Source organism: Perognathus longimembris, chromosome 9 (genome assembly GCF_023159225.1).
Source record: "Perognathus longimembris pacificus isolate PPM17 chromosome 9, ASM2315922v1, whole genome shotgun sequence".
Taxonomy (NCBI): Eukaryota; Metazoa; Chordata; class Mammalia; order Rodentia; family Heteromyidae; genus Perognathus; species Perognathus longimembris.
In genome coordinates this window covers 3861766-3933854 of record NC_063169.1, presented here as the reverse complement: position 1 = coordinate 3933854, position 72089 = coordinate 3861766, and the positions used below count along the sequence as shown (strand labels likewise).

General features: G+C 44.4%; 1 protein-coding gene across 2 annotated transcripts; it reads right to left on the bottom strand.

Moving 5' to 3' along the window:
• Positions 1-13145: 13145 nt before the first annotated feature.
• Ibtk (inhibitor of Bruton tyrosine kinase) lies at positions 13146-64316 on the bottom strand. Of its 2 annotated transcripts, none has more exons than XM_048353639.1 (29): positions 64151-64316; positions 60782-61417; positions 58010-58106; positions 56482-56606; positions 55955-56065; positions 54245-54415; positions 52413-52530; positions 52145-52325; positions 49624-49747; positions 47929-48106; positions 45228-45402; positions 43715-44317; positions 42543-42629; positions 41723-41805; positions 41606-41643; positions 41096-41192; positions 40287-40388; positions 37652-37769; positions 34809-34869; positions 33902-34023; positions 32422-32534; positions 28926-29074; positions 27461-27627; positions 25359-25451; positions 24639-24776; positions 22239-22388; positions 15932-16003; positions 15145-15274; positions 13146-14539 (listed from the first exon to the last, which is right to left on the bottom strand). In XM_048353639.1, exons 2-29 carry the CDS (start codon positions 61103-61105, stop codon positions 14408-14410), a joined length of 4059 nt encoding a protein of 1352 aa, XP_048209596.1. In that variant the 5' UTR covers positions 61106-61417; positions 64151-64316; the 3' UTR covers positions 13146-14407. The 2 variants fall into 2 exon arrangements, with proteins under 2 accessions (XP_048209596.1, XP_048209598.1); XM_048353641.1 differs by having other exon boundaries at positions 25359-25442.
• Positions 64317-72089: the final 7773 nt, after the last annotated feature.

Here is a 72089-nt window from a genome sequence, read left to right as displayed (position 1 = left end):
AAAAAAATAATAAACAGCCCTTTCTAGCATAGGAAGGACAAGAAATTCACTACACACACACGTACATATTTTAAACGTGTTCTGCTTATAAGAGAATACATGGCCTCTTTTTTCTTTTCTCAACCTAGCTTATCTCATGTAACCTGATGATAGCCAGTTCCATTCACTTTCCTACCAACCACGTGGCTTTCATTCTCTTTATGACTGCGTAGTGCTCCACCGTCTGCACCAGCCTGATCTCCTCGGTGTGCTTGGTAGCCGCAGGGTGTCGAGGCTAAGCGTGGAGAGGTAGGAGCAGGCGTGGAAGGAAGGCCACTGTGGACGTGCTAGGCCAGCCCAGGAGTCTGGGAACAAGTGACGACAATGCCCTGCCGGAGAAACTGAGTCACAGAGGCCAGTGACTGCTGCCTGGCTGGCCAGAGTGAGAGCACTTGCATTGGGCCATCCGCCTTCACTCTGGAAGACGCTCCCGTGTACTGTGCAGCCTGGTCTCTGGCGTTAGATGGAGACATCGCACTGTTTAACACATTTCCTAAGCCTATGTCCAGCTCCACGAGGCTGATTGGAACCGCACAGCTCCGGGGCTCGGGCGGCCTGGTTGCTGGAGGAGCCCACGCCGCTCCAGGCTCCAGGCTCCCGGGCTGCTGGAGGAGCTGACGTCGCTCCAGGCTCCAGGATCCCGGGCTGCTGGAGGAGCCGACGCCGCTCCAGGCTCCAGGGCTGCTGGAGGAGCTGACACCGCTCCAGGCTCCAGGCTCCCGGCACCGGGGCTGCTGGAGGAGCCGACGCCGCTCCAGGCTCCCGGCACCAGGGCTGCTGGAGGAGCCGACGCTGCTCCAGGCTCCAGGCTCCAGGCTCCCGGCACCGGGGCTGCTGGAGGAGCCGACGCTGCTCCAGGCTCCAGGCTCCAGGCTCCCGGCACCGGGGCTGCTGGAGGAGCCGACTCTGCTCCAGGCTCCAGGCTCCCGGCACCGGAGCAGCCGACGCCAGGGCACGGCTGAGCTCGCACCTCGTGCTCCTTAGCCGCTGTCTGTCCGGAGCACGCCGCTGCTTCCTGACACGTCCTCTTTGGATGAAACCGACATTTTTGAGGCATTCGGGCCTTGAGCAGGAGCCTGAGCGCAGCGTGGGACGCGGCTGTTTATTCTTAAATCCTGACCTAGCAAAATAGTTGCCAACCTAGTTCCCAAGCTGGGAAAAGCTGAGTCTTAGGCTTTGAAAAAAAAAAAACTCAAATTTGATTAAACAAAACAATTGGAAAAATATTTCCTTTGTTCGGCTGAGAAAATCCCAGCCCTGTGTGAAGACCGCAGGAAGCCAGCCCTGGGGAGTCACCAGCTCGCCGCCACCAAGGCCAGATGTCCCCGCGTGTCTCCCGCCCTGCCCTGGGCACAAGTGGGTGACTATCCTCGTCATTCCTGACAGGGATGCCAAGAGGTCCTCGAACGTCCCGACAAGATGGACTTCATTAATTGTAGGCATATTGGACACGTGTGTGTGCACATATGTGTGCGTGTGTCCATAAGCACCAACACGGGGCCTTGAACCCAGGTCCTGGGTGCTGTCCCTGAGCTTCTTTGTGCTTGAGGCTGGCGCTCTGCCCCTCGAGCCCCAGCTCCACTTCCAGCTTTTGCAGTGTTTGCTTCACTGGAGGCAGGAGTCTCCCCGCCTTCCCTGCCCCGGGCGGCCTCAGGATGCCAGCCTCCCCTCTGAGCCTCCCGTGGAGCTAGCGCGACAGGCAGGGGACACCCAGGCCTGGCTAGACATTATTTCACTACTTTAACAATGCTTCTTGTGCAAAACCTATTTTGTTGGAAATGAGAAAGGGCCTGAGAAATATCCTTTTTCCCCTCCAAGGTAGAGAAGAAGTGAACAGAGCTGGGGAGGGGCCCGCGGGCGGGAGGAAGCGGGACAGTGACTCATCCCGTTCACGCTGAGCCCTTCTGTGAGCGGACCATGGCTGTCATGCTGCCTTCGATACACACACGTCTCTTGATAAACGCACAGGGAACAGGATGAAGTCACAGCGGTCATCACCAGAGAGCAATATGCAAACGTGGCTTCACACAAGGCCCTTAGGATCCTGGGGACTTCCATCCACACAAAAGCAATCACTTCGTCGTCTTCTTCTTCCTCCTCTTCCCGCCTCGTCCTCCTCCTTCTTTGCTGATGGGAGGACTTGAGTGAAGGAGCTGAGTTGTTCAGGTCAGGGCACATAAGTGCGTGTGTCCATAAGCACCCATACTGGGCCTTGAACTCAGGTCCTGGGTGCTGCCCCTGAGCCTCTTTGTGCGTGAGGCTGGCACGCGATCGCTGGAGCCGCAGCTCCACTTTCAACGTTTTGGTAGTTGGTTTGAGAGTAGAGTCTCACAAACGTTGCTGCCGGGGCTGGATTTGAACCACCGGCCGCAGTCTCTGGTGAACTGAGCGCGTGGTACTCAGTACCTACTGAGTGCAATGTTGGGGGGCTGTGACACTTCACAAAGACGGAAGGGCGCTCGCTAGGAAGGAGCCGCCGGACCGACACTGGGCAGGGAGATTCTCCTGAGGCGAGTGTCACAGGGCGCGGGACACTCGGTGCTCCACTGTGTCCCTAAGTGGCTGGGGTTCCCAGGGAAACCTGCTCCCCAGGGGCGGGGGGGGCGGTGCCGGGGTGCGCAGGGCCGCCAGGGCAGGGTGCTGGTAGGGGGTGGGGTGGGGGGGCTGTGTGTCCTCAGCTTGCCGTCGGGGAGGACAGGTGCACAGGCCGCTCCCCGGGGGAGGACACCGGCATCCCATCGAGCACTGGGGATCACTGACGCCAGCCCTCCCTGCCATGGCGGCCGCTCAGATGCTCAGGGAAGCGGCTTTGCCCGGGGGCCCTGCCTGGACACAGCGTGTGATCTCCTACGAGAGGGAACGGAATTTGAAGCAGGAAAATCACACACACACACACGCACACACACACATACACACGCGCGCACACACGCTTAGTAGGAATGCAGCTGAGCGCTGACACCCTCAGGGAAATCCCACAGGGACTGGTTCCCTCCGTCCTCTGGGCGACCAGGATCAGAAAAAGTGACATTCTAAACATCCCCACAGATTCACAGCTTCAGCCGATCCAAAGGAAGCCAGGACTGTCCTGCCCTTCCCACCGGTGTAAGAAGGTTGACTCGCCCATCATCACTAAGAAACAAAGGCAGGCGCTGGGGGCTCGCACCCGCCATCCCAGCCAGTCAGGAGGCTGAGATCTGAGGATCGCAGTTCAAAGCCAGCCAGGCAGGAAAGTCCATCAAACTTTTATCTCCAGTGAACCACCAGAAAACCAGAAGTGGAGCTGTGGTTCAAAATGGTGGAGCGCTGTCCTTCAGCAGAAAAGCTCAGGGACAATGCTCAGGCTCTGAGTTCATGTCCCAGGACCAACAAAACACACACACACACACACACACACACACACACACACACACACACACACGCATTCCAACATCCAATGAGAAAAGAGTAGAGTCTCATTGTGTCCATACTATTCCATGCTTGAATATTAATGGAAGCCCTAAAACTCCCTAATAGGCCATGATGCAATTTAAAAGCAAAACCACCGTCATGACCCTGCCGTCCTTAGGACAACTGGACCCTGTAAAAGTATGCAGACATATAAAAGCCGGGTTTAAGCAAAGGACAGAAGGCTTCCGCTTAAAGTCCAAACATTAAAGTCTTTGCAGCTGGCAACCGAGAGAGGCGTTCACAAGGATTATAATTCACAGTTGCAAAAACACCCCATCTTTAACTTTCCCACATGGTTTGGTTTTTGCCGATGACAATGCTGCACTCGCCATCCTTCTTCACGCCTGGAGTTAGTTAGCCAAGGAATTGGCTGCTATTTTGAGGATACCAGGAACTGTGCCCATAGTTCTGCCCAACTCGCAATAGCACCCATAAATATGCACATATGCGAGAAGCAGCTAGCAAGCTGTTTCCAGTCTGTCACCTTCTCCAGCTCCACAGGTGGCTGGGGAGGGGGCTCAGAGCCTGGTCCCAGAGGACAGCACACAGCAGACACCAGTCATCGCCCAGCCCTTGCCAAGGGAGCTTTGGGAAGAACTGAGAAGTCTTCGGCTGTGCCGAATAACTTTGCGGGCTATCCCGTCAAATCTGAACTCAAGGCCCTGGGCTGGCTAAGCTGGCACTGTACTACTTGAGCCAGACATCCTGCGCTGTGTTTTGCTGGTTATTTTCTGATACATCTGCTCCCAGCCTCTCAAGCATCTAGAATGTCAGGCTGAGAGAGAGCCACAGGTCCCCAAGCACAAAGAAGTTTCGTTGTAATATGCACATATATGCATATAAGGTTCCCTGATCACATTCACCCCCATGACTTCGTCTTAGCTTCCTTTATTCCATACCATCAAGGGAAGACCCAGAAATAAAGCTGTGAGCATCTGATTGTGGCATAGGAATAGGAGCATATATGTTTATATACATATGTATGTGTGTGTGTGTGTATATATATGATTCAGCATGTACCGGATGTCTTCATCTAAAGCCTGCATGTTTGCAACAACTAGTGGAAAACGTGGGGAAACCCTCGACAATATAAGCATAGACATTTTCAGAATACGACTTCAACAGACAGGAAATAAGTGTAAGAATTGACAAACAGAATTGTATCCAATGAAAAACCTTCTACGCATCAAAGGAAGCGATTGCCAGAACGGAAACAACCACAGAACATCTGTACACGTACTTCAGAATATATCCAGAAGATACAAAGAACTCAAAAGCTTAATCACCCAAAGAACAAATAATCCAATTAACAAATGAGCCCATTGGTTTTTATCAGCAGAATGTCCTGTTAGCACAATAATAATACCGTGAACTTCAATATGCGAAGCAGAGGCCCTCTTGCACATTGGCATACAAGAAAGAACAAGAACCTAAGGTCCAGTGCCGGTGACTCACACCTATAATCCTGGCTACCCAGGAGGCTGAGGTCTCCGGACTGTGACTTGAAGCCAGCTTGAGCAGAAAAGTCAGGGAGACTCTGATCTCCAATAAACTGCCAAAAAGCCAGGAGAGGCGCCATGGCTCAAGTAGTAGAGTGCCAGCCTTGAGTGGAAAAAGCTACAAAACAGTGCCAAGGCCTTGAGTTCAAGCCCCAGTACTGGCATCCAAGACATACAACAAAAACCTTGCTGCTGGAGCTTAGATGGCGGATTCCTACCTGGACATCCATTCATTCACAAGCTCTTCTTTCTTCTCAAAAGGACACAGCAAGGACAGGGACCGTGACCCACAGTCCCCTGACGACACAGAACGGCTTCACTCACCCTAGGGGGCTTCATTCCAGCTAAGTATAATCGTGTACTTCTTAGTAAATAGGTATTTTAGTTCTATAAAAAGAACTCAAGTCCATTATGGTCATTTCTTAATTGGGAACATGTGCAGGAGATGTAAAAGAAAAGAGGTGCGATGTGGGATTCCTGGGGGGAAAGAACGGGCTTCTCTGCGTGCCTGGACTCTTGCCGGATTTCCCTTGCCTCCCTCGCTGTCCTCTGTAGCTCCGGCTTCCCCAGTTCGAGATCTTTCGAGCACCCGTGGGTTGTTTTCTGCCTGGAAAGCTGCAGGATTTGGTAAGAAAGCCCCACTGCCAAGCAGGCTGCGGCGGGCCCGCCCCGCCCCGCTGCACGCGAGTTCCTCCCCGAGTCTGCCTGGCCCGGGCCGCTCGGCCGGGTCCTGGCTGTGCTCCGGTCTTCAGGCCTGGGGCTGAGACGCACCTGTTCCTATCCTGCCCGGTGGCCGCTCGGCCGGGTAAGCCAGGAAGGAAGGGCCCCGGTGGAGACCCTGCTGAATGCCGCAGACCCGGCTCCCGCCTCCCGCGTTCTCCACAGAACCCACGCGTGTCCTGTGGGATCGTGACTCCGCCCCTGGTGCTGCCCTCCAGGAGCCTCGGCGTCGCGGGCCGTGGGTTACCACCCATTCTCTCCTGGCAAAGCCCTGGCCTTTTCAAGTCACTGTAGGTTCACAGAGAGACGCTCATGTGGCGGAGCCTCCTGTAGCCTTCTGCCAGCGGCTTCAGATGGCAAGAACAAAATATAGGCGAAGCACGATGCCCCCAAATATCCCAACGATTCAGTGGGAGTAATACAATATCAAAACTGGGATGTCATCAGTGCATTAACTTGACTGTACTGTTCACTGTGTTTATGGTGGGCCTGTAGCCACCTGAGTGTATATGGAGACAACTACAAAGTTCTATCCCATGTATACTTCCACAGAACACACACCACAGACGCAGGGCTATTTTTCCATCTTGCTGACATCTCTGAGTTCCCTGGCCTTGTTCTCTGCAAACCACGAGTGCCCTCTCCCTCACTCTACTCATTTCAAGAACATTGTATTTAGGTAATACAGCATGGAGTCTTTCTATAGCGACTGTCTCCCACTGAGCACAATCCTCGAGGTCTGCTTGGGGTGCTGCCATATACCAATACTGTAGTTTACTCACTATTGTGTGACTGTGTCTGTTTATTTGAGTATAGGAATGGAAATTATACAGGTTTTCAAATAAAGAGCAGAGACAGAGAACTATCCAAAATGTAAGACAATTACTTAGGATAAAAGAGACTTGCTTAGCTGCCAATGTTTTCTCATTATACTTAAAGCTACTTTAATATTCACATAAAGATTTTGTGTGAGCATACTTTTTCCCCTCTAGGTTAAACTTCTAAAAGCTTGGTAAACGCAGGCTCAGTTTGGTAAGAAACTACCATTTCACATTTCCACCAGCAAAGAGAAGACTCAGTTTCTCTCTGCGTGAGCTGGTTCATCTTGTCAATGGTTGAATTACAAAACGCACAGGGGCCGGGCGCCCATAATGCTAGCTACTCAGGAGGCTGAGATCTGAGGGTCATGGTTTGAGGCCAGCCCAGGCAGGGAAGTGGGAGACTCGAATCTCCAATGAACCAGCAAAAAGCCGGGAGCGGAGCTGTGACCCAAGTAATAGAGTAAGGAAAAAAGCTCAGGGACAATGCGCAGTCCCTGGGTTCAAGCCTCAAAACCATCGTGTGTGTGTGTGTGTGTGTGTGTGTGTGTGTGTGTGTGTGAGTGTGGGGGGGGGCAGGCATTAGAGAGCAGTGAATCACTCCACACCCCTGGGTGTATCTGGGGACAATGTCCAGAGGCAAGGAGAGCCTGAGGCATGGGTGGCCCTCAGGCCCCAATGGGGGGGCGGGGGGATTCAAGCTTTCCATTGGCTGTTGGCTCGGCACTGCGGGTGGCCAGGCTGTGGGAGGCAGCGTGGGGTCTGAGGTGTGATTCCGGGGCACCAGATGCCGCCGGGGCCCCTCTCTTCCCATGCCCTCTGCCCGCACCCTCTGCCACGCCATGGCCCCTGACCCGGGCCCAGAGGCTGCGGCTCGTCCAGGCGCTCCGGCCCCTCTGTCAGCGGGAGCTGAAGCGGCGTCCCATCCTGACAAGACACCAGCAGAGGGGCTGGGAACGTGGCCTAGCGGTAGAGAGCTCGCCTCGTATACATGGAGCCCTGGGTTCGATTCCCCAGCACCACATATACAGAAAACGGCCAGAAGCGGCGCTGTGGCTCAAGTGGCGGAGTGCTAGCCTTGAGCGGGAGGAAGCCAGGGACAGTGCTCAGGCCCTGAGTTCAAGGCCCAGGACTGGCAAAAAAAAAACAAGACACGAGCAGGGCGGCGAGGAAAGCACCCCACGAGCCGGTGCGTGGGGCTTGCGCTGGACACGTTCAGCAGACGTGGGGCGCCCCTCACTCAGGGCCTCGACGCCGGCAGCCGTGGGCTCTGCCTCGTTTCTTTCTTTTAATTTTTGGACAGGGCCTTGCATCTTCCCTTGAGTTTTAAAAGCCATCTCAGCGGCAGCCCGTAGCTTTTCTTTCTTTTTAGCACGTCTTCCGTAGCACGTTTTCAAATCTGCTTTTTAAAAACACATTGTGCACAATGCTTCTGATGGCCTGGCTCAGTGTTCACGAGAGAAACGAAGGTGGTGTACCGGTCTGGGCTTGAGTCTACACGAAAGACCCGGGAGGGCACCCAGCAGAAGAGGACGGGGGATTTGTGAAACGCGAAGAGGAGTCTTCATCTTTTTATACTATTCCATTTTTGAACTACAGTAATGCATTAACTTTAAAAGGAGAGCGTGGGTTTTGGAGGCAGATCAGAGTCTTAAGCATGCTTATTAACATAATTCGTTTTTGGACCTCAGAAAAGTTCATTTTGTCATCTATAAAATTAAGTGTGAAAAATAGCTATCCGGCTCAACAATATCTCTCTGAAAATTAAATGAAGGAGCATGTGCAAAAGTACTCAATTTAATAGTGACTTAGGAGCCAAGGCAAAATGTATAGCTTCGTATAAGATATATTCTTAATTTTTCTACTATCATACAGCTGTCTTTGGTGACCTATTGCTCAGCTTTTCCAGGCTTTTCTGCTGAAGAATTACATTTGCTACATTTGTAGTCTGTATATCATCACTTAATTCTGCTTTGATGTGCATTTTTTACTCAACTTGAAGCCATAAAGTGACTAATTCTAGAGTTTTTCTAAATCAAATGTCCGTCTCATGCAGAATCATCTCCCAGAGAATTCCATTCCCGAGACAGTGCCCAAACAAAAGCTGTCCTTGGGTGAATTCATCAATTACACTTCTAAGAACAAAGCACGCAACAAGTCTCGAGTCGCACAGTAGGGACTCCGAGGAGCCTCGTAAAGGAAGTCTGGGTTCAGCAGCATTAACCAGATTCATTTACCCACAGTTTTGGAAGTCCCTCAGCCCTCCTGCCCGGCCTGCGTCCTCTCTTCAGGGAGCCCTGAGCGGAGCTCGTGGTGCCGGGTTGAGAACTCTGCCGTCGGTGTGAACTGTCCGCTCCGGGCATGGGTGGGACGAGGGAGAGTGTCCAAGGCCTGGCGCGGGGCTTTAAACGCGTCACTCGTGAAGGTCCGGACGCCCAGGCAAACTAGCGAAGGTGCACGTGTGGAGAGATGGAAAGCTTGCAGAACAGCCTTCCCTTAAATCCCAGTCACGGCCTTCATGCTCGCAGCGCTGAGCTCGCGACATGGCTCTCAGAGCACCGCACACTGTACTCTTTTCTGCCTATTTTCTGCACTATTTCTAGTATTTTCTGTGCTGTTTTACTACCTGCAACTCCAGCTCCCTGATTTCAGGGGCACAGGCAACCTGCTTCCGGCCCGTGAATCCTACAGCCATCCAAACAAACACTCCATGAGTGTGGTGACTGTCACTGAAGAACACGTGTCTAACATGCAAGCAACCTATAGGCTTTTCTCCTGCAAGTTCTCCACTCCTCATATGAGGCAAGATTTCACAGTAGCAACATCAGAGTAATGAGAAAACCTTAGCTGGTCACTGCAGCTATTAATAGAAGGGAAAGGAAAATTCTCCTTTTCATTCCAGCTTACTGGTATTTCCATTTCCTGGAGGTGGAAATAAAGGAGTATTACAGGTTTAGAACCAGAATGTTTTTCTATTGATAAGTGCAATTAATAACTTGTTCTAGAGATGTGCTTAAACTCCTGAAAGACTTCAGTGGCATTCGAACCAAGCAGCATGTGAAAGACACAATAGCTATAAATTCACCTTCTCTAAAATTTTAATAAATTCCTATTTGAGCTAATAATGAAGGCAACACTTGTGTGTTTTACTAGAACCACCTGCAATAATGACCTATGGATACATTACAAGGTTTTGACTAAGGCATTGAACAGTGCCAGGTATATGTTGCTATGACTTGAAAGATGCTCTAATTTCCTAACTACCCTTTTATGTTTGGTTCAAACTTAACTCACCATGCCTTTTTCTTCTACAGCAGGAAATCAGTTCCTCCCCACCCCCCGCCCGCTTTCTATTCATTCAAAATTTTTTTTTTGACTATCACACTTGATTCCGCAAGTTCTTCCTGGTATCCTACTGTTCTTAGCTTATAGACCCATGTAAGGACATGAACGGTGGATTAGCTGAAGCTTTCTCCTGTTCCTTAAAAGCTTGTCTAGTGAGTTTACCTTTCTTTTCTTCGCAGTATGTTGGTACTGGTGATTGAACTCACGTAGCTTTTCACTCATGGCTGGGTACTCTACCATTTGAGCCCCAGCTCCACTCCTGGCTCTCAGCTGGTTTGCTGGAAAAGGATCTCAGCCTTCCCTGCATAGACTGGCTTTGAGCCTCTTCCATGCTCAGATCTCAGCCTTAGCTAGGACTTCTGCTATCTTCAAATAGAAATCCTACTCCATTCCAAACTATGTCTCTGAAACCTCTACCACGCTGCTTCTTTTAAATTCATCACCTTCAAGTCTTTCATCATTGCAAAGTACAAATGAAGGCAGTGGCATTTCCTTAACATTTTTTCAGCCTTTTCATAAAAGGTGTTATGAATATTTGCTATCTATTTTTAAAGGAGCATATTTATCAAATTTTATCACCCAGTCATTCCAAATACTCTAAAGCATTTTGAAAAACATCTGCATCATAAACTCTTATCCAGAACAATTTTTAAAAATGTATCCAGTTCCTTATTTTCTGTGCAAAGGAAACTCAAAGAAAATCGTAACTGGCATGGGACCTAACACACACACATGTACACACACGAGCACACACATGCATATACATGCAGTCAGTGTATAAGATGGGCAGACTATAAAAACAAAGGACCTGATTACTGATGCTCTTACACATATAGAGGTGAATTTGGCCCTACAATTTCTCCCCTGCCTTTAGTCTGAGCCATTTGATTTTTATTGTTTGAATGTAATTCATTGATAACTAAGATTTACAAAACTTAAAGGTGCTCAAGGGAATCTCAAGTTCTTTTAAGAATTACTAGGTATTTGAGACTTAAAAACAAAAGTGAGCAATTTACAAATATCCTTTCATTTTCAGTTAATGAAAATCTCCCCCACTGGTATAAACCACATCTGAGGCTTTAAATTTGTTTTGCTCATGTCTTCCCCTCTATCCCAGATCCCAACCCAACGCCCACAATGGTGGTGACCCCATCGTCCCCCCTTTCAGTGCGTCTGGCCTACCTGGGGGCTCGTGAACACACTGCCTGGGGGCTCGTGAACACACTGCTTGGGGGCTCATGAGCACTACCCAGGGGCTTGTGAACACACTATCTCGTTGCTCGTGAAAACACTCCCTGGTGGCTCATGAACACACTACCTCGCTCGTGAACACACTGCCTGGGGGCTCGTGAACACACTGCCTGGGGGCTCATGAACACACTGCCTGGGGGCTCGTGAACACACTGCCCGGGGGTTCGTGAACACACTGCCCGGGGGCTCGTGAATACACTGCCTGGGGGCTCGTGAACACACTGCCCGGGGGCTCGTGAACACACTGCCCGGGGGCTCGTGAATACACTGCCTGGGGGCTCGTGAACACACTGCCCGGGGGCTCGTGAACACACTGCTTGGGGGCTCGTGAGCACTACCCAGGGGCTTGTGAACACACTATCTCGTTGCTCGTGAAAACACTCCCTGGTGGCTCATGAACACACTACCTCGCTCGTGAACACACTGCCCGGGGGCTCATGAACACACTGCCTGGGGGCTCGTGAACACACTACCTGGGGGCTCATGAACACACTCTACCTGGGGGCTCGTGAACACACTGCCCGGGGGGCTCGTGAACACACTCCCCGGCTGCGCCCTGAGCTTCTGAGGCTGAATTCCTGGGAGCTGGGAACGCACTTCCCACACGGTCCCAGGGAGGCGGGTGCTGCTTGCCTGGGGACTACAAAGCTTGGGACCCACAGGGCATGACTCTCCCCAACCTCCTCCATTTACAGTAAAATAACGAGGCCTTCTTTCCTTTCCCTGTGCCCTCTTCCTGCCCTTCTGCCATGTTGCCTCCAGTGTCTCTGCTGGCTTGCTGAGCTCTTGGCTCCTCCGTCTAAAACCATGACCCCAGCGCTCCACCCGGCTCTCATCTCATCATTCTTGGGCAGATTTATTTCAATCTCTTCTACAAGTCAGGTTCTTGAAGCCTTTTCATCGAGTCCAGGCTGGCCTCGAACTTTTGATCCTTCTGCTTCCCCTCCCAAGGACACAATCATGCCCAGCAAAGCCACCCTGGAACCAGTGAACAGTCCCAGCAGAAAACAAGTGGGATTCTTGAGTCCGTGTAAATGATAACCGTTGCTGCTGTTGTTTGTCTAACAGTCTACATCCAGTGTGGCCTGGAACAGAGGGTGCAGTGAGCTGGCGAGGTAGAACCAGAGGGGAATCTGCCACTCCTTCAGAGGGGTGGCGAGAGCAGGGGACAGTCCCAGGAGCTGGGGAGGGTCCCGAGGGGCTGTGACCACCCTCCGCTGAGTCAGCGCAGCGCGATGGGTGTGGGGAGCAGGAACTAAGGGACACCCGTCTACTGCTAAAGCTCCAGAGGAGCTACGACAACCAGATCCCGGAGGGAAAGGAGTAGCCTGGAAGTCTGAGATGCGCTGTGCCTGTGCACCTTCACCCCACCCCACCCAAGGACCCAAGGGTGGGGATTCCCGACTTGAGTGTTAGAACTGCTTAGCTCGATCTTAAAGACCCCTCCATCCACAGACGGTTTAAGTCAGCTTCTTCCACACTTCCTTCCGTTCTGCTTGTGCTTCTTTTGCAGGTCAAGGGATTCGAGATGAGGACTACTACTGCGAGGAAGAAGTCCCTTTGCTTTCCGGGGCTCTGCTGGTGGCGTATCAGTTGGCGTCTTCGTGGCTCATGTCTGAAGCGGTAAAGCTTACAGCTGGGTTGACCGCTCATTTCCTGCTCAGGCCATTACTTTTCTCCAGATCAACTTCTAGATAACAGCCCTCGATATCAAACAGACTACAAAGGGCAACTGCCCTGGCCGTGGTTTGTAAAAGACCAAAGCCTCACAGACATGCTCAGCCCTCCTCCCGCCCCCCCGCCCCCAGGGCACGGCTGGGAACCGCCCCTAGCGGCATCCTGAGCTTCTCAGGATCTTCTCAGATGCGGCGCCCCAAACCCAGTCACAGCACCACAGTACCAAGAGGAAAAGTCTGTTTCTCAAACCTGATACTTGGAAAACTCACCTGCATGCTGGCTATTAAACACAGTGTATCAGGAGGCGTTATTAGCAGCACAGTGCAAGACAGCAAACACACATCTGTACGAAGTGGATCCAGATTTTTCTTTATTGCACGTTTGCTTACATGCCTGCTGAAATGTGGAGCTTGTCTCAGGCACTGTTCTGCAGGCTGAACCTCAGCGGTGAACGGCACCCCCCGCGCCCCCAAACCCATGTTCTGGAAGTACAGCATCCTCCCCACTTTTTCTGCGTACTGGAGGACAGGTTTTAACATTCATTTTTTAAATCTTTAAATAATCAGGAACAAACCAAACAGCAGACGGTAAACAAAACCATGTCTATATATAATAAGCCTTCTGATTATACAGTATTATAAAGATAGCTGTAAAATCAATCTTCTTTCTAACGATTCGAATCTTCCCTGTACCACTAAAGATTTGGTTTAGAACATTTTAACACTCGGACAAATTGATTCTTTCACGATTAGGCTTTCATAATGTCCTCCCTCCCGACCCAAGGAAGCAATCTACAAGGACTCCAAATTTTAAAAGCAATTGTTATCTTTGATAAAACTGTCTAAAATCAAGACTTCTTATTTTCTTTCTACTGTAATTGATCACCTACTGAAACACAGACAATGTCTTGCCCAAACTGAAATATGGCACTTAAGCAAGGTGAGCTTTCAACAGGACTAAGACTGAAACAGCCTGACTGAAAAAAAAGCAGCGAGCACGGACACGGCTAGCACGGCCAACTCCGGCCATTCCGGGTCAGAGGTCAGGACTGACGCTTCTACTCTAGGCTCGTCGATGTCACATTGAAAACGCAGAGTGACGTATGTGTGGCTAAAGCTCCTAAATTATTTAGCTCAAATAACAGTTATTTTTAACGTCTCATTCTTCAATCTTACACTTCACTCATCTTTCCCTTTTGAAGATTTATTCAGAGGAAACAAACCTATATAATTCTAACCTAGTTTTTCTTTAACACTTTTCACATAAGTTACTAAAATCACAATTCTGATAAATTTATTTTTAGTCATCCAAAACAAACAAACAAAAACCTACAGTAAAGAGCTCGGAGCCGTTCTCATCCTGCCGTTCCGTGTGCACCGGAAGAACTCTTGCTGCTGCGGCCGGACAGCCAGCACCCCGTGGGAGACGCGCCTCCAGTCCGCAGGGAGCTGGCATCCGTGCTCATTCCGCGTGGGAGACGCGCCTCCAGTCCGCAGGGAGCCCGCATCCGCGCTTGTCCCGCGTGGGAGACGGTCTCCAACCCGCAGGGAGCTCGCATCCATGCTCATTCCGCGTGGGAGACGCGCCTCCAGGTCTCCAGTCCGCAGGGAGCTAGCATCCGCGCTTGTGCCACGTGGGCACTGCCAGGGGCCCCTGCGGCGTCCTCTCCACAACCACAAACTCCTCAGGGTTGCCAGAGGCCTCATAGAAGACCATTAGTTCCTGTATGGCGCGCTCTTCAACCTGAGGAGGGGGAGAAAGAAGACGAGCTTCAGCGGGGACCGAGCAGCGGGGCGGAGGGAGCGGGGACGGAGCAGGGTGTCTTGGCTCTGGAGTGTCTCTGGATAGAGCGCAGCAGAACTGCATCCCGCGCCTGAGCCGGCAGAATCAGCATGGGATGTCAGCGGAGGGAGGGCAGCGCCCCCCCAGCCCCGCCTGGGCTCCGTCCACGCTGCACGGGTGCTGCACGGGTGCTCACGGTGGCCACGCGCAGCTCTCGAGCATCTCAGCTGCGGCCGTGGACACTGACCATTCCCCTAACTCGTCAACGTTGACCCGAGTGGGTACATTAAAGAAAGACTTCTTCCTCATACGGAAATAAAGCACTGGGGACTGCCAAGTTCTCCATTCACACCCAACAGTAGCACTGTGCAAAGCCTTAGAGAGCCAAAATGAAGACGTCATCACCGTGGATCAGTGCTAAGCTCATCGTCTACACACTGTCCGCCTAGTCTTACACAGCATTTCAAATGTACCTGTCAGAGCAAACGGCAATTTCTTAAGAGCCAGGAGCGCGCAGCAGCGCGGCTCTCCCGTGGGTCCAGCACGGCAGGTGCGTCGCCCCTTACCTGGATCAGAGCCAAGGGCCTCTCTCGGCTTCTGATAAGGGCGGCCTCCTGCTGCAGCTCCTCCTCCACGATCGACGCAAACGTGACCGGGGCGACCGCGCAAGGCGGGCTCAGCGCGCACAGCCAGGGACTGCAAGGACAAGCACAGCTCACTCGCTCTCCTCACTGCCTTGGGCGTGTTGCTGTTTCTAAGGCTGGAACTCGGGGCCCTGGCTCTCCGCTCAAGGCTGGCCCTCTACCACCCCGAGCCCACAGCTCCACTGCTGCTTCTCGGGCGGTTAACTGGAGGGAAGAGCCTCGTGGACGCTCCTGCCCGGGCTGGCTTTCCATCGCGAACCCCCGGGCTCCACCTCCTGACGAGGCAGGATGACAGCACGCCGGAGCCCCAGTGTCCGGCGTGGCCCCTCACTTCCGCAATGTAACGTCCCCCCAGAAAACCCTTCAGCAATGCTGCTCTGACCCGGGACAAGTGAGGGCTGGAAGAGCAGTGAGACAAGGAGAAGCACAGGTGGTGGAGGACCAGAGACCTGGAGGCCCGGGACACCCAGGGACAGAATGACAGGGGGAAAGAGAAGGGGAACATTGCTTTCTGCACATCAGCCTTACAAAGAACGTTTCAGAAAATAACCAAGTGTGATGGAGCAGAAGTACTGCCACTTGGAATAAAAGTATAAAACGAAGTGCATTCGAATAATACATTCTACTTAAATCATAGTATTTCTGATCCTCAATATCCTCTCAACTGGTATTGAGCTTTAGAGGCACAATGCTATTAAACGAATCTTACTTGGGACTTTCTAGAAGTGGTATATCTGAAACATGGCTGCCTTCTGGTTCTGGAGCAACATGAGTAGAATTTCTGCAAAAAACAAACAAATCTGAAGATTAAAGCTTCTAGTACTATTACTACTACTAGGCATTAATAGCTTTAGGGGAGGAAATGTAATGTGTGCATTCAGGCCTATCTTTAGTACAAGTAAATAAAATAATCTGTAGCTATTTATAAAAAAATAGTCTCTTTTTTCTACTATTCAAAACTGCATTTAATATGTAATCAAATACATATCAGTAAGTGCAGGAAACTTTTAAAAGAATGTTTGACATGAATATTTCATGAATACATAGAAACCCAACACTTACTAGTCAAATTTTGTAGGTGACTAACATAGTTTGATAAGCTAGAGTTCAGATGTAGCAGGAATTCAAAATAGGATCTGTTAAAGTTCTTAAGCTAGATGAGGAAAAAAACATAAAATGTCATCTAACCAAGTTGTATTGCTATTAAAAACATCAAAACATCTGTCATTTGAGAGGGTCTCAGGAAGAAGGAAGAACTGGAAAGGCAATAATAAAGGTATACATAATGAGGGGGACAGGAAGATCTATAATAAACGGAAAACATGTTTTTTTTCTTTTTCAAAAAGGAACTATAATTATTTGGACAAAGCACAAAAATTTAGAGCTACAGATTTTCTAGGTTAATCAAATACTCTCAACAACGAGGAAACTGAATTCTGGATGAGCAGAATAAACGAACAAGACTTAAAATAATTGACTTTCTAATTTATTTATGAATATTTACTGGGCATGTGTCAGTACTGTGGTAGATGATAAAAAAAAAAATCAAGCTAACTAAAACTCAATTCCCACCCTTCAAAAAACTCAGATAGGAAAGATTTTAAATAGTCTGTACTTAAGCAACAATAAAAAACAACATGAGGATACTTATGCAAAAAGCGCCAGGGGTCACAAGAGAAACCAGAGAGACAGGTAAGAGGCCTGGGAGCCAGGGGACGACCCAGAGGGCGGACAGGCACTGACGTGGAATTCCCGTTATACACACACGGGGAACAGCCAAAGATGGTGACAGCACACACAAAGGCAGGCTGCTTTCAATTCGAAAAAGGAGAGCAAGGAAGAGATTTAAAACTGAAATAAAGACAAACAATAAGAGCCAGACTATAAAACCAGCTGAAAACAAATGTCTGAGCTTGATATAGAAACAAACAAGCCTAATGAGAGCTTAAGTACATCCATGTACATTATCTCTTTCTATCCTTATGATATTCTGTGAAGAAAACATGCTATTTTCATTATTCAAATTAGGAAACTAAGGTTAAAAGACTAATATAAATGTGCCTGACTCACAAATTGGGTTAATAAGAGGCAGAGAGAGATAATTCAAATTCAGCTGTTTCACTCAGAGTAGAGAATGTTTTCTATAATGACACAGATGCCTGATTTCTACTATTACAAATATGATCTGCATTCTCTCAACCTGGAATGTTGTTATACTTCAAATGTCTTCTTGTTAAAAATAGGAACAAGGGCTGGGGATATGGCCTAGTGGCAAGAGTGCTTGCCTAGTATACATGAGGCCCTGGGTTCAATTCCCCAGCACCACATATACAGAAAATGGCCAGAAGGGGCGCTGTGGCTCAAGTGGCAGAGTGCTAGCCTTGAGCAGAAAGAAGCCAGGGACAGTGCTCAGGCCCTGAGTCCAAGCCCCAGGACTGGTCAAAAACAAATAGGAACAAGAGTTAAAATGAAAATAGAAGCCTAGTGGCCAGTGGTTCACGCTGTGATCTTTGCTATTCAGGAGGCTGAAATCTGAGAATCAAAGTTCAAAGCCAGTCTGGGCAGACAAAACAGAATCTTTATCTCCAATTAACCAGCAAAAATTTAAAAACAAATTGGGAGTCGAGGAGTGGCTCAAGTGGTAGAACACCAGCCTTGAGAAAAAAAATGAAAGTGCAGGGCCAGGGGTTCAAGTCTCAGTAAGGGGGAAAAAGTACTTGAAACAAAGCCAACTAACCAACAGACACGGATCTTCTCAACCTGTGTGCGTGTGCGTGTGCGTGTGCGTGTGCGTGCTGAGCTTGAACCTGGGGCCCTGCCCTTCCTTGGCCTTTCCCCTCAGAGCGTGGCGCTGTCACTTGAGTGGCGCTGTCTCCCGTGTCTCCTCGCACTGGTGATCTTTGAGGAGCGCCTCACTGTCTGGGCTTCGGTTTTTCTGCTGTGCTTGCTGGGTTGCTGGGCGTGCCTGTCCCAGGCCACCGTGTCCAGCTGCTGGAGGAGACGTAGTCTCCACTAGGATGCCCAGGCTGGCCTTCAACCAGAATCCCCAACCAACTCATCTCCACCTCCCAAGGAGCCCCCGTTGCCAGCCTGCCCTCCCATTTCTGGCTGTGAACCCCTTCTTTCCCTGCTTCAGGACTTGCTCGCCAGTACAGAGTGGATTCACTGTCTCGTTATGGCTCACGCATGGCCTTGTGGCCTTTTCCACACTGTTACACACTGCCGCAACCTTTAACTGACATATGTGCGCAACTGATTTACCAAATAATTTCAAATCCAGTACAGGCTGGGCTTGTGTATTATACTTTCATACATACCCAACAGAGGCGAGTAAATTGTTCTGCCATTGGGTATACTCAATTACTTTGTCTGCAATGTTTTACACTTCCTGTGCTATAAAAACTAGCTCCTAATTTATACTTTCTATGATGAAATAAAAACTGACATGCAGGCTGGTTTTCCTTTTTTTGTGACTGGCAATAACAAACACAGCTAAAACAAGGAGGGGTAACAATGTTCAACAAGAAATGCACTCATTACCTTACTCATACTTATGTAACTGTAGCCTCCCTTACAATAAAATACAACTAAAAAAAGAAAGCCCAAATCAAAGTTTAGCGACATAAAACACCAGGAAGTGAGTAGACAAGAGGGCAGGGTGGGGCGAGGGGAGGGGGCAGGCAAACAAGCAAACAAAGAGGAGAAGACAAGTAAAATGAAGACATGAATCCAGCACAAATCCTACAAAATCATCAAGAGTGAGAGAAAGGACGGTACAAGAGGATATCGAAACTGATCATGATATATATAGCATTCATAAAATGCTTGTTAAGTGGCAATTCCTTACTTAAAGATTCCTTACTTAAAGATAATAAATTTTAGTACAAAAACAGACATTGCTATTAAAAACAGTAACTCCCCTAGGCCCGAGCTATTGACACATGATCCAGACTCCTTCAATTCAACCTTCTAAGCATTGCGCCAGCAGTTTCCACAATTGAAACTACTGATGTTGTAGCACACTCTAGTGATCAGGCACAAAACCACAGAGCCTTCATAGTGTGCTTCATAACAGCAACAAATCCAAGGAAAAATTTAGTAATTAAGAAATTGATGGGGGGCTGGGGATATAGCCTAGTGGCAAGAGTGCCTGCCTCGGATACATGAGGCCCTAGGTTCGATTCCCCAGCACCACATATACAGAAAACGGCCAGAAGCGGCGCTGTGGCTCAAGTGGCAGAGTGCTAGCCTTGAGCGGGAAGAAGCCAGGGACAGTGCTCAGGCCCTGAGTCCAAGGCCCAGGACTGGCCAAAAAAAAAAAAAGAAAAAAGAAATTGATATTAACTTCATATTTAAAACAAAAAATTTCAAAAAGTAAACTTAATTTTAGAGTTTCGGATTTATAAACTGAGGCAAGCAATCTCACTACATTAGAGACAAATGTTACTTGAAACTAGGCTACAGTTTTCATGCATTTATTCATTTGGTCCTTTACCAAATGTTCACCGAATGCCCATTCCCTGCTAGGGACCATGCCAAGCACTTGTGATAGACATTTTCCTTGCTCTCAGGGAATATGTGGTTAAGTGCCAGAGATGAGAATATTGGCAATGGGCAAATATTAAACCATAAAACATAGCCAGGCACCAGTGGCTCCAGCCTGTGATCTGAGCTGCTCCACACACAGAGATCTGCGGATCACAGCTGGAAGCCAGCCCCTGCACCCAAATTCAGGAGACTTTTTAGCTCCAATAAACTAGCAAAAACAAATCCAACTGGAGTGAGCTCAAGTGGTAGAAAATCATCCATAAGTGAAAAAGCCAATCAAGTGCACAAGATCCTGAGTTTAAGCTCCAGAATGCCTGGCACAGACATAAAAGCTGTAGGAGGAACGGTGGTTTTCTGAGCCACTTCTCTAAAACATGACTGAAGATGAAAGAGTCTGAGTTAATTAGTCAAAGGGCAAGAGAAAGGAATAGAGTCTATAGGGAACAATGAGGCCAGCAGACTAGAATAGAAAGATCTTATTACAGGATAAAGCTTAGTGGGCGGCAGGATTCCTGGAGTTCTCAAGGACTGAACTTACAATCCTATGACGGCTTCTCAAGAACTAGAAACAATTACCACATGACGCTGGCAGGTATCTCAAGAAATTGAAGACAGCACCACAATAGAGAGACTGGCAATCCTATGTGAACAGCAGCTCACAATCCACAATGAAACTACGGAATCGGTCTAGATGCCCATCCACTGATGGGGAAGTTAAGCGTGCTATACACGCACATGGATTACTTGCTTCTATTAAGAAGAATTCAGGGTCAGGAGTGTGGCCTACTGGTAGAGCGCTCGCCTCGCACGCATGAAGCCCTGGGTTCGATTGCTCGGTACCCCATACACAGAAAAAGCTGGAAGTGGCGCTGTGGCTCAAGTGGTAGAGTGCTAGCCTTGACCAAAAGGCAGCCAGGGACAGTGCCCAGGCCCTGAATTCAAGGCCCAGGACTGGCAACAAACAAATAAATAAACAAAAACAAAAAACAGAAGTAGAGCTGTAGCTCAAAGTGGTAGAGTGCTAGCCTTGAGGGAAAGAGAAAAGAAGAAGAAGACTTCAATTTAAGCTCAGAGCTGTGTCAGGGCAGGCAGGGTTCAGCTAAACTGTGTGAGTCTGAACTCTCCTTTCTTGCTTTAATCTGAGTTTGTCTGGAGGGGGAATTAGATAAAACAAAACATTATTCTGGTCATAATTGTCATTGTTAGTTGCATTTGTTGTCTAAAACAATATTTTGGGAAGCTATTATATTAGAAGAAATAATAAATCTTGACTTAGCCAACCAGTTTGAAGAAGTTTCTTTTTATCCCAATATTAGCATTCAAAACAACATGTTCGATTTTGAATTATGTTTACAATAGGGAAGCTATTCTTTTTCATAATGCTTTTAAACTATTACACTTAATGCTTATAAAATACTTTTTCATGATTCCTGTAGGCATTTAAAATATCAAATATCTTAAAATATATATTGGACTTTTAAAACCGTACCAAAAATAGCTGGAGTTAAAAACTGAAAACACTCAAAAGTTTCAGATTTATGACTATATATATTAGGGCATATCCACATAAATACAGCAAAAAAAGTTGAGTCAACTACTGGAGTACTACTCATGGATGACTCTCAAAATAACTATAGTGAAGAGCGCCAGGTCCACCCCAGGGCCTGTCTACAGTCTCCACCCAGCACCCGTGTTACCTAGGTAACTGGCATACCTAGAGGCAGGCCCGCCCCGCCCTGCCCTAGGTAAGGCACAGGCTGCCCCATAGTCCCTTCTCTCAGGCCTTGCAGTTACCCAGTAACACAGGTGCTGGTGGAGACTTTAGACAGGCCCTCAGGGGTGGACCTTACAAACGGAAGACAGTTTTTAATGAGAGGTACATACAGTAGGGTTCCACTGATATAAAAGCCTAAAATATCAGTCATGCACTGACAAAAGCAAATTGGTGACGTAAGCTGGGACATGGAGTGGGGCGCTGGTGGTGCACACCTGTAATTCTAGCTACTCAGGAGGCTGAGACCTTAGAATCAAGGTTCAAAGCCAGCGTGGGCAGAAAGTCCTGAGACTCCTATCTCCAGTTAACCACCAGACACCCAGAAGTGGCGCTGTGGCTCAAGTGGCAGAGTGCTAGCCTTGAGCAAAAAGAGCCCAGGGACAGTGCTCAGGCCCAGAGTTCAAACCCAGGACTGGCCAAAAAAAAAAAGTGGGGGGACATGGAAAATGATGATTATACTATCTTGAATATTATCAAGATTTTGAGGTTATAGACAGCATGACAAAACTTGGAATTAGATTTCAAATGCATGCAAAGTGCTCAGTAAACTGGTATTTTTTCAAAACAGGGAGGAAAGATGCGAATTCCAATTCTGAACATATAAGAATGCATACTCTGCTTCATAAAAATTTTAAATGATTTCAGAGAAGACTATAAGTTAGAAAATATTTAAGTTTTAGGTTTGCTTTTTTACCTTATAACTTTTGAAGATGGAGAATTTTCAATTCCTTTAAAACAAACTTTTTTGACATGGTCTCCTGAACTATGGCCAGTGGCAGACTTTTTTTCTTCTAGCAAGAAATCCCGGAATGACTTGGATGAAACTGAATGCACAGAGGATGTCCTGTAGAACAGAGGAACGATCATGTTTAGAAATCCATTTTGCAGATCGGAGGCGCGGCTCAGTCAGTAGAGTGCTCGCCAATGAGTGAAAAGGGCAGACCCACAGAGTTTGAGTCCTGGTCCCAAACACCACAGAACAGACCCAAAGTTTTCAAACATACTATGACGTTGTTTTCAATGTGAGTCTGAGTCCTGCTGTCATAAGGAAAAGAACAATGGGTGGGTGCAGGAGGCTCATGCAGGTAATTTTAGCTGTTCAGGAGACTGAAATCCAGAGAGACTCCATCTCCAAAATAGCAGAAAGCCAAGCAGAAGACCACCAGCAAGGCAAGTAAGTCCAGGGAGCACAGAAACATGATACCCTATGTTCAAACTCCAGTACTAGAAAAATGAAAGAAGGAAGAAAGGAAGGAAGGAACAAAGGAAGGCAGAGAGGGAGGAAAAATAAAAAGGAAATATGAATACCAACATTGGATTATAAACCCATATGTCAAAATTAGCAATATTAAAGTGGCTATTGTAATTATGCCTCAAATAACAATACAAAGAATGATTTAAGGAACAAGCAAACTTGGCAAAAGGAACTAAAAACACCCAAAATGTTATTTCAAGACTTGTAGCAACATTTAAAGTGCAATTTACTTGCAAAAACTTAGCAGACTCAACAGCCCATTAGTAAAGCAACAGAAGTCTTTGAATCTTTTTTTTTTTCCTGCCAGTCCTGGGGCTTGAACTCAGGGCCTGAGCACTGTCCCTGAGCTTCCTTTTGCTTAAGGCTAGCACTCTACTATTGAGCTACAGCGCCACTTTCGGCTTTTTCTGTGTAGGTGGTGCTGAGGAATCGAACCCAGGGCTTCACGCATGCTAGGCGAGCACTCTACCACTAAGCCACATTCCCAGCCCTTTTTGGATCTTAGAAGAAATGAGCACGGAAAACTTGGGTCAGCCTGGTGAGTTGTTGTGTGACTGGAAACATAGAAGGGGAGGGGTGGCCGTAGACAATAGCCAAAAACTTCCCACATTTGGTGTGAGATAGAAAAATCCTGGGAGGATGGGAGCTTTTAGCTCGTATCACTTAAGAAAACGTAAAAGTCTTCTCTTTAGAAAGCTCGGTGTCCACTGGAAACCCGGCAGACAACCACCAGGCCCCAAAGGACGGAGGAGGCCTAGGCACCTCCGGTGGCCATGGGACGGGGCCTTCCAACACAAGAGACCAGGACAGACAGAGACAACGGAGACACAGCAGGGCCGATCAGTGGACACCTCAAACTCTCCACTTGGGGAACGGTATAGCAGGATTTCTATTTTGGGGGTTGGCTTCTTTTCTCAATATTATATTGCTGAGATTTAAACACATTGCTTCATTTAGTCATAATGTATTCTTTTTCATCATTGTAGAATGCTCTAGTATTTGAGAAAACAGTTGTACTCATTGACTGCCGATAGACAACTAGGTTGTTCCTAGTGTCAGCTACTACACATGATAAGGACGTTCTTGCACATGTCGCCGACACACGCGTACATGTCTATTTTTCCATTGGGGAGTGGCACCAGGGCCTCAAGTACGGTGCCCCGGCTCATGCTCGTGCCTATTATCTCAGCAGCTCAGGAGGTTGAGATCTGAGAATCCTGGTTTGAAATAGCCTGGGCAGAAAAGTCTGTGAGGCTCTTATCAATAAACTGAAGAAAAAAAAAATGGCAGAAGTGGAGCTGTGGCTCAAGTAGTAGAGCGCTAGCTCTGAGCAAAGAAGAAAAGAAGTCATGTGCCGCCCACCCCCACGGCCCAGAATAAAAAAAGAACAAAAACATTTCCGTGGATATAAACTCTCCAAAAATGTATTATCAGAAAAGCACTGGAGTCAGAGTACTTGGAAACAAGGAACAATCCAGATGGAAGGCAGAACCCAGGAAACAAGACGGGGTGCTAGAGAAAAGCAAGGCAAGTCCTCCAGGTGACAGCTAGGAAGTCTCCTGAGCCAGGGAAGTGGGAAGACAGATACCCAGAGAACATGACACATATGCATGAAAAGTAAATAAACATTTGAAAACCATGAAGTCCCTATCAATACACCCAAATTTAGAATAAAAACAGAAACAAAAAAACATTGTTTCCCAAGTTCTATGTTTAACTAAAAGCAAGTGGGGAAGGAAATATTTTAAAAGACTTTAGAAACAGGGTCACTTTATAAACACAAAGTCAAGAACCACCTTAAAAGCTACCACTGTTACGCCCATTTTAATAAAGTCATACCATGCAGGTTTGGGAGATTTTGAAGGTGCGGTTAAAGCCGTTTCTGTGCCACTGGCTCCTGAATTAGTTTCTTTGGTAGTCAATGCAATCATTTTCCGTTGCTTCTGGGAGAGCTTAACTCCATGGGAAATTAGTTTTCTAAAAATTCAATTACAATAAACAAATCAGTTCACCAGTTTCACTAATTCTGAGAAAGCCTATAAGAAATTGTTTTACTAAAAATGAAATTAAGCCAATTTGCATCATATTCTGCCACATGAACGTTTTTAGATAATGGTATTTCCTGTTTAATCTGGTATGATTTTATTATTTGGGGATCAAATTGTTCACAATTCCAACAGTGATAATATCAGGGTACATTATAAATGATCAAGTAATAACTAATAGATCCCATATTGCCTATGTATCATACTTTTCAAAAGGAACTTGAACCACAAGGCTTTAGCTTTTGTTCAGAAATAGATTATAATGACCATTTAGAGTCAAGCTTCTAGCATATAATCTGTATTCAGCAAGAGCTGGTCTGCCAATTCAATTCATTCATTAGTACACGTTTAACAAATGTTACGAAGGTTAAATTAAGTGTAAAGGGCTTATAACTATTACAACAAATGGAGAATAATGGGAAAAGTCTAGTAGCTCTTTCTAGTTCTTTAAGGGAAAAAACAAAACAAAACAGTAGCATATGGTCTCAATTTTTTTCATGATGCTTTAACCAACCCTAAATTTGACTTTGGCGTAGCTCCACATTTTTGTCTACTTTCTTCTATTTCCATGATGGTTCTGAGATCCACAACAGGAGGACTGACCAGAGTGGGAAAAAAAAAACCAAAACATTACAAAGCTTTCCATTATCAACCCCAGACTTAACTGAAACTCAAATTACAAGTAGAATTGATCATAAAAGTATTTTCATTGGTCAGCTAGTTACCCTTAATCAAAAAGGGCATTTTTAATGATAGCTACTTTTATTTATGCACACATAGTAACAAATGATATATATCCAAATTCATAAACTTACATGATATTCCTAGAATTCTTTTACAAAAGAAATAAAAAGCCCAAGACTTGGGGCTGGGGATATAGCCTAGTGGCAAGAGTGCCTGCCTCGGATACACGAGGCCCTAGGTTCGATTCCCCAGCACCACATATACAGAAAACGGCCAGAAGCGGCGCTGTGGCTCAAGTGGCAGAGTGCTAGCCTTGAGCGGGAAGAAGCCAGGGACAGTGCTCAGGCCCTGAGTCCAAGGCCCAGGACTGGCCAAAAAAAAAAAAAAAGCCCAAGACTTAAAGAAAAGTTAGTAGATTACTTAAATTGGGCAAAAAGAATTCATTAAAGATCTAATTAGGTTCTTTCTTAATTTCTTAATTAGGTCCTTTGGGATGCATGAAGCTTAAAATTGCATTCTTTCCATCTATTTTAACAAATAAAATTCTTTCTACTCAAGCAAAAACAGACATTCATTAGAAAACTGGGAAGATACAATACTGGATGCTCTGACAAAGGGAAGCTCCATAAAAAAAAAAAATGTCTATGATCATTAGAAATCATTTCTTATCTAAATGCAATCCTCAATATAGCTAAAAGTAAATCGCACTGATTACATATGAAAGGGTGTCCTGTTTATTTGGTCCTCTTTCAGTTATAAATGCTACTCATTACTATTGCCAGGTAATACTTCAGTGAATGTAGGGATGTTTATGTATGTATTAATATGACAAGTACTGAAATGGACAAGGTACTCTGAAAACATGCTTAACAGAGCATTCTAACATGAGTAACTAGGAGACATTTCTAAGGCAACAAAGCTGCCTCTGTTCCAATTTGTTTACTTAAAATGGCAAAATCTCTGAGGCTAATTTCTGAACAACCTTAGACCATGAAGTAACATTGTAATCTTTGTTCCAACTGTGGGAAACAGCCTATTTCAAAGGAATTATACAAATGGTCCTAATGATCATCAGTGGGTCCATGGGCAGTTTTAACCTGTCATCACCGTGGGACACAGGGAAAGATCAATAGGCTAGACCAAGGCTGCATTCTATCACAGCCATGTCTACACTGGATGCTTCTAAACACAAGGAAAATCATAGCAATAGGCAAGGAAAAGAGAGAGTATGATATCAGTGAATAGCCTCAGAAAATTACCTGATTACCAATACATTTTGTAAAATTTTAAACACCCCTTATGTGTTTGCAAAACATGAATTAAGCAAACAAATGACAAAAAGGTCTTCCTAAGAGAGACTTGCAAAGTAATTTTTGCTTGCGAATTTTATTTGATTTTCAATTTTAACGGGTAAAAGTATACATACTTATGGGATAGCTTATGATGTTTCCGTATGTCTACATTGCATAATGTTCAATATGAAGAAAAGCCACCATCTCTTCAATTATTATTTCTTTTTGGTGAAAATATTCAAACTCTTCATGTCTAGTCTATTTACTTTGTAATGAACAGTGCATTAAGAACATCAGAACTTCTTTCTCCTAACTATAACCCAGTACCTTTACTAACTTTTACCTCCCCCAAGGAGAGATGTTTTAACTAATATGTATTAACTAAAAACAGCCACACTTAAGTAAATCATACATAAAGAGATTTTCAGAGTAAGTAGAACTGCAGTATTAACTTAGTATTATTCACTGACATAATACACAGGCAACTAATTTTTCTAGGGGGTAAAGACCTACTTTTATAGCAGCTTAGCAATTGGCATGCATTCAGGTATATTCTGTGTACTAGAATAAATATTTCAATGTGCATCATGGAACACGGATGGGAACTTCTCAGAAGTATAAAACAAAGTGAAAACCCTACCTGAAGGAGCCAGAAACCCAACTAGAAGAACTTGTGGTGTCAGCCCTGTTGCTGGGAATGGACTGTGGAGCAGTTATTGGAAGTACTGACGATTTTTCCCATGGTTTTAAATCTTCTCTATATGTATATGCAGAAGGTGTACCATTACTATAAGGTTTAACTTTCGCCTGTGAGAAAGAAAAATAAATTTAGATAGTAACAACAGACATCTATTTCAACAGCTAACATACAGTAAATACTTCTTGCTAAAATTTTATGACAACAAATCCCCTAGCATTTTCAATCCATTTTCTATAGTTAATTACTTTAACCAATTCTCAAACCACATCACGGGCTATAATTGTTAGCTTTAAGAGTAATTTGCAGGGCAGTAAGCTTATATATGAAATTCCTATTTATAAATATAAATAACATGTTAATAAACAAATGTTGCCTATGTAAGCCATGATATAGGTAAGTTTAAAATTAATGTCCATAACATTAGATAGAAAACAGAATGAAATGTCCTATCATTGTGAATATAGTTAAAATATTCTGAATAAAACTAAAGTCAAATAATACTGATCACTCAAAAGGGACCCTGAAGCTAGTGTTATTGGGTCAAAGGGCACTTGTGGCTCCCATCTGTAATCCTAGCTACTCAGGAAGCTGGAGGATGGCGGCTTGAGTCATACCAGGTGGAACTGTTTGGAAGACTCCAGCTCCAAAATAACAGGAAACAAGCTGGGCTGAAGGCATGGTCCAATTGGCAGAGCAAGCAAGAGAGGCAATTAGAGGTGAGGCCCAGAGATGAAGCCTCAGTACTAGCCAACTGGGGGGCCGGGGAAGAGGTCACAGAAGGTACCTAACTGGCCTTTGCATTGCCAGGGTAGTCTGCTAGTACTGCAAGACTAAGCTTCAGAGAGCAACATTGCCTTCTATAATCTTCTTTGTTACGTTATAAAACTTAAAAAAAAAAATCAAACCTGAGAAGGCCTCAAGTAGAATTAACTGATTCTATCTCTTAATAAGCCAGACATTTCTACCTCTAGTGATTAAGGATTATGGAACAAAATATTAGCTGATACCTCCCCAAGAGTTAATCAGACTAGGAATACTGTAGCTAATGTCAATTACGTTAGATTCAAAGAACTCAGTCTTCCAAAATTGTTCCATCTATGAAAGAAAAAGACTACCTATTGAAATTTGGCTTCTTTTCAAAATCTAGTTAGATTAACATTTCCCTAAATATATTTCAGTGATTTAACCATACATACATTCTTCAGTATGTCAATATTTTACATAAATATATCTCACTTAGAAGATCAGAAATAATATTAAAGAAGGTTCAAAAGCACACTTGTCACATGAATGTGAGAAAATTAACACTGTGTAATTTCACAGCAAATAGGATGAAAGATGAAAGGTAACTTATCTACAGTAGTAAAAACCAAAGGTAAAAAGGCTTTTTGTTCACAAAGCAAACCTCCATCCTCTCCGCATGGAAGCCTGCAGTGAGCTCGGGAGACTGTAGATCTCGAGGGCTGCCCACTCCAGCATAGCTTCCTTCAGAGTCTGACGTCAACAGTTCGGGAAGAGATTCCACAGAATTGGTCTTCCCAGACTTCAACAATCCTAAAACGTGAAATTGAAAAGAGCAAAGAAATAAGCATTAAACATGTATGTATTACAGTCAGGAAGCCACCAGAAAAAGTATAGTCTAAGTCTTATTACATCAAGTTCAATGAAAAAGGAAACCAGTTAAAAAATTATGATTATGTGAAAATTATTCAACTATGTATGAGGAATATACATTGTTTGGGGGATTGCTTTAAAGAACGGATTGCTCTTTTTCCCTATGAAACACAAAAAAGAAGAACTCAGTAAGTTCCATGCTCTCCCCCCTTCCTTTGTCTCGTCTGCTTTCCTGTGGAAGGGTGCACTCTCGCAGAGGGGGACTGGCTCCCCTCTGTGAAAGGAAGCCCTCTAGGGTCTTCCTGCCTCATGGTTATCCAGCACATCAGCTAGGAACGGAGTCCTGCAGAAGCCAATTGTAGCCTGTTTCAGAGCTCATCTTTTGCTTGTCTTTTCGGGGGGAAAAAAAAAATTTCTGCCAAATGATAGCTGCTTTAATTGGCTTACTACCTGAAATAAAGGGATTGTTAGAAAATACATATATGCTATTTCTTCTGTCAGTTAGGCGGTCTAAGTGCTTGCCTTTCATACCTGGTAACCTGTCAAATACAAAGTAAGTTGAAATTGCATAAAGTCAGGCAATCATCTACTCACATTGCAAATTTATTGCAAGCTACATGAAGTGACAAAATAATCCTTAGAATATTTTTGAGCTGCAAAAGTTGTGTAACTGATTTAAAAATAAGTAAAACACAGTATCTTACAACTTCAGTATTCTTCTTTTTATATAAATCACTGCTTCTTTTGCTGTTATTACTACTTAGTTACAATTTAGTGATAACTACTTCCCCCATCTCATTTAAATACTCAGTGTTCAATGAAGAAATTATATTTAACACTGAAACACATTTAAAAGCCAATTAGAATACATCTAGAGAATTAAGTGGATAAGTACCTTTAATCAAAACCACAGAATCATTTTCCAAATTTAAAGATTAAGGCCTATGTCAAACCTTGACCTGACTGATGGAATTTCACATAGTAAGTTTAAGTTTAATCCTCTAGTCATTATTACTTTGAACACAGAAAAAATGGTACATCAGGACAAATATGGAACTGGAATAAAAATTAATTCCATTTCTTACTGTTACTACCTCACTTAACTTTTCTGATCTTGTTTCCTTATGTATAAAAACAAGGGATATAGACATATATATTATTTCTTTACTAAAATCACTCCAAATTCTTAAGTTTAATCTTTATTTATTTATGTTTGCCAGACCTGGGGCTCAAACTCAGGGCCTGGGCACTGTCCCTGGCTTCTTTTTGCTCAGCCTAGCCCTTTACCACTTGAGCCACAGCGCCACTTCTGGCTTTTTTCTGTTTATGTGGTGCTAAGGAATCGAACTCAGGGCTTCATGCATTCTAGGCAAGCATTCTACCACTAAGCCACATTCCCACCCAAATTCTTGAATTGTAACACATGCTTCATTTAGGTAAGAGGAAAATCACTTAGTTCAGGATGGAATTATTCATTCTTCCATTAACCTATCTAAGCCTTCTCCTATGGGCTAATTTGTACCACACACACACACACACACACAAAAAAAAAAAAAAAAACACTAAAATAACAGAATCTTATTATTCTATCTAAAACAATAATTGAGGTTTACAAAAACTCTCTATGAAGAGACAAAATAATCCATCTTTGCCCTACAGAACACCTATTTTTCTCAGAGACACAAAACAACAGTCTTCTGTTTTTCTCCAAGTCATTTTGAATAGAACTGACTATGAAAGTACTTATAATAATTAATACTTGTTCCAGGTCATGCCTTACTGAGTAGATGAACGCACCTCTCATTTCCAAAAACCACATTTGTAGTCTCATTATTCTATGGCCATGTTTTATCTGATGAAGCTATTAAAACTTTTGATGGTTTAATATAGACCAGACAGAAGTAGGATGTGAGTCTCTAATGCAAATCACTCACACTTCTTAAAACTGTAATACAAAATGAAAATGTCTAGGAGATGGTTCTAGGTAAGAGACATTAATAAGAAAAGGCAATGTTAATCTTGACACTAGATTCCAACTTTAAAAGGTTAATACCAAAAAGGCTATATAAATTTTTAATAACTAGGGAGAAAACAGATATAGAATGTAATACTAGGGAGTATTAATAAATTACACTATCTTAGGTATGACAGTGATACTCTGGTACAACAGAATGTCCTAATTCTTAAGAGATTCATATAAAAATATTAGTGGAAATGTCTATAATTTTTTGAGTGAATCAGTTTTAAAGTCTCAGCTGAGCACCAGTAGCTCATGCCTGTCATCCTAGCTACTCAGAAGGCTGAGACCTGAGGACTGCAGTTCAAAGCCAGCCCAGGCAGAAAAGTCCATGAGACTCCTATCTCTAATAAACTATTCAGAAAAAGCCAAAAGTGGCACTGTGTCTCAAGTGGTAGAATGCTAGCCTTGAGCACAAAGGGGCTCGAGAACAGCACCCATGCTGAGTTCAAATCCCAAGACTGGCATAAAGGTCTTCCTCTCTCTCTCTCTCTCTCTCTCTCTCTCTCTCTCTCTCTCTCTCTCTCTCTCTCTCACACACACACACACACACACACACACACAATGTGGGCTAGAAAATAGCAAATGCAGTAAGAAAAACATACAAATGAATAGTATACAATGGTATTTGCTTTTCTTCTTTTCAGTAAATTTTAAAGATTTCAAAATAAAATATTAGGAAGAAGATTGGCGAAACTTTACTTCTAAACTTTACTAGGCTCACAAAATGCCTTGTGCTGTAGCCTACTACTAGAGTCTCTTTATACACACAAATGGCCTCTCCTCAGAGAACCGACATATCTTAGCTCAACATACTAGCTGCCCATAGTCATTAGAATACAATCCAAATTCCACAAGGACCCTCCCAAACCTGCCCCCATCTGTGCATACACTAAGCTACAAAGGGTGCTCGCTCAGTCTAGGGTCTCTAGGCTTAAGGTCACTCCTTTTCTTAGTATATCCATCTTCATCTGTGTCTTGGCTAATATCTCTTTATTCTTAACGATCTACCTTGGGTATCACTTTGCTTTAAGAGGTCTTCTTTGATTTCAGATTACTTGGAATACCTCTTCTGAGCTGCCAAAGAAAATGTCAGAGTACTTATCACAATGGGTTAGCATTTTCTGTAGCCTTGTAAGAACTATCTTCTACTTCAGTAGCCCCAGAAGATGGCATATGATAGTATTTAATGTTGTTAGAGGAATTAGATAATAGATAGAAACATCAAAGACCAGAAGTGAAAATATACGCTGAAACACTTCCCACTGACCTGTAGTTGGCAGGCTCTGAATCACATCTGAAAGGTTGTAGCCACCAGAGCTATCTGAGCGTTTACGTGGCTTCTTTTTAGCTTTAGCTTTAGCTTTCTTAAACATAGTTTCCCTAGGTAAAAGCAAATATAAAAGTGATTTTTTTTTAATGAATTAAGTTAGAAATCAAACAGCAGAAGAACAACGCAAGTTCGTCAACAGAATATAGTATTATGGTCAAACACAACTAAGGCTCTGGTGACATAAGCAAATGGTCTCAGTGTAAGCTATCACTTGCTTTAACCCTAGAATTTCGAAGGCAGTTTGAAAAGAAGATGGTATAAAGGAAAATACTCTGGAAAACAAAACACGGGCCTGTGCCACAGAAGTCACTGAAGAGGCACAGCCATGATCTGCCCTACCGTGGGACTGGGTATCCACAGGGGCCACAACTCAGCCAAGAGCATGAGCAGGCCGGACACAGAAGGCCCACTGGCCAGCACACCAGGTCACAGAGCCTTGAGCTAGACAACGCATGCTTTGTCCCTAATCACGGCACTCAATGGAGTGACACAGCGTATGCCCCTCCAAGGCAGAGACCCTCAAGTTCACCAAGCAACAGCAGCAGGAACACAAAAGGAACTGAGAAGCTGACTGATCACCAGGGCTCTGATGATGCTATAGTATACACTGCGTAATCCATCGATGATCTTCTAACAATGCGTTATTAACTGGGTGGCAGCAGTGTCTGGGGTACTTGAAGTGTAAGTGTGTGTGTGTGTGTGTGTGTGTGTGTTTCGTCTCCTCTCTGACTTCCTGGCCACCTTTGAGGTGAGCAGCTCTGCTCAGCCACTTTCCCACCGTGATGCGCCGCCCTGACACAGTAATGGGGCCAGTCAGCCACCCACCGAGGCCTCGGGAACTGTGAGCCAAAACAAAACTTTCTCCCTTCACTGAAACAGTAGCCATGGTGTCTAGAGAGGAACTTTTGAAAACGGTACCTCCTCCATGACTCATGTCAAGGGGCGCAGAAGTGGCCCTGAAACCCAGGTACTCACCCTGTCTCCAGGAAGCTCTCAACCATAGATTTGCCTGTTCTACCACACACGCACTCCAGAACTACCTTCCCACTTCTCAGCACAGCCATCTGCTCCTTTCCTAGTCTCTCTGCGCTAAGGCAATATGCCCTTTTAATGTCTTTCCCATAATTTCAATAGGTTTGGGAGAGGTAAGTGAGATAAATGTACTTATATAATCTAATAGGTCCAACCCGATCACTGTATGACATTCTTTTCATATTTATAGTTTAAATATGTTAGAGCTAACAGTATCAATTATGTACAGTAATATTACTTTGCCTTATACAAAGACTAAGAGGGAACATAAGTATTTATCGTATTAGAATGACTCAGTATATTATTCAAATGAAAATATAAAAGTTTCATGTGTCCCAAACAGCAGAATAAAGGAAGGAGGACAGTAAGGAAGGAAAGAGCTTACGAATAATTTTGCTCCATATTTATTTCTTCTTTCAAGAAGACATCTCCATCTTCTACTTCCAAATAACTGATATCTGGTCCTTCCTGATATGGTGTAATGAGTCTCCTATCCATTGCTGGAATCTGCATAATTAAAAGTGTCACATTTCAAACACATAATCTGCAAAGACTTTACAAAGTAGATAAAATGGGTCGTTCATTTTAGAATAGTGACATTAACTAGAAAGGCATTAACTAAAATGCCTAATAACTTCCTAAATTCACAAAGGTGAACATTTTCTTTATAATCACTAAAAAGTTCATTCCATGAATAGTGTCAAAAACAAAACATCCATCAACTCATGCCTAGCTACTCAGGAGGCTGAGATCTGAGGATCAAGATCTAAGGGTTCAAAGCCAGCCCAGGCAGGAAAGTCTGTGAGACTCTTATCTCCAATTAACCACCAAAATGCAAGAAGTAGAGCTGTGGTTCAAAGTGGTAGAGCACTAGCCTTGAGCAAAAAATAGCTCAGGGGCAACATCCAGGCTGTGAATTCAACCCCCACAAACAACAAAAAAATAAAACGGACTGATACTAACTGTATCATTAAGTAACTTCGATCTCTGTCATCATGGTAGTTATGTGTGGATTTGAAATGATTCTATGTTCTCATTTCCTTTAGCAAGGATTTATTGTAGTGTAAGAGTATAAAGTGGGCAGAAATGGAGAAAAGAATACATATTTCATACTCACGTTGCACATGGAAATTACACTCCATAAATTCTTACTAAAGAGTTCTCATTTCTATAAGACTCTGTATTTAAAAGTTGTAGGAAATTCTTTTCATTGTGAAACTGGATCTAATATGATATTTTACACAGCAATATTATGGCTATTGAATTCTTCAGTGGAAAGACAAAACTCTTACCATTTTCCGGTAAAATACAGAAAGATCCTTCAAAACATCTTCACTTAAAACATCAAGAGATCTAAATAAGATAAGAAATAAAATTCTATTTCAGATGATTAAACTGCTACTAAGATTTTTAAAAACAGGTAAAGATACTAAGTAGCCAAATAAGAAACACAGTTACCTTTCAAGATTATGTTTACTAACAGTTACAAAGTACTTTCAGAAATTGATTTCAAGTCAACAGCAAATATTACAGGATTATCTCAAATAAAACCCAAACTCTTACAGTAGAATCCTTTTATTATAGTCAAATAGCAAGTTTACATTTGCTAGTCTTCATTTTCAACAACTACGGAAGGAGTACAATACTGAAATTCATTACAACACTGAGAGAACCCAGGTTCCAGGTAGAATCATCGCTGCTACCCACTCTCTCATGACCTTCCTTCTTCTGGGCATTCGTGTGGAAAACAAGCTACATTAGCTATAGTTCTCTCAGATTCCAAGGAAGTACCTTAAGGAGCCAGTGAAAATTTAACTCTCAATTCATAGATATGAAGATATTAGTGTATATTTTTTTAACTGTATCTAGTACTAGTCCAAAACAACTTGCACTCTGCAATTTGTGCCTCAACAATCTTCAACAGGAGCATTCACTTGAGATGCTAAGTCAAATGTGGTGCTCTGTGCACTTTACTGATACTTGATTAGGAACAATTAAGTCTCTATAAATCCTTATTTTAACTGGTACACGTCTACTCATGGAAAGTATATTTGATATTGCTGAAGAAGGTGATGTCCAGAAATGGTTTAGCCGACACACCTGTCTCAACATAATACTTGAGACACATCATACTGCAGTGTAACACTTTAAACAGACTTGGTGTTTTATCTTTTGGTTGGATATTTCAGCTGGCAAGGATAATAATATTAATTTGGCAGTACAGGGTAATAAAACTGTTTCAACTAGTATTAGTTAAATAATATCAACAACAAAATTAAATTTAGCCTGAAAAACCTAACTGAAATAACATCTCATCCACCTCATAACATTAGTTTGTATTTAAAAGCATTTGCAAAATTACTAATAAAGACTAAATGGCAAAAGAATTTTCTCCAAATTGAGATCTACCTGGCAGTTTCTGATTTGTGATTCAGCTCCAAAAGATAGCAAAATACCTATTTCATTCTTGTCAAATTAATTTAATTGAAGATGATTCTGACTTTAAAAAGTGACTTATTAGCTAGGCACTGCTGGCTCACACCTAGAATCGTCGCTACTCAAGGAGGCTGAGAACTGAGGATCATATTTCAAAGCCAGCTGAGGCAGGAAAATCCCTGACACTTATCTACAATAAACCAGCAGAAAACCAGAAGTGGTGATGTGGCACAACCAGGCTCAGGGACAATGACCCAGGCCCTGTGTTCAATCCCCAGGACCAACCAAAAAAAAAGAAAGTGAATTATTAAAAAGCTGTTTACTTTATAACAATTAGATAAGACAGGTCAAAGTTTTCTAATTCACTGCCCAAAAGGAAAGAGTTCAGGGAATTTTTTCTCATCTGCATGATGAATGTTAACAGACCCTACTTTGCAAAGTTTCCATAAAAATTACGGAAATTAACTTATGTAATAGCTTTTGGAAAAATACCCAGGAGAAAGCAAGCACTATCTTCTAATTGTTATAGCCACTGAAACAAAATACAAAAATCACTACATAGTCAGTACTAAGTATTAGTTGTTGCCATTATTGTTATTAATGAAACAAAATACAGAATAGGGCTGGGAATATGGCCTAGCGGCAAGAGTGCTTGCCTCATATACATGAAGCCCTGGGTTCGATTCCTCAGCACCACATATATAGAAAAGGCCAGAAGTGGCGCTGTGGCTCAAGTGGCAGAGTTCTAGGCTTGAGCAAAAAGAAGCCAGGGACAGTGCTCAGGCCCTGAGTCCAAGGCCCAGGACTGGCAAAAAAAAAAAAAAAAAGAATAAACTACATAATAAATCCTTAACATATAAACTAACACTAAGGATTCTGATCTCAATTATTTATGTTCACTAATATTGACTCATTTTTCTTACCACTAATGTTATAGTGAATAAAAGCAACACTCTGATCCACATTTTAAAAATTAAGACAGGCACTGATGGCTCACACCTACAAGGATCCTGACCAAAAAAAAAGTGTTAACCTTTTTCATTAAAAAAAAAAAACCTTGGGCTGGGGATATGGCCTAGTGGCAAGAGTGCCTGCCTCATGTACATGAGGCCCTGGGTTCGATTCTCCAGCACCACATAGACAGAAAATGGCCAGAAGTGGCGCTGTGGCTCAAGTGGCAGAGTGCTAGCCTTGAGCAAAAAGAAGCCAGGGACAGTGCTCAGGCCCTGAGTCCAAGCCCCAGGACTGGCCAAAAAAAAAACAAAAAAAAAACCTTTACTAGGCTGGGAATATGGCTTGGTGGTAGATGCTTGCCTCGCATACATGAAGCCCTGGGTTCCAGTCCTCAGCACCACATAATAGAAAAAGCCAGAAGTGGTGCTGTGGCTCAAGTGGTAGAGTGCTAGCCTTGAGCAAAGAAAAAAAAAAAAAGCCAATCCTTACTAACCAGGTGTAGTGACATATACCTGGAATGCCAGTACTCAGGAAGCTGAGGCAGGAGGATCACAAGTGTTAATTAAGCCAGCTAGTCTATAACATTCACCTTGGCTTAAAAGGAAAAAAGCCCTGATTAAAAAGACTAACGTTTCCAAAATCCCTCTAGGTATTACTCACATTCAAATTATTAGCCTATCTTCTACTGTACATATTTATGTATCTGCTCTTATAAAAATCATTATAATGTATATACTCAACCAACCTTGCTTCAAGTAAAGCTGCCATATTCAGTCCAATAAACTGTAGACAAGACAGTTTCAACTGCTCAGCATTATACACTGCTGCAAATTCCAGTAGCATAGCAGCATTCTTAAGGGTAACTACAAAGAAAGAAAAGATTTGCAAGACTTGAAGAAAGGCAAGTAACTGCAACAAATAAGACAGTTGTTTTGAAACTTCGAAGACTGGAAAACTTGAAATACTTACAAGTATTTTCTTATCAAAACCAACTCATACTGGAATAAATATAGCACACGTTTCCCATCACAATAGCTGAAGTCGTTGAAAAAGACATGCACAAGTGGGTGCTGGAGCGCGTGCCCATAATACCCCTGCTTCTCAGGAGCTGACCAGGGAGCATCGCATGTCAAAGCCAGCACAGGCAGGAAAACCCGTGAGACTCAGCTCCAAAGAACAGGAAATGGAGCTGTAGCTCAAAGTGGGAGAGCCTGAGTGCAAGCCCAATCGATTAAAAAAAAACAGACGTGCACACATAGAAATCTTAAAAATGTATATATATACATATATACATACATATATTTGAAAAACACATCTTAATCTTAACATTATCTACACCAGTACAGCATCTGACACACGCTGAAAGAATCTGAATTCAGTAATAATCTTACAAACTTATATATCAAGTGCCCTTATAAATGAGGGTTTAAAACCCTCCAATTGCATTCCTTCTATATGCCAATAACTATAGCTTCCAGAAACTATTCTTATTCTCCATCTGAGAGGAATACAGCTATTTTCTACATGTGACTGCTTCTTTATCCCCTATATTTGTCAAAAGTTGAAAATACAGACAATGATGGGTCTCTGTTTCACTTATAACCAGCCTCGTTCAAATGATGATGAAAACATCTCACAACTCCCCCAGAGTTATAAAAATGTATCACATAAAGTCGCTGAGTGGACCTTCGACCTACACACTGCCCAACATTCCATCAAAAGCTTTTTTGCTAGTTTGAGGAAGACCATGAAATTCATTCAATAGAGACAACTGTGCAGAAGGTACAAAAAAATCACCTGTATATTTATCTTAAACCTATTATATGCATATGCATATGTATGTATGTATGTATTTTTTTTTTGGGGGGGGGGGTTGGTCATGGGGCTTGAACTCTATAGAGGGCCCAGGCACTGTCCCTGAGCTCTTCAGATCAAGGCTAGCACTCTACCACTTGAGCCACAACGTCACTTCCAGTTTGTTAACCAGGGGCTGGCATTGAACTGCGATCCTCAGATCTCAGGCTCCTGAGTAGCTGGGATTACAGGTGTGAGCCACCAGCACCCAGCTATATGCTTATATTTGAGTGTTTCTTTTCTTGCTCCTAAAAGATCAAAGGTCTGACTGTCTTTTTGGTAACTGGTAAATTAGTAAACATTAGTCAGTTTACAGAATCATTGCATCAATTTCTATCAGTGATCATGAAAAAATAGGAAAGACAAGAGAGCTATGCAACTCTTAGCAAGAACACATTACAAAAATTTGATAGAGACTTCATGCTCCCTAACCTAACAAAAAAGCAAAACAAATATAAAAATTTAAATATCTACACATAGAGAAGACACAACTCCTTCCTGTACAAAGATTAAGGAAAGTAGAAGGATGAGAAGCATTTAATGACTACTAAGACACTATACAAAACAATGAACACTGCCCTCAGCGGAGGGACGGCAGGAACCAGAAGGCGGGGAAAGGTGACCAACACAGTTGAGATGAGTCCATTTTGACAGCTGGAAGAACCTTGGCACAAAGGACAAATAAAAACACAAAATAATTTTGGCAAAGTTGAATAGCTATAAAATTAACCAAAATAACAGGAAAAAAGAGAACTATATTAATGGAACGAAGTGGTGGCTCACACCTATAATCCTAGTTGCTCTGTAATCTGAAATCTGAGAATTGAGGTTTGAAGCCAGCCCTAGAAGAGGTCTAAGACTCTTATCTCCAATTAACCATTAACCAGCAAAGAGCCAGAAGTGAAGGAGCAGCTCAACGGGTAGAACAGAGTGGCGCTGTGAGCAGGAAAAGGTCCAGGAAAGCCAAAGTGGTCCTGATGCTAAGGCCTGACTAACAGAAAGATCAAGGAAAGGGGGGGGAGAGAGTGTGAGAGAAAGAGAGAGAGGGAGGAAGGGAGAGAGGGAAAGGCTGTGGGGGGAAGGAGAGACTGCGGGGGAGACCGAGAAAGAGAGGGAATGGAAAGAGCAAAAGAGGGAAAAAGGAGGGAAGGGGAGAGAGAGGAAGGAGGGGAAGGAAGGAAGAAGGGAGGGAGGGAGACAAAGAAGATTACAACAGATAGTAGAAACTGGGCAGCTAAACGCATAAGTACCAATTAAAATGAGAGTAAAGGTAAAAACATCTTGCTTTCTAACTCCTGAAATTCTCATCTTGGTAACTTTTGTATTAATGACGTTGTGATACCTTAATACATGCTATTAGCAAGACAACTGAGCAAGAACGTGAAGAAGCCAAGTTCACATCCTGATATAGGAAAAAAATAATTATTATTATTAATATTCTTTTACCATAATGCAAAACTAAAGTCAATAAGGTAAGCCTGGATCAATCTGAAAATATAATAATGTTCTCATCTAAAATTACTCACGTTTTTCAGCTAGTGCTACTTCACAAACTTCCTTCAATCGAATTATGAGAAGCTGGTCAGCTACCACAAGAACACTACAAATAAAATCCACATTTTGAGATTCTAACAAAAAGAAAAAGAAAACAAGTATTATTTTCTTTACTTTCTACCCATTACACTTAGTAAAGAAAAATAAACTAAAAGACACTAGGTAAAGAAAGAATTCTGATTACTTTTCATATATTGAAATGGCTACAATAGTGTATAGATAATATAAATGACAAATATAGACAGATAAATATGCTATATAGATGTACTAGATATAGATATATATGGATACAAAGGAGTTCTCAAGACGTTATTATGTAAAACAGAATTCATCATCTAACACTTAAAACAACTGTAAGAACTCTTTAATTCAAAACAATCGCCTTGATTCCAAGTGCAACCAGTTGACTTAATACAATTTCCCCTCAACCACTGCAAACCTATTTCAAACAAGAAGACGACAATATAAACTGGGGAGGGGAACTGCATCACATAGGTTAATCCTGAAAACATGCTACATAAAACAAGTTAGACACAAAAGGCTACGTGTAATGTTGGATTCTATTGACAAGAAATGCCCAGCACAGGCAAATCCAAAGACAAAACAACAACAGCGATTTCTACAGTGTTTCTAGTGATTGCTACAATACAGAATTCTCTTGGGAAGTAGTGAAAGTGCTCTGAAGTTAAGAGTGATTGCTGCACAGTTGAAACCTGTTAGCTAAATGTTCAGGTATACAGAACTTCATAAACCTCGTCCTCAGCGAAGCTCTTTTTAGTACCTTTTATCAGCACGGCTTCGTCGGTATAGAGGTAGTCCAAGATAACTTTCAGGATTTCAGAATGTATTGGCATTTCCAGAGACGCACAACTGGAAGCCTAAGCAGAGTAAGATTGCAAAAAAGCCCCAAGTAATTCAGTTCAAATAATACAATACAAATAATTCTAATTGAGTTATTAATGTGAAAACATTTCAAAAGCTCAAAACAAAGTTGAGACACATATAATTCTAAAGTATTTTATAAAATAGGAATGAAGAACAATTCAGAAAAAAGGTTGGTATTCCTAATATCAACCATAAGAAGAAAATTTTGATTTAAGTCGCTTCTAAGCAACAATTTTAACTTTCAATGGTTGCTATTTTCTAGAAGGCTTCAACCTACAGACAACTTCAATACAAATGAAAAACCAGGTTAAAATGTTAGCTTTCGAATTCTGAATTTCTTTGGCATATAATTCCCCCAAACTATAAAGCACACTTACTAGATAGACACTTTCCATTGAAATCTTACCTCAATCCACGAGCTACTCAGCATACTATGGAAATATTCTGAAAGGAACAAAGTTCAAAACAGTAAGAATGAAGCAATACTAACAAGTAAAGCAGGTGCTAACACAAAGCCACCTACCCAGTCTCGCGCACAGCACACATTTGTGACAGGGAAACTCCTTCCCATCCACGGACTTCATGGTCACGTCATACAGAAACGAACTGCAAACAGACGTTTAATTTAAAATCAGAGAACTTTCTTTATATATGGCTTAACTTGGCTAAAAGGAGGCAGAATCAAAACCATATAGATACACATACAATACAGTACTACATCTTTCTCCTCCTCAGGCAAGTTAATATAATATGTTTAAAGTGGACACTCAGTATATATTCCAGAATATCTTTTGCCTGGTTTTCCTTTCCTTCTCCAGTTAGGGTTATTAGTGACAATTAAGTGACATCATATTTAAGTCTTATTTGTACCAGGCACTGTTTAGAAATCCCCATCAGTTTTCTTTCTCCAAAGCTTCTCACTTACAATGTACTTGTACTTAACACAAAACTTTTAATAACATATATTTAGAACAGTGTTATCTATTCCTGGAAAAAACTGCACTGAAAGAAATAATCATAATGAAAATAATTTGGTTTAGTGGTCGGTATAATTAAATAACTAAAATAAGAGAAAAAAATGCAAACAAAGAAAATAAAAACTAAAAAATTCTTCTCTTCGTTAGAAAGTAGTCACAAAGAATGAACTTCTTCATGTCTTAATGAACAGTAAATGTTATCCATGAATGTTTTCCTAACGTTAGCTCAGCATTTACTAAATAAATATGAGAAAAGGTAAGAGAGGGCATCTATCTGCCCATTTGGCCTCATATGTGGGTAAGAGCGTTATTCCCATGCTTATGCATTAAAAGATATGAAAGTTGCATTCTCACTTTCCAACTTACCACTTTTTCTGATTTAGCTTCAGTTTATTACCAGTTTTCTTGGCAATAACATTAATTTTTTCATTTTCAAATCTGACACCATCTAACCTATCAGGAAAAAGCGTAAGTTAACAATGGGTAGATTTATTCCCCAAGCAAGATAAAGTCTCAACAGCAGGCTAACAAGTACGTTTATATCTGAACTCAACTATATTATTTCCTGGAAAGTTCCTCAATACAATTTCATTCCAAGATAAAATACAACTTCAATTCTGAATAGAGTTCAAAACGTTAAAAAATCATGACTGAGGGCTGGGAACACGGCCTAGTGGTAGAGTGCTTGCCTGTATACATGAAGCCCTGGGTTTGATTCCTCAGCACCACATATAGAGAAAAAGCCAGAAGTGGCGCTGTGGCTCAAGTGGTAGAGTGCTAGCCTTGAGCAAAAGAAGCCAGGGACAGTGCTCAGGCCCTAAGTTCAAGCCCAGAACTGGCCAAAAAAAAAACACAAAAAAACTTTACTAACAAATACAATTCAAAGCCAGAACACTATGTCCTTCGCTGTTTCCACGATCTGTATTCTTCCTGCTCACCACACAGGGCTATACTGCCACAAGCAACAAAGTGCCCTGAAACAAACAAATCCAAAAGTCTGCTTTACAGGACAATATTGCTCAGGCATTTGTGCACATGAGGGGAATATCATACCTATGATTGTATGTGTTAAGAAACTGAAGATGTGGGCTGGGGATATGGCCTAGTGGCGAGAGAGCTTGCCTCGTATACATGAGGCCCTGGGTTCGATTCCCCAGCACCACATATACAGAAAACGGCCAGAAGTGGTGCTGTGGCTCAAGTGGCAGAGTGCTAGCCTTGAGCAAAAAGGAAGCCAGGGACAGTGCTCAGGCCCTGAGTCCAAGGGCCAGGACTGGCCAAAAAAAAAAAAAGAAACTGAAGATGCAAAGGAACTTGCCCCAGCCAGTAAAGGAAGAATCTACTGCACAGGTTTAACACCAAAGATCCTCCCGGTACACCACAACGCGTCTCCTATCCTTTATCATCAGAGCTAGAAGTCCCAGAGAAAAGCTACCCAAAAACAACAAGTTCACACCCATGTATCTCGCCCAAAAAGACAGGGTAAAGAGAAAAAGAGAAGGGGAGCTGGTGAGGAAAGCATTAAGGGAAAGTCTTACCTACTACTCAAATTACTGAGGCCAAATTTCTTTGCAACATTTTGCAACATCCTTACTGGGTCATCCTCCCCACTCTTGCCTTTTTTAGATGATTTGAGTTTGCTTCTCTGCTCTTCACTAATCGTAAGGACTTGATTACTTTTGTAAACTGCATATGCTGACTTCTGATTATCATCTTCATAGCAATTTATTTTGTTCACATCAGTACTCAGAGAGCCCTGATACTCTTCTGACTTTTTGTTTACGAGAATTCTTGGTTTGAAGCCGTGCGTTAAAAAATCACAAGTATCTGTATACATAAACTGCAAAAGGTATTCAAACAAATCAGGATGAACTTTCTCTACCGCGAAGAGATGGCACCCTGAGGAATCTTCATCTTTCCGGTAAACATCTGGAAGCCCTGAAGAAGGGGTGCTATCTGAGAGAAATAACTTCTGGAAGAAGTCGGAGCGCACAGCCAGGATGTACTTGTGTGCGGGGAAGATTCTGTGGCCGACTTGGAAGGTCACGTCGTGGATGCTGTCCATCTCGTCGGTGTCCCTCAGCAGCCTGCCAAACTCCTCAAAGAAGGACGATGCGGACACGGCTGGAACTTCATAAAGGCTGGTGACAAAGTGAAACCCCCCGCTGAGAGGAAGCACCGCCAGCTGAGGCTCAGCAAAGTTAATTCCCCCCCCAGTCCTGGGTCTTGCACTCAGGGCCTGAGCACTGTCCCTGGCTTCCTTTTGCTCAAGGACAGCACTCTGCCACTTGAGCCACAGCACCACTTCTGGACTTTTCCATACGTGTGTATGTGGTGCTGAGGAACAGAACCCAGGGCTTCATGTGTGCTAGGCGAGCACTCTGCCACTAGGCCATATTCCCAGCCCCGAAAGTTAATTTTTTAATGAAACAGAAAGTTTAATTTGGTATGTCATAAAAGGCAAGAATATGACATTAAGTCTCACATATCATATCAATGTCTAACTTTTCTTGTTCCTTTTTATATTCACGTATTTTCTCTCGTATTAAAATAAGAATTAAATTTTCCTTTTAAATCAACGTCCTCTTTCTCTATAAGCAAATGTTAGAATGTTTCTGTAAGTAAAAGCTCAGAAGACTTTCATAAAAAAGACTTTTTGATCATTAAATATATAACAAAAAATAATAACTAAAGACAGCGAGAAGTACAGTTCCCCAACTTTTCCTCTTTTGCCTATCTTTTATTTCACAAGTCACTGAGGACCAAGCAAATACTTCAAGTCCCAGACCAAGTCAACACTCATCAGTGCGTGAGCCAGTTCTTCCAGTGCCTAGAATGTCGCCACGACTTCCCACCTGCATGTCCCCTCCAGGCAGGGAGCAAACCTTTGCGACGCGCTGCCGAACACGGGTTGTCCCGGGTGCTTACGCCTGGGACAGACATGGGCAAACCAGGATGGATTGCAGCCTATTTCCTGGCCTTCCCGCTTCAACAGTACCCCCGATGTTTCTACTAATGTGACTCAATCAAATTGGATAAACACAGCTATACCTGGCTTTAGGATCCGACTGCAGAATTGCAAAGTTGCATCCACTTGGATCTGTGCTGACACTAACAGCTCTGTGGGCAAAAGTAAGTTTCTCAAGCCGAATTCTTTCATACACACTGCTCGTATCAGAGACAGAAGACACTTCTGATGAGGAAGGATGTAGGGTTGATAAAATGTCTGGTAAAAAACAGACTATCATTAATGAAGCTTTACAGACATTAAAATGATCTGAAAGTGGAATCAAAACAATTTTTAAAATATGGAAATATCTTTTATACACCTTAAGTCCTAAAGAACCTCTATCTTCACACCAGACACTACCCACAGGATTTGTGGTGAGCTAATCATTAGGCCATGACTTCATTTTGGTGGGTGAACACACACATCCTCGATTCGACAAAGTTCCTATCTTCTAAATTTGGCAACTTGCATCAAAAATATACAAAGGTAATGTCTGTAACACTGCTTGTTTCTTTCTTCCTTTCTCCTCTCCCTTCCTTGCATTTATCCCGCAAATCCCTGCCAGCCAGCACGGCGCTGCGGCACGACGACTGTCCGTCCGCCCAGGGCCCAGGGGGAATACCAGTGACAGGACGCGGCCCTGCGCCCGTCGGGGACGCGGCACTCAACTACTCGCCACCAGGCCACGAAGCAGAGCACGCAGGGCTCCACACAGACATGAAATCTGTCAAGAACTGGTTCTGGCTGTAAAGGATGGGCACAGGTCCTGAAACGAGTAACTGATGATGCATACTGAGGTAGCAGCCATCAGTAACTGGAGAAAAATGTAAAGATTTCAAACTTTTGTAATACAAACAACCATGATGACTGGCAAGATGAACAGAGGAGGAACAGGACCCGGCCCTTTGCAGACAGGAGAACACTGAGAGCAGATGGGGGGGGGGGGGGGGGGATCGTGACGTCACGATCTGTTTCAGAGGACTGAAATGTGACTAAGACAAAAATCCTAATGGCTACCAAAACTTGTAAGACAAACCATGCTGATTATGCTCCTATTTCCTCTTACTTCAGCACTACGGGGCCTTCCTGCCCTTTTCTAGCACCCAGGTACTCCAATTTTTAGGGTTCTAAGAAACTTACTATGTGCACATTAGTCTTTGTCAGAGTGAACTATATGCTTTTATATACATGTAGATTATCTCTATAAACTTAGGATTAGGTAAGAAAGGGGGCTCATCATATTTCTCTATCATTAAAACTTTGTCCTTACCTGAACATAGCAAATATATTTAAATATTTTCAAACTTGAGTATTAATAAAGAAAACACTGGCATATGCAAAAAGTGGAATTTTATGCAGCTATCAGAAAGAATGGAATTGTGTAATTTGCAGGGAAACGGACAGATCTGGAAAATACCATAGAAAGCAAATTAAGCCAGGGCCAGAAACACTAAGAATGCATGTTTGTCTCACATGTGGCTCTTGGACCCATAATACAACTTCCCACATAACCATACATAGAAGCATATGCTTATATACACAATTTAGTTGATTAAAATATAGTATATGCAGGAGTGACTCTCCACTCAACATTTAATGAGATTCTAAGGGGAGGGACACAGTGAGAGGGTGGATGAACAGAAAAAGGAAGAGCGACAAATATAGCAAAGACACTCAATGTAACTCTGTGATAAGAGAAGTGGGAAATATGAAATGAGTCTAGAGGAGGGAACAGATAGAATGGGGGAAATGGTAGAAGGGGTGGCAGATTAAGAAGCAATGGACATGTAGCTAAATGCATTAAATTGTAATTCCCTTGTGCAATCTTTTGAAATTCAGAAAACAATAAAAATTACATTCAAAGAAATTCTTAAAAAATGAATAAACTATGCAAAATCCATTCTTTTTGATTTATGATTTTCAAGAATAAAAATATATAACTTTTTACTGAACATAAATGTTTTTAATATATACTTTCAGCATATAATTTATTCTTTCAAAAGATGATTTGGTGAGAGAACACAATGTACTAGAAAATATCCCAAATGCTAGAGACCAAGTGGGATCAGTGTACTTTGCCATCAGTGTACTTAAGAGTGAAGTAAGGAGGTCAGGTCTAGCCAGCGCTATTTTGGCCAGATGGTGAATGGTAGGTTCTGGCAACTTGTCTTCCCTATGGAAGAAGGTGAAGCCCCGCCCAGGTGACCGGCATGCCTGAATCCCTTGTCCAATAGGTTACCAAACCTGTCAGTCCAGTGCCTGGGACTGGGAGCTTCCTGTGACCATGCCCCTGCCCTCAACCTATTTCGGCCTGGATAAGTTCAGGCACCTTTACACCATGCCACCTATCTGCATGTTCGTGTTATGCGTCCTGTCTCTTGGCTCTTCTCCGGTCACCAAGGCATCCCAATTCAGCTCTTCACTGGGACTGAATTGCTTTGTTGGTATTGTTTTGTTTTCTTTCCCCTCTGGCCTGTTTCTTAACTGTGCTAGGTGTACTTCCATGCTGCAGGCCTTTGTAACAATCGACTGCCTGCAAACTGCTACAGCTCTAATAAAGACTACGAAATTCAACCTCTCAAAATGCGGCTTCTCTGATTGACCACCTTACAAGAGTCTAATAGGAGACAGGAAATTAATTAATTAAAAAAATAAATGCCCAAAGGCAAGCCTAGTAATACTTGTAAAATTAAAGGTTAACTGAAAGGTACTGTGGTGTACTGTCCATCTATATAAACTGACCTTTCTTTTCCGAATTCTTTCTTTTTTCTTCAAACCATTTTCCTCTAAATCCTTCCCCATCCTGCGTGACAAACAGAAGTTCATTTCTATTTAAGGCAATATCAGAAATTAAGACTTGGCGTGGATATGCCCATCGACATTGCTTAAGAGAACTGGTAGTTGATCTCCAGCAGAACACCTAAAATAAAACCAAATCATACCACAATAAAAAACTCTATCTTCTGAACCAAGAAATAACAATCAAAAAAGCTCTAATTAGTGTATTTCAATAATCAGTCTTTCTCCGAAAAGATAATACATAGGTCAAGATGATTTTCAAGACTCAGGAAAATACATTAAGCAAACATGAAACATTAAAATTTATGTCAAAGACATTCCTCTTAAAGGGATGAAATTTTCTGCTGGGTGCCGGTGGCTCACGTCTGTAATCCTAGCTACTCAAAAGGCTGATCTGAGGAGTGTGGTTCAAAGCCAGTCTGGGTAGGAAAGGCCATGAGCTTCTTATCTCCAATAAACTACTTGGAAAAAGCCAGAAGCCCTGTGGCTAAAAGTGGTAGAGTGCTAGACCTAAGCTAAAGAATCTCAGGGATGGAACCTAAGCCCTGAGTTCAAGCCTGAGGACCAGTGGGAGGGAGAGGGGGGAGAAAGACAGAGACAGAGTGAGATGTAATCTTCAGGCTGAATTGTTTGGAGCAAACAATTTTGTTACAATGCTGGGTACTATGTTTAAATTGTTCAATTGTTAATATAAACCCATTTTAAGATATAATGCCAAATTTAAATATTTAAACTTTACAAACTATTAAAAAAATTTATAGTTTAATTAGCAATATATCAATCTAAAGTATATATTTAAATATAAAAATTTTAAGTTTTCAACTTTATAGAGAAATGTAATAATATATTTCCATGGGGAACTAAAATTGGAACTCTAGTAAAAGAGCTAAGAGATTAGCTTTTATAGATAGAATGCCAAAATTTATGAACTCTAAACATATATGATCCTAAGTGTGAAAGAAAACTTGTCCAGGTATGCACCAAGTGTGCAGTTCTGAGTTTCCTGGTTTGTGTTTTGGTTCTGCTTTGGCTCCTCGTGCTGTCATCCGGGGCTCGGGGCCGGGGCCTTCGCACCACGAGAGCCACATCCTTCCAGCCCTCTGCGCTTGGGGCGTGGCTTTGTGCCAGGTAGGTCAGCACATCGATCCTGCTGCTGCGAGTCCCAGTGCAGCAGGGGTGACGGGCATGTGCCACACGCCCAGCTGGCTAAGAAGATACCGTGCTCTTAGCTTGGCCTGCCTCCAATGAGACCTCTGCCCCCTCAAGCAGCTGGTATCACACACGTGAGCCACCAGACCCAGCCTGCCTGCTTACCATAAAAGTCCCTGTGCAATTTAACTCCTTCGTCAACATTGAATGTACATACCAAGTAGTTTATTCAAGTTCTTTATGCAGTTTCATCAAGAATCATGTGAAACTCTAAATTGTACTTGAACAGACAAACACTGTGCAACATTAAACGTTGTCCTATTTTCCCGGAAATACTAGCTCTGTAATAATTAGTACTGGATATCAAAATAAGCAACATAACAAAGTCAACAGAAAACATCATGGACATGACAACACGCTTTCTGTGATTGCGTCTCCTACAGCTGTCTAATGAGAATGAGATCACGACACATACATAAATACACGCACCCTTCCAGCGCCATCCAACGCAAGAATGCAGAGCTTCTGACCCCCATTTTCTTTCAAATGTTCAGGATCAACTTTGTATTCCATACGACCCCCAGATACAAGAACCTTTTTCAAGTTCAGTTGTCTGGATGAAAACACAAACAAAACCCCTAAATTACTGTTTTCTAACACACACCTAAACTTAATTTTTAAGAAGTAGCTATTCAAATAACCATCAACAGGTGAGACAAGAAAAAGTAAAGTGATGCTGATTCTGGGCCCCCCCCACCCCTCCTTTCCTCTTCAGGCAGCTGTTTCTTACATAGAGGCTAAGTCCTTTTCTCTCAATCTTTTACTTGCACACATACATACATTCAATAACAAAATCCCTAATGAACAAATATACATACATGTAAAGTATATATACATGTAAAATATATATACATATATATTTTTTTTCAATCCCTAAATCTCTATTACTAACATAAATACAGAGGCCAAATAGTGGATAAGGTTATAACCTCCTAAGTGTGACTGCACTTTAACAACAACAAAAAATTAAACTTCAAAATGAAATCAAAATGCTATCTTCAAACATGGCCAACCCTAAATATAAGTAGCCACACCTGCCATGAAAATCATCACTATTGCTATTTAATAACTCATCCATTAGGCCACATTTCATCATATCTGTGTATCTGATGTGCACAAAAGTGAGACCTGCCAGCAGCTAGACCAATAACAGTCCTTCCTTTCAGATAGTTTTCCTGCATTCAAGAAAAGCATTCCTTTCAAATTCCCATGCCATAATCTTTCTATAAGAAAAGAATTTTCTTAGTACAAATTTGTACACAACTTATATGTAATTTAATGCCAGTTTTAAAAACAACTGAAAATACAATTAATATCCCACAAAGCAACTCACTCAGAAAAAAAACTATTAAATTCTAAGAAACAGGTATGTGCACATTTTCATACATCCAGTTGTTCTTTTCTTTTTTTTGGCCAGTCCTGAGCCTTGGACTCAGGGCCTGAGCACTGTCCCTGGCTTTTTCCCGCTCAAGGCTAGCACTCTGCCACTTGAGCCACAGCGCCGCTTCTGGCCGTTTTCTGTATATGTGGTGCTGGGGAATCGAACCTAGGGCCTCATGTATCCGAGGCAGGCACTCTTGCCACTAGGCTATATCCCCAGCCCCATCCAGTTGTTCTTAAAACTAAAATATGATCTACAATCTGTTAAACAAAAGATAATTATGACAAAGTAAAGTTTGATGCTGTCTGCTTACAAGTTAACTTCATGAATGGTACCTGCTTACTGCACTGCACTGCTTTTGCATATGCAAAGCATAAATGCATTTAATTCTTTTTGTTTGATTTTTGTGACTATGGGGCTTGAACTCCAGGCATGGGTGCTGTTCCTGAGCTCTTTTGCTCAAGGCTAATACTCTACCACACTAAGCCACAGAGCCACTTCCAGGTTTCTGGTGGTTAATTGGAAATAAAAGTCCCATGGACTTTCCTGCCCAGGCTGGCTTTGAACTGTGCTCCTCAGATCTCAGCCTCCTGAGTAGGTAGGATTACAAGTGTAAGCCACTGGTGCCCAGCTTATATTTAAATCACAAATTACTTTAAAAGTTACATGCTACTCTCTAGAACTCTTTCCTACAACTATTCTCTCTCAGGAATGAGTTATATTTGTACAAAGGCTTATTTCTGTGCCTTCATTTATTATGGTAACTGTGTAATATAATCAAGTATTGATCTGGTCTGAAAAACTCTTTTCTATAGAAATCAAATACTTTGGAATGACGTAATTACAATGCAATAGCAAAACACTGCAGTCAAATGAAATATGGATCAATCCACTACAGAAGACTGAAATATGTTAAAAATATAGGATTCATCCACAATTTTAAGCACTTCCTCCTTGGATAATTTACCTGTCAATCACAACAGGTGAGACATTCTGAGTATGGTTTAAGTAGAAGACAGTGAACTGAAAGTCGGCAGACCTGTGCCTACCTAAAACATCATGATGCCTTTTCCAAAAAAGGCATCAGCCATGAGTTTACTGCGTGCCACTCTAAGATGCTTTCAGGTAACAATACCCTATGCAAGTACAAAGATAAAGCATGTACTAGCTAAATGTGATCACTGGACCAGTAAACAATTGTATACCACATGCAACTACTTCTTTAAAACAAGTGTGTAGTATATGAAAGGCTACACATGAGCCAATGAGAACTGTCACAAAGAATTCTGTCACTAAGAATTCTGGTTATTCCAGCATGGTGTGCCAGATACATTTTTTAAAAACAGGATATTTAACTATATGTCTTAGGTCCTATTTAGCCATATGTTAAGTATTTCCCAGAAATACTGTTTTCTAACTTGCAAAGGACTCTTCTATTCACTGGATCCTTGCCAAATGACAAAGACCATCAAAGACCAAGATTCCTGACTTTCCTCCTTTTCACTTAACATTTACAAAGCGCAGCCTAAAGCTGGCACTCAGATGCCTGCTGCAAGAGTGCACACATACTTGGACGCCATCTTCTTGCACTGATAGTCTGCCAGCAAGTAAATGTCTCCCCTGGTGGTGACACACACTGTGGCCCCATCGCCCGCCGCCACCAGAGACAGGCTGATGTCCTTATGATGAAGGGCAGAGACCTGGCGAGGGGCAGTCACACACTTTTCTCCATTGGGATCTAGAAGATAACCTAAACAATTGCACAAGGAAATAAGTCAGAATATAACTGTTTTAAGGCCAAGTTATTTTGTAGATACTGGCCTGCATGGTTTCTTACCCAGCTGTCCTCCATTGAGCCCCAGGGTGTACACTGCCTCTCTGGTCCACAGCACCGTGTGAAACCGGCCTGCTGCGACACCAACAATTGTCCTTCCTTTCAGGTATTTTGCCTGCATCTATTCAAAAAGACAAATAAGGCTGCAACTTATTACAAATCTACTACCAAGTACCGGGTTTTCAAAGATACAACAACAAGAGTAACAGGAGTTTGGTAAACATGCCACCCGACCCTCTCGAGTGCTAGTGGGGTCCCTGCTAACAGCTGCCCACACGACTCTGACACCTACCCTTTCAGAACACCACGCCGCCTGGGGCGGCCACCTTCAATCAGCAGTTTTCAGGCAGACCATTAAACTGGCCTGGTATAAAAGCCAAATCATTGTGCTCCTGGTTATTCTGTTTGTTTCTTTTAAAATAGATATTTCCAGAAAACAGTACTTTTTAATTTGACATGGTCTGGGCCTAACAACAGTCACATTAGTGACTGTTAGTGATCAGGCAGACGCTTCTCACTCTAGTGTGATGGACTACCATAAGTGCTACAGGATGCTAAGCAGCACGCCTGAGCTCTAGCAGCTGTCCATACTCCCACCATTCCAGTTTTCACAACTAAGGAGTATTCCACAAACTGCCAAATGGCCCCAGGAACTGAGTTGAGGACACTAGACAGAACTCCAAGGTAGCTACATAATGAGAATAAAAATGGGAGTAACATCTATTTGCCATTTCCAAAGAGGTCTACAAAATGATGAAATATCCACAAATCCCACTTTCTCGGGGAATGTGGATCTCTTTAGGAGTATCAAACACTAAGTAAAGATGTGCTCAAGTGGTGTAAGCCCATCCTTGGGTAAAAAAGCCAAATGGGTGCCAGGCCCTGAGTTCAAGCCCCATTACTGGTACAAAGTTAATGATCCATTAATTAATTTTAACAAACTATGAGATTGGAGATACCCCAAAATATTTTGGAATAATCTCACTAACTCCAAAATAAGTGGTGGACTGAACTTCTAATACAAATGTTTATCTAATAATAGGAGGATTAAACCAGGAAAGAAATTTAACATCTAAATTGAAAAACTGTGTGAGCTACAAACACTTTTCTGGTGCATGGTAATTTTTTAAATTAACTCTAATAAACGAATTAATTCTATGTATGGGATGGGAGCCCCGGAAGCTGGGACCAGGATGCCTTCTGCAAACAGGGGTGGGAGAGCGGAACAAAGTCTCCTCGTATCGACTTGCCTGGTGTGACATTTGTACAGAGGCAAATTCAATGAAGCACACAAAATGCTTCTTTGCCCCTCACCTGCACAGGCACAGGGCCTACTGGTAAAGTTTCTTCTTTCTCTTTGAGTGTTAGCAGTTGCGCGGAGGTCCTATCTTTGTCAGCCGTGGGGCTTCGCTGGGAGCTGGCTCGAAGCTGTTTTTGCTTAAGCTAGCTCTCTACCACTTGGAGCCACACTGCCGCTTCCTCATCTCTTTTTTAAGGAAGACCAAAAAACGGTTGTTAACCCACAAGCTCTGTAAGTGGTAGCCACTCAGTGGTGGTGTTTCCTCGCATGGGGGAAGCCCTGGATTTACTCTCCAACACCAATAACGAGGACTAAAACGTGAGATCAGATTTTCCCTCTGCTTATGAATGCTTTCAAGCTAAGCCCTGGGTGGGCTGGTACCTAATTTCCTACCTGCTCCCTTTCTTACTCCAATTTCTCCTATGAAAAAATATGGAAAGTATGTATCATTGAAACCTAGCTAAGTTTAGTCAATCATTCTGTATACACAGGCTTTACAGTAAATAATTCCCTTACTGATAAAACAGGGGTTTACCTGCCTGGGTACATTACAACTGGAAGGTGGAGGAATAATTCCTAGTTGATGAAAAATATTGAGACCAAATGTATAAACACAGCCATCTTCAGTTAGTACGACAGTGTGATCCTTGGCAGCCGCCACCTGGGCGCAGTTATGAGCACTCAGTCCTTCCACCAGCCGGGGGACCTAGAAAATAAAACCACCACCACTGGTACGCATTAGTGTGCATTCGACACTTTCATAAAACGCAGACAGGTAGACGACATTCTATTTAAAAAGACACGACTGACACACTGCTGTGTCTATGACACATAAACTCCATTTCCTCAAAAGACAGGTAACTGTAAAGTGAGATGGACATTGGTTTATGAACAAAATAGATTTAAGCCCTGTAGGAAGGGCAAATGAACTAACTGAAATGACTTTCGAGTATACGCTGTGATTACAGAGCGTGTCACCCTAACTCAGTGGATACTGACGGGGGAAGCCACTGGAAAACATGTGTGTGCTTCAGTGAGTAACTCAAAATTTAATATCACACATTTTTAGTCAACTGCCTCAGGTTCAAATTTTACCTCAGCTCCTTAGCAAGCTATTTGATCTCCATCAAATTTTTGACTTCTCTGTACCTAATTTTCCTTATCTGAAGACCAACTGTCATTATCCTCACCACGTGTAAATTGAAGATAATGCTTATACCTCACTGTAGTGACAGACAGAAGGTAGTAATATATAAAAAGCATAAGGTGGGCTGGGAATATGGCCTAGTGGCAAGAGTGCTTGCCTCCTATACATGAAGCTCTCAGTTCGATTCCCCAGCACCACATACATGGAAAACGGCCAGAGGGGGCGCTGTGGCTTAGGTGGCAGAGTGCTAGCCTTGAGCGGGAAGATGCCAGGGACAGTGCTCAGGCCCTGAGCCCAAAGCCCAGGACTGGCCAAAAAAAAAAAAAAGCATAAGGCATGGAATAAATAAATCTATTATAACTTTCTCCCCTTTTAAAATATCCTCTAGTAGATAATAAATACACTAGGATTCTACCCCCCAAAATAACTTAGTGACTCAAATCTCTGATACATAATAAATTAGGTTTCTTCCAATTACCATTACCTAAGTTTCATTGTCATATTTTTATAAGTACATAATAAAGTCTCAATTTTTAGACCACAGATGCTTTAGTGAAAATTTTAAAGTAAATAAAAACCTGAGCCGGGTACAGGTGGCTCATGCTTGAAATGCTCCTGGCTGCTCAGGAGGCTGAGATCTGAGGACTGCAGTTGGAAGCCGGCCAGCAGGAAAGCCAGGAGACTCTTATCTCCAGTAAACTACTTGGGAAAAGCCAGAAGTGGTACATTGTTGCTCAGAGTGGTAGAGCACTAACCGTAAGCAAAAAAAAGCACAGAAACAGCACCCCGGCCCTAAGTTCAAGCCCTAGGACCCGTAAACACACACACACCACCACCACCACCACCACCACACAATTTTTTTTAGAAGTTTTACAATTGATATGTGCATTTTTCCCCCAGTCTATACACAACCGCAAAGCTCATTTGTATACTGTCCTGACTCAGTATTCGCTACACATGAAATGTATTCCTTTGACACTGGCTTTAATAGCTAAATTCCTAATCTGAACATTACACACCAGGAAACAGAGTCCCCCCTTAATGAACCGCAGCTCTGAGGTTGTGAGAGCGTTGCTGAAGCAATGACACTGCAATTACCAGGCATGTCTGCTCGTCTCCATGGCCTAAGCGCCCTCCAGGACCATGGCCGCAGGTGTACACCTGGCCTCTCTGAGACAGAAACACCGAATGAAATTTACAGAGCACCACCTGTGGGGAAAGAGGAGAATACTATGAAACTTCCAGGAACAAAATAGTTTGTTTTATAAAAATGACTATTGCTAATTGTATAAGCTAAATGATGTCCCTAAGTCAATTCACTGTACTATTCTGTTAAACGTTTTCTGTAGTAAGAATTACATATGAATATGCTGTATTTTAAATTATGCCTACAAACACTGATATTGAGGCAGAATGAAGAAGTACTATTTATTACCTACAGAACAGATTAAGTTTAAATCTTTAAGGGTCCCTCATTTTCCAATATAATGACATACTCAACAACAACACACACACAAAAAAAGTGACTACATTTCTGAGAGATTTCTACATTGGAACATGTTACGGGGCCTTCGGAAATGTTCAGTTAACAAAAGCCAAAGGCAGAGCTGCCTCTCGTCGGGCACCTGCTTGATGGGGACCCCGGTCCTGGAGAAGAAGTCCACCAGCTCCGGATGGTGCTTGCTGTTCTGACTCCCATGGCCCAGAGTAAAATTCGTATTATCACCCCAGGTGTACACATCCGTAGGATCTAAAATGAAAAAGTATTTTTGTATTTATTTTCAAAACATATCAGCTTATTTCTAGATATACACTATCAGTTTATCTAAAACTTGACCCTTGACAAGAACATAGCTACAGTATTTAGAAACATTCCAATAGCTTTTAAACTATTAACTTATTGGTACATTACAGAATTCTAGAAAATTCTACAAAGCAGAAAACCCTAATCATAAAAAAGCCTATCTCTAATGTAAGCAATCAAGCATTTTTGCTTGTTTAGCCACTGAACTTTAATTGCTAAGTGAACACATGCCCACCAGCTATATTAACTTCATTTCCATAAAAATACGCATAATGTATTTTCAATAGTTTGCTCTTGATGGGCAAAAACCACAGTAATGATTAGGGTAAGATCTCATTATGCTGAGATCAAATTTAATCACAGCTAAGTTATATAAATGTTCATTTTCATTCTGCAAGGCTAAGACCTAAAATGGAATATGGCTGTAACCTGCAATGTAGCATTCCCAATACAAATAAAATAGACTGCATCTTTGCTTAGATGCAAACTATGCCAAACCCCATTTAAACATCTTCTTTTCTTCCAATTCCCATTTCTAAAACCCAAGGAAAGAAACAAACTGGAGATAAGTGAAATTAAAGTATGTGGGTAGGCCAGGCCTATAATCCTAGCTAGCTGGGAGGCTGAAATGGGGAGGATTATGGGTCCAAGTCTTCTAAGACAAAAAAGTTAATGAAACCCTTGTTCTCAATAGAAAAAAAACTGGGTGTGGTAGAGCAAACCCATAATCCCACTTCAGCTAGGACACATAAATAGGCAGACTCCAGTCAATGTGAGCCCAAGGGATGAAGTGCAACCCCATCTAAAAAAATAACCAGAGCAAACAGGGCTAGAGGCATGGCTCAAGTGGTAGAGTACCCGCCCTAAGCTCGAATACTATAAAAAAGAAAAATTAGGGGGAGGGAGGAAGGTCTGGGTAACACCACACATTTGAGAAAGTGAGGGGAGGAATGAGATGGGAAGGGAACAGAAGGGAACGTGTGAACTTGTTCAAATACACTATGCGCATCTGCCAAACTTTCACAGTGCAACTCTCTATGCTGTCAACATGTACTAAATAAATAATTTTTTAAAAGTGTGGGAATTATCACTTTTTTTCTCCATCTACTTCAAATGCTGATACTATTTTCTATATGTTCATTAGTTACAAAAGCTACAGTTCTAACTGCCTGTTTTTTTACTGTTGTAGACAAATACAAATGGAAATTGAAAAATGAAAAACTTTTTTTTAACATAAAACCAAAATATATCAAAGTAAAAGTTCTTTCACCACATGAATAAGTCTTCCCTATCGTTTCAAATAGAGTAAAAATTCTTTAAGTTGAACTTTATTCGTGGGTTTTTCTTACCAGTATTCTTGAATACTACATGAACTGGTCTATCCTTCATTAGAAGATCCAAAGGTGACAGGCCTTCTTTATCTTGCATATACAAACTAACTCCATGCTTTAAAAAAAAAAAAAAAAAGAGGGAGTTGAGAAAAGTACATCAATTTAACTATAATTAATTTCCTATTCTTAAATATCAAAGTTATATGGTCAATAAAAACATTGAAAAATAAAGAGTCTCATAGACTTTTCTGCCCAGGCTGGCTTTGAACCATGATGTTCGGATCTCATCCTCCTGAGTAGCTATGATTATAGACTACTGGCAACCAGGAGGAATTTATCACTATAATTCAAATAAGAGAGAAAAATATTTTGTCTCACTTGCTAGTGTATTCCATTTATCCCATTATGGAATAAAGGAGCCAGAGAAAAGCTACATAAAATATGCCACATTATTACAGCTTTTCATAAGCAACACATTTCTTCTAAGGTTTCATGTCAGGAGCTTCTAAACCATCTAAGGTTTAGTAATCAGTACCTGACAGTGTACCTTGATTGTACTGTACTTTGGCACTTGAAGTTCACTTAAATTTTCTGTGTGTGTATGGTCTATTACTGCCGACTCACAATACCTGAAACACTGTATAGATGGCACCATAAGTGGAGCTAACATGAAGGCACTTGAAGAAGGACTAGCGCTGTACCCACCCCCCTTCCCATTACAGGTGCGTTGGAAGGCCAAAGAAAGATGTACTGAACAAATCAGAGAGTCTCTTCCAACATGAGAGCCCCGAATGGTTAGAAGAGGTTTCTGCAGGGAAGCTTACTGAACAGTCACCCACTGTTGGGGTATCCATCACTGGATACTGGATATAGCTGGGACAATACGACAACTCGAGGGCAAGGTGGCCAGAGCACAACCGCTTCATTTCTCCTAGCCAAGGTGCTGAGAATGACTAAGAATCTATTCAAAGGACACAAAAATCCGAAGGAAGGGAAGGCCTAAATTCCAGGCCAGAGCACCCTCATGTTAAACCGAAGGTCTGACAGGAAAGGCACCCACTTCAGTGGAAAACTGAAGACCAATGAAGGACCCTCTCAAGCTCAACAGAATTATCAGAGATACAGCATTGCAGCAGAAACTGGAAACCAGCTAAGGTTTCCTAGAGGAAGAGGAGGAGGGAAGCAGATTGATGCTTTAACTCTTACTATCCCCGCTTTCCCTAAAAAAGAGGTGACGATTAAGGACCTGAGTAGCTGTCTAAAGGTTATGCATATATAAACGTATTGCTCTATTAGGAAAGGCGTGAAGTGTGTTCTTTCCTGTTATTGCATGGAGCTGCAGAGGGCGAGAAGCACTGACACAGAGAGGGAACTTCATCATTCCCTATGAGAAATACTGAGGCCTGACGTTTGGGACTGTATCCAAGGTAACTAAATTAGACATATGACAGTCACTGAGTAATACCCTCAGACAATTTATCTAACCAAAAAAAGGGTATTTTACTGGTAAGATAAATTCAAAATTGTTTTATTACAAAAAGAAACATCATGTAAATAATTTTTTAAGTCAAAGAGATAAAGATATTGAAGATAAGCTTCCTAATTTCATTACAAATTTCTTAAGGACATTAACTATTTTCTTTTCTGGGACTAATATGAATGTGAAAAAAATACCTATACAAAACCAACACATTATTACATTTACAACTTGTGACTTTTTTTTTTTTTGCCAGTCCTGGGCCTTAGACTCAGGGCCTGAGCACTGTCCCTGGCTTCTTTTTGCTCAAGGCTAGCACTCTGCCACTTGAGCCATAGCGCCACTTCTGGCCATTTTCTATAGATGTGGTGCTGGGGAATTGAAGCCAGGGCTTCATGTATACGAGGCGAGCACACTTGCCACTAGGCCACATTCCCAGCCCAACTTGTGACTTCTAATGGTCAGTTTTTAATTGGTATTCATTAGTGTAATTGTACTGAGGTATATCTCAAAACACTTTATTTTGAGCAATTCACATGGCAAGTCTACACTTCGTTTACTTAAAGGGAAACTTCACATAAATTAAGTTCACTTGAATCCATCTTGAGATTACATTTTATCCTTCCTAAACAAAAAGGATTAGTTTAAACCGTAGTCCCTACGTCATATAGCAACTACTTCTAAAGTAGTTAATAATATATTTAGTATTCTTTAAGCTACTAGAAGATACTACATTTTTTTTTACTAATTTTTATTCACACGCATCAGTAGTAGAAGGGATTTTTAGTCTAGATTCCGTAGGTGAGTATGGTGTACTTTAAACGGGTTTGTCTTTGTTCATCTTTTCGTTGGAATGATACTAGACCGCAGAGGAGCAACTCTGATGCTGTATTCCTACGTAAGCGAACAAAAGCCCAGTGTGAACAGTTACAAAAAAATAAAAACCCACTGGTGAATGGGCAATGGGAAACCAACCATACCAAAGATCTCCCCACTGACCAACCAAATACATCTTCTCTTTCTTAGCAGACCTTCCTTTATTGCCCTTCCCTCCCTGTTCCTTCCCCACTCCCTCCCCCTCCCCTCGGAATTATTTCCAACACGGGACATAGAAAGAAACTGAACTAATGATTCGCTAGGTACTGTATACTTGGACAGGTGTTTAAACTTTTTACATGGCCAAAATTTTAAGTGAAAAGGATATACAGCATGTCAGTCCCAAGGAAAAGTGCCGATCCCGGAGCACAGCAAGGGCTGTGGGGGGGGGGGGGGGGGGAGGCCGAGCTGGCTCCGATCCCCGACGGCGGCCTCACCTTCAGCAGGGCCCAGGCGCAGTCGATGTGCCCGTAGAAGAGGCCGCGGTGCAGGGCGGTCCAGCCCGACTCCCGGTCGCGGGCCTGCGGGTCGGCGCCCCGCTCCAGCAGCCACTCCAGCGCGGCCCTGCGGCCGCAGGAGGCGGCCAGGTGCAGGGCGCTGCGGCCCAGCGCGTCCCGGGCGGTGGCGGCGTTGTGGCAGTGCGTGGCGAGGAAGGCCTTGATCTGGCCCTCGCTGCTCGCCCGGGTGATCACCGCCAGCAGGTCCAGGGCGTGCTCCGCCGAGCGGCAGCGCGGGGTGCAGTCCGGGCCGGCGGGGCTCATCCTCACGCGACAGCGCACCGCCCTTTCCTTGGAGGATAGTTCACACTCGTACGGTAGTATAAAACTATATGTACATATATAATCTTGATATGCTCCTTTGGCACGGAAATCAAAAACGTATCAACAGCTGTATCAAGTTCATGGCAAACACAAGTTCTTCCTTGGGAACCGGTCCACGCACGCACGCACGCACGCACGCAGTCGGTGAGTTCTTCCCGCGGCGCAGCACCAGGGTGGAGGAGGGAGGAGGAGGGGGTGCCCCCTCCACCGCGCCCTCGGGGCCTCCTAGATCTCCATGATTGCGAGGGTGCCCTGCGGGAGGAAGGAGGACCGAGTGAAAAGGCGCTCCGGCCCGGCCCCGGTGCGGGAGCGTGGGGGGGGGGGGTGCAGACCACCAGTGCACCCCCCCACCCCCACCCCGCGGTCCCCACACACCTCCCAACCAACTCCCACTGGAAGCAGGCTGCTCTTCCACCAAGCTAAGGCTTCGCCCTATCTCAGGGCCCGGCGGGGCGGGGCGGGGCACTGGGATTTCAACTGGGGGGGGCTTGTGCTCCCCACCCCCCAGCCCCGCTCCGGCCCTGTGGTCTCCTTTAGGAGGACCTGAAGATTTTATTTATGAAATGTATTCCCTTTTGATCATCTCATCAGAACTGTCTATAATAAATCTACAAAGAATAAAAACACCTCGAGATTTAAATGCCCTTCATTCTTTTTTTTTATAAAGCTATCAACGTTTCACCTTCCTGGTCGGTCTATGGTACCATCAGTCATCCTCACCCTGCCTTACTCCACTTTGTAGTTAAGGTGAACCTCCACGTCGGTGCCTGGAGTTGACCTCTTTCTTGCTTCTAGAACCTTCCTTCTCTGTATTTTTATGCTGTACAGGCTACCCCCCCCCACACACACACACTATAAACACCTAAGTCTACCTACCTGTGGAGTGCACAATTCCTGAATCTGCCTCCCGTCCATCTATCCTAATTCCGGGCTCTACATTTATGGTGCCTATGTTAAATCTTCTTTCTCTATGAACAGTGTTTACTGAAGGACAGGTACTGTGTGGCTCACATCCGTAATCCTGCCTACTTAGGAGGCAGAGATAATGATTCAAGGCCAGCCTGTGCAAAACACCTCACAAGACTCCCATCTCAACCAAAGTGAAGAGCAGTGATGCAAGTATCTGCCATCCCAGAGGCTGGGAAAGGACCACGAGGGAGACGGAATTCCAGGCCAGGGGGCACAAACATAAGTCCTATCTGAAAAGCAAAAAGGGCTGGGAAGTGGCCCAAACGGTCAAGCACCTGCCTAGCAAGTGCTGTTAAAGGGGAAGAAAACAAAGGAATTAAATATTAATCTATAACAACACGTCTAGATATTATACGTCACAGGCATTAAGTAAATCATCTAAGACAGACACTAGAAAAGCGGTCAGAATCAAGCGGCCTATCCAACAACCACATAATGGGAGCTCTCTAGGCACTGCCTGCTCACTAGCAGACTGCTCTTTCAAATGCAGCTAGGAAATCTTCGCTAAATAACACACCGTAGCAGAGAAAATTACCTTTAAATTTTCGGTTATAAGAACCGGATTGCAACATCTGAAAAACCACTGCAACCTACAACTATGCCCCTTAATCCTTGCTTTGTGTGTGAAATGCAAATAATAACTTACTTGCCTTACAAGTGTTATACCTTGCCTACAAATAAAGATTTTAACCTCCTTGAGGGGAGGTGGGAATGGTGTACCTACCTCATACTTCTCACAAAATACAGGAGGTGGTTACTTGTTCTTTAAAACCAAAGTATCTTCCCCATAAATCTGAATTGACAGAGCTGTAAGATCATAATGACACACAACCAAGAAACTTCAAAAATTACGGGAGCCCTAAAAATGGACTTTAAAACGCAAACACAAACTTGGGCAATTAGTAACTTAGGCTTATTGACATCATATCTTCAAATGCTTTTTCAAATAGTCTACATAGGAGGGTCAGAAGCCTCCGTGCGGTTCCACATCTAGTTTGGTGAGAGAGAAAACTGCTCCACATCCTACGCGGTAAGCACACATCTAAAGCCCTTTTGTAAAAGGATGACTGCCCTGTCACTTGGAATAACCAGGTAATACTAAACTCTTCTCCAGCCACAGACACATCCATTTATTATCTACTGAACTGTATCACCCTAGATCTGGGGAATTAAAGAGGTAGTAAGTCCAGCACAGAGAATTTCACACCTGCAGTCTTCACACCGCTTGATTATTCCACCAGGAAGACATCCGTTTATTATTGTGTGTGTTTTTTTTTAAGTTTTCAACGGTAGAACTACACTTGTGCAAACACCTGCAACATCATTCTTTACGGTTTCTACCCCCCACCCACCTACCACACGGCGGGTCTGTAGGGCAAGAACCGAGGAAATCAAACCAGAGAAAAAGAAAGGGAAGGGCACGGGCCCCTTGTACACGTGGCACTCCCCGGGTGCACTTGGTCTTCCTGGGAGGGGAAGCTGACCGCGCGGCCCGGCCCGGGCTGGCCTCGAACCCCTGCTGAAACCGGGATGGGGCCGCCACCTGTGGCCGCAAACTTCCCCTGGGAGGCACGGGAGGGGGGGGGGCATTAATCCTGCCCCGTCCCGGCTTCCGGGAAGCTGTCCCCCCCCCCCCGGCTTCCGGCTGGCACGGCGGGCTTTTCTTTCCTTTTTTCCCTCGTCTCCACGTTCTCGTCTTCCTTTGGGGCGCGGGCCCGGGGTCCCCGGGGCAGCCCCCATCTCGGGGGGGGGGGCGAGGGAGGGGGGGAAGCAGGCCCACCGCCTCCCCACAGAACCGGGGGGGGAGGAGGGGGGACACGCAAGCTTCCAGAAGGCAGGCGGGGCCCCGGCGGAGCGGCCTCCCGAGGGCCTGCGGGCCGCCGCCGCCGCCGCGTCCGCCATTCCTCAGGCCGGGAGCGGAGGCCCGCGCCCCGCCCTCGGCCCCGGCCCCGCGTCCCCACCCCCGCCCCGGGGAGCGCGGGGCCGGCGGGAGGCCGCGGCCGGGAGCCCCCTCACCAGTCGCTAGATGAGGCGGCGCCGGCGGTCCCCGCGGGGTGGGCACGCGGCCGTCCGGGAGCTCATCGTCAGTGGTCGCCGGCCGCCACGCCGAGGGTCGCCAGGCCGCCCGGAGGAGCCGTCAACGGGGAGCCGCGGCCACTTCCAGCACCGGGGCCGAGAGGCGGGGCGGAGCGGCGGGGGGGGGGAGAGGGAGGGCCCCCGGAATAACGCGCGCGTTGATTGGGACGCGCTCGCGCGTGCTCCTCCGTGATTGGCTAGTGCGCGTAGAAGCCTCGCGCTGATTGGCCGGCGCCTGCCCACGAGGCCCGGCGTGGCAGCGCCAGTCTCTGCCCGGCGCTCCCGAGGAACGTGACCCCCGCGGGCCTGGCGGGGGACGGACGGGGCCCGGGGAGCGGACCGCGGCCGGGCCGCCCTCGCCGCCCGCAGGCCCCGCGCCCGCCCGTGGGCCCGGCCTCTCCCTCGGTGCCCGCCGCAGCTGCTGCCCGGGCCGCGGCCCGCGGTGCCAGGCGCCGGGCTGGCACCGGGCTCGCCGCGTTTCCCCGGGAATCAAAGGGGGCTTTTTCAGGTGGCTGGGCGGAGGGAGGGCGGGGGGAGGGCGGGGGCGGTGGGGGGGGACCGAGCGGGGACCCCGCCGGGTGCCGCCCCGGGTGGCCCTCGGTAACCCCGGGGCTCCGGGCTGGGCTGGGCGGCGCCGCGCGCGGCCGCCACGTCGGGAGGCCGGAGCCGGCGGCGACTTCCCGCCACGTCCCGGTGTCCGAGAGCCACGCCCGCCCCGCCCCGGACGGAGCCCTGCTCTCCACCCGAGGACCGCGGTTCAAAGCCAGCCTGGGCAGGGAAGGAACCAGCCAAACACTGGCGGCTGCCTAGCTGTGGCTTAGGCGTGGAAGAGCACCGGCCTTGAGCCAACAACCTCGGGGAGGGTTCCCGGGCCTGGGTTCGAACCCCATGACCGGCACAATCAGTCACACACACACACACACACACACACACACACTACTACTACTACAAAACTGAAGTTGAAACGTGGCATACAAGAAGCCAATGATGTCAACAAGCCGTCAGATCTCTTGAATGTGGGGGGGGGGGGGCAAGTTAAGTCGCTTTTCTGGCCCCCCCCCCCACCATTCCCTCATTTGGAAAGGGGGAACCATAATGTACTTGGGGGTTTTAAACATGTGCTTGAATGAGAAAGATACAGAGCACTTAGCAAAGTACCTAGCGCACAGTACACTAAACAGTCACACATTTTTATGAGGTTATTTTCTTCACGACCCAGTTGTTCCAAGTTGTCATTTATTCATCTAAAACTTGCCAGGTGCCAGGCCCTGAAAAGTTTGTATAACTGTATGCAAAACAAGTAGGTTGCAACCTTTACAAGTTTGCCAGAGCCAGGCATGGGTGGCTCGCCTGTAACCCTAGCTACTCAGGCTGAAATGAGAGGATTCCGATTCCAAGCCAGGCCCGGCAATCACACCCAAGACACTCTTACTTCCAGTTAACCAGCAAAAAGCCAAAACTGGAAGCGGGGCTCAGCAATAGAGTGCCAACCTCGAGTGGAAAAAAAAAACTACAGAAGAGCTGGGGTGGCGGGCCCTGAGCTGAAACCCCAGGGCTCAAGTGGTAGCGTGCCAGCCATGTGCAAAAAGGCTCAGGGCTGCGGCCCTGCACCGAGACACACAAGCGAGCGTGGATTGGAATGTGCCCAAAACATGGCTTATTTCTGTGTTGTGTGGGATTATGGGCAACTCTTTTATTTTCTGTCATTTTGGAATTAGTCATTGCGATAAATCTTACTTGCTTAAAGTTTGGAAAAACAATTAACTAGGATTTATAAAACAGACTTAAAGGAAGAAATAAAACTAGGGATGGCTTAGAAAGTCCTGATGATTTATAGGGGTCGGTGGGAGAGGAGCGCGCAGAAATGTTAAGCCACGTGGCATCTGTAATAAGCTCCCCGATGCCGTTCTGTCCCAGATAAATGAAGCACTTGAATTTTGGAAATGCTAACTCATGCACAGTGCTGTTCCTCAAGTTTTGCAGGGGAACAGAGTAACAGTGCCAAGCCTACTTCAGCTAAGCGGCAGAAGAGAGAACATTAGAGCACGTAGAGAAACCCAAACCTGGGCCGGGAATGTGGCCTAGTGGTAAAATGCTTGCCTCGTATCCATGAAGCCCTGGGTTTTGATTCCTCAGCATCACATATATAGAAAAAGCCAGACGTGGCGCTGTGGCTCAAGTGGTAGAGTGCTAGCCTTGAGCACAAAGAAGCCAGGAACAGTGCTCAGGCCCTGAGTCCAAGCCCCAGGACTAGCCAAAAGAAAAAAGGGATCCAAAGCTCATTAGCAAAGTCAGCAACTGGTTTAGAAAGGAACAGAAGAACTCTGTTGTTCAGTTTAAGCCTATTTTCTTCTCTATCTCCACGGGAGATAGATCACTCACTTGCTGTGGCTTTCTGCTGCACACTTTGGCTTTGCCATTCGGAAAGGTAATGCTTGAACTCACTACCTCATTCTTGAAATTTGAGTCATGATTGGCTGGGAAAGAGACTTCAAAGAGAAGCCAGATCTGTCATTGAGCATCTCTATTAGAGTTATATGGATGAATCAGAGTGAAGGCAGTTTCCCTCAACAGGCAAAACAGTAGGTGAATAATGGACGACGCTTGTCTACATAAAGAGCATCCCTCAAATTCTCTTTAGGGAATCACCTCCTATGGAGTCTCAACGAAGCGTCTCCAGCGGCACTCCCTCCATGCTGCTGTAACTTTGGCGTCACTGTTTTGGTTTTAGATGTGAAATGAATGTCATACATGCAAATGTGGTAAGAAGGAAGGGCCCTAGAGACAAAACACCTGATTATTAAGTGCTAGGCCTATTCTTCCAGCTGTGAGACCTCAAACAAGTCACATAAACCTGTGGGCCTCCTGCTCTCGCCTTCAAAACAGGCTTAATAAGTACTTCTTTCATACAATTAGTGTGAAACTTAAATGACACGTTCAAAACTCCTCCTGTCGCTTTTAGTGTCTTGTTGACGTAAGTTCTTCTGGCTGGTTTGTTTCTGCTGGAAACATCTCTTGGATTCAGTGCATCAGTGTTTGAAAGGTAGGATGGGGGAGACAGAAACAAGCACCACAAGATGGCAGTGTTCAAAAGGAGCAGGAGCACATCTTAGGAAGTAAAGGGAAATACGGAGGAAAAGGAGCAAAACTTTGAACAACATCTATCAAGTAGGGAGGCAGAATATTGTAACCAGAACACTCCCAATTCCCGAACTCGTGCTGACTGAGCTGTGCTGTGTTCTTCGCTCATCGAATATAAAATTGCTTCGATTTCTTCTCTACTTGGGTAAATACTGTTATGTGAAAGAATGAGAACGGAAAAAGAGAAGGGAGGGAAGGAAAGAAGGAGTGAGGAAAAAGCAGTAGAAGGGAAGGAAAGGTCCTGAAATACACAGACAAGCACAAAACCAAGAATCGCCAAATATTTGAGGAAAACCAACCCAGGAAGATAGAAATTAATAGACCTAAAGCACAGTAAGCCTCAGACAGGATAAATGTAAAGTTAACTGTGCCTAGAAAAATCATGACCGGGTTGCTGGAATACAATCAAGGAAAAATGGAAGCCATTCAGATAAAATTGTTACATAGAAGGAATAATGATTTGACTCGCCACATTTCAGGAAGGAAAATGACATTTTTCAGAGAAGCAAAATCTAAGAGAATGTGTTACTCTCAGAACTGCCCCGGCAGAAGTACTCAAGAAAGTTCTTTTGCCCAAAGAGAGTGCTTCTAAATGGAAACTCAGAATTTCAGGATGGAAGGAGTAGAATCGAAATGGAAATGTCTGGTTCTCATTGTTCACAGATTCCAGACTTTCAAATCCTCCTGCTTGCCACATTTTTGTAACTCCCAAATAAATATGCAACTGGAACTTTCGATCCTCCAAACCAAACTCCAGGAGCTTCCCATGTGGTGTTTGACCATTGTCTCCCAGATGACAGGCGGACCTGGTAAAAGGCAGAGAAGGATCTTATGACAGGGCACCACAGTTCCGCCCATAGTCAGCTGTGTCGGGACAGACGTGAGTTACACGAAAGCGGACGAGGAAGGAGGCCGAGGACCAAGGAGATGCAGAGTGAAGCAGTCCTGGTCGCAGGTCGGGCCTGGGGGACCATGATCTCCATGATCTTTGCCTCTGGTTGTCAGCACTTCATCGCGAGAGGGGAATTGAACCTGCCAATCACCCTTGCCTGGTGAGGGGTCTGTCCTGGGCTTTTCACTCTTCTCTCCCGTGGACACAGCTCTACCTTTTGCCACAAGCTGATGCTCAGAGGACACTGCCTGTCTACGAGTCCGTCGCCGTGGGTCACAAGGTGATGGCCAAGCGACTGCAGAAGAGAATGGCTTAGGTCGGAGGACACAGCTACAGAGCGGGGCTTGAATGTCCAAGGAAAAGCAAGGCAAGCTCTTAGTGAAGGCATGGGCCCAGCAAAACACTTTCCAAGCACCTCCCACAAATCCAGCGCTTCCAGACGCTTCCAGCCTGTATGGAACGGCAGTGTCAATGTCTGAGGCGCACCTTGCTGGCACCTTCCCCGCGGACGGGGAACAAGGGGCGCTGTCCGCGTCTCCTTCGTCTCTCACACTGCACATTCGAGGGTCTTCCTGGGCCGTGAAGTGCCCCGGCATTGGCTCTTTTGTGCCTTTCGTTGGTGACGTCCCTCTTGAGAATCGCCCGCAAGCTTCTCAGGATGAGGCGTGATGCTTCAAACATGAACCAAGCCGATGGCTGGAGACTTGCAAATACACAGAAGGCAAAGACAGGAAGAAGGACACACGTGGCTTCCTGCCAGCTCGGGAAGTCGTTAGAGAAGAGATGTGAGCCCTGAGACCGAAACCGACGCGGAAACGAACACGTGCTCCATCAGGGCCACGCTGTTCATCCTTCCCGGATAATTTGTATACGCCTGGTAGCCAAACTTCAAAATACACGGAACAAAGTAAAACCAGCTGTACCCTAAATGCATAAATAGACAACCCAATCACCTTCCCGCCCTCCCACCCTCCCTCCCGCCCGCCCTCTCTCCTTCCCGGGTGAGCGAGGAGCCTTCTGTCTCACTGCCTTGCACCTCTAGTCGTGACACTTCCGTCTTGCCCCAGACAGACAGCACTGACGCCAGACAACTACAAATCGAAGCCTCTGAAACCCTGAACCAGAATAAACCCTTCCTCCTGAAAGGTGCTTTTTGGTTTGGCTTGGTTTCTCACGCTGACTACACGCGATGCACACAGTACCCTCTTGCGAAGCTGGCGTGTCCGTTCCTTGGAGCCCCCCCAGGAATGCCAGCAGGTGTGGGAAGTGTAGTGGGCGGATGGCACCCTTTAGAAACCCCAGGCTAATGGAAACAGAGGCTTTTGCAACAGAATGCGTGCAAATCTGCCCAACTTTCCCCCCATGTAAACATTACCTTCATAATGCCAGAAGATACGCAAGCCTGCCTCTTCTCCCCAGGGAACCCCCACAGGGACTGCCCGGTGCCGTGGTTTGGATTTGAGGTGTCCCCCGTGCTCTGGGGGAGGGTTTGACTATGAAGTGTCTCCCTTCTGTATTGAAGGCTTGGTCCTCCCGCGGGTGGCATTATTGTGGGTGGTCTGGTAAACGTTTACAGATTGCGCCTTGCTGGAAGAAGCAGATAGTCAGGGGCGTGTTGTTGGAGGCTGAGTCCTGAGTCTGCCTCTGTCTCTGTCTGTCTGTCTGTCTCTCTCTCTCTCTGTGTCTTCTGCCAGTGAAGTGAGCCCTTCTGCTGTACCACATGCTTCCCTCACCCTTGCCCACAAACAATAGAGCCAGCTCTGAAAATGAGCAAGACAAATATCTCCTCCTACCAAGCTGTCAGGTATTTTACTACAGCGATGGAAAATAATTCCAACACTATTCGATAGACAACCCCCATCTTGAGAAGAAAAATCCTTCTAAAATGGCCATCACTTCTTCCCCTGATCAAAAGACACACATTGGGGGGACAGGGGCTCATGCCTGTCATACTGTACTAGCGACTCAGGAGCAGAGCTAGGAACTGGGGGTTCGAAGCTAGCCCCAGCAGGGAAGTCTGTGAGAATCCCCTCTCCAAATTGCCACCGAAAAGACTATAATAGATTACTGAATCAAACAAGTAGATCAGTGCCTAAGTGGAAAAGCAAAACATCAGTGTCCAGGCCACAAATCCAAGCCCCAGTACTAGCACACACATGTGCACGTGCGTGCATGCACACACACGGACACGGGCACACAACTGCATACACAAAAAAGAGATGCGTAAATTTGGAGACCCATAGGCGGTTGTCTCCCAATAAAGCACCAGCCAGCAATATCATAATTAAAAGTAGTTATTATTGTAGAACCTATGGACATTAAGATTTAAAAAAAAAAAAAAGAAAAACACCAAAAACAGGAGCCTGCCACGCTTATCATCCCAGCTAAATTGGAGGCTGAGATTTGAGGATTTCAGTCCAAAGCCGTTCCAGGAAGACAAATTGGTGAGACTCTTAAATCCAGTGAACCAGCCAAACAATCATAAGTGGAGCTGTGGTTCAAGTGGTAGAACTCTGGTCTTGAATGAAAAAGCCCAAAAAGAGTTTGAGGCCCTGAGTTCAAGTCCCAGTACTGGAACAAAAAGAATTTTAAAAAAAGGAGTGGATCCTTTGAAGATGCTGGAGACAGGGCCTGACAGGAAAGAGGTCTGAGGAGCATTTCTGAGGTATTGGAGATGTGCAGTACAGGGATAGAGTATGTAGGTAAGTGAATTTGTGAGGACCCAAATACACAATTTAAAGTATGTAAATCAGTTACAACGCATGGCCCTTTGGATTGTGATTTAGCCATATCAAATGCAAAAAAATGAGTTACGAGACATGAGGGGAAATGTGACCACTATTTGCTAGGCTCATTACTTTCAAGTTCATGGAGGTGCTTTTGGTTCATCTGTCCTTGACTTTACACTTCACTGAATTCTACCCAGAATCGAGTCGCACCACACCTGTATTTACTGACTGATTGTGCCCACCCTGGGGCTTACACTCAGGGTCTGGGCACTGTCCCTGAGCCTTTGTGCTCAAGGCTAATACTCTACCACTGGCGCCACAGCGCCACTTTCGTTTTGGGGGCTGGTTGCTTGGAGATAAGAGTCTTCTGGACTTGGCTGCCCGGGCTAGCTACACTACAATCCTCAGCTCTCACCCTCCTAAGTAGCTAGGTTACAGGCAGGGGCCACCAGCACCAGGCTCCTTTTTTAAGGAATTGTTCATGTTTGGTAAGAAATCTTGAACTATTTACAGACAAAATTACAGGATCTGGGACTTGCTTCAAAATGCAAGTGATGGTTTGGAGACTGACTGGAGTTTCACCGAAAACAGTGGCAGATGATGGGAATCCCTGGGGTTCCGGACAGACGTGAGCCTTCCTGGGCCGCTGTCTTCTTTCTGTGGTGGCAGTGACCTGTGGGAACTCATACCGTAACGGAGGATCTGATCGTAGACTCTGGAGAGAGCGCGGATAGCGTAATTCTTTAGAAAGACTAAGTCAAAGCCCCACAAAATAAGATCCGGGAAATGGGTAGGGCCAGCAGGAGAGGGAGAAGGGAAGGAAGCAGGGCAGGAGTAGAACGCAGGCAAGCACGCAACACACACACCACAGAATTTAGGGAAGTAGAGGGAGGGGTGGGTGGAAGGATGGTGCAGATCAAGCAGATCAAGAGGCATCGTGCACACACACTGCTTAGTTAAGAAAGCGGGGGGAGGGGCGGGGTGGAGGGATGGGGGAGAATGTCGAAAGAGGTGACATTGATCAAGACACCCTGTATGCGTGAATCGCTCTGTTGAATGGCAGCGCCTTTGTACAACTCCTTAAAGATAACAAGGGCCATGTAGACGAATCCTGTCT

Excerpts from the sequence above, each read along its gene's own strand:
- Ibtk (XM_048353639.1), bottom strand. The coding sequence starts at position 61,105 with ATGAGCCCCGCCGGCCCGGACTGCACCCCGCGCTGCCGCTCGGCGGAG. Across the intron at positions 27,628-28,925 it reads TCCATGCGGAGAGGATGGAG|GCGAAAGTTAAACCTTATAG; the intron begins GTTTGCTTTGTG and ends TCTTTCTCACAG. Across the intron at positions 16,004-22,238 it reads CCATCTTCAAAAGTTATAAG|AAATTCTACTCATGTTGCTC; the intron begins GTAAAAAAGCAA and ends TGTTTTTTGCAG.